Source organism: Quercus lobata, chromosome 10 (genome assembly GCF_001633185.2).
Source record: "Quercus lobata isolate SW786 chromosome 10, ValleyOak3.0 Primary Assembly, whole genome shotgun sequence".
NCBI lineage: Eukaryota > Viridiplantae > Streptophyta > Magnoliopsida > Fagales > Fagaceae > Quercus > Quercus lobata.
Genome location: NC_044913.1, coordinates 56881704 through 56953792, shown reverse-complemented (window position 1 = coordinate 56953792; position 72089 = coordinate 56881704). Strand labels below are relative to the sequence as shown.

At 35.7% G+C, this 72089-nt stretch overlaps 4 protein-coding genes across 13 annotated transcripts in view; all 4 read right to left on the bottom strand.

Annotated features, from left to right (window-relative positions):
* Nucleotides 1–3394, bottom strand: part of LOC115966023 (gametogenetin-like) — a 4185-nt gene extending 791 nt beyond the window's left edge. The window contains exons 1-3 of the mRNA XM_031085354.1: nucleotides 3360–3394; nucleotides 997–1404; nucleotides 498–574 (exon numbers count right to left, since the gene is read on the bottom strand). Coding sequence (XP_030941214.1) covers nucleotides 525–574; nucleotides 997–1375 — 429 coding nt within the window. The 5' untranslated portion in view covers nucleotides 1376–1404; nucleotides 3360–3394 and the 3' untranslated portion in view covers nucleotides 498–524. The remainder of the gene's footprint in view (nucleotides 1–497; nucleotides 575–996; nucleotides 1405–3359) is intronic.
* Nucleotides 3395–8636: 5242 nt separating this feature from the next.
* Nucleotides 8637–9035, bottom strand: LOC115965043 (serine/threonine-protein phosphatase 7 long form homolog). Its single transcript, XM_031084251.1, has one exon. It carries the CDS (start codon nucleotides 9033–9035, stop codon nucleotides 8637–8639), a length of 399 nt encoding a protein of 132 aa, XP_030940111.1.
* Nucleotides 9036–20844: 11809 nt separating this feature from the next.
* Nucleotides 20845–22086, bottom strand: LOC115965041. The gene has a single exon (XM_031084250.1). It carries the CDS (start codon nucleotides 22084–22086, stop codon nucleotides 20845–20847), a length of 1242 nt encoding a protein of 413 aa, XP_030940110.1.
* A 6021-nt stretch (nucleotides 22087–28107) lies between these two features.
* LOC115965287 (putative disease resistance protein RGA3) lies at nucleotides 28108–44903 on the bottom strand. 10 transcript variants are annotated; one of them, XM_031084475.1, is made up of 13 exons: nucleotides 41100–44903; nucleotides 40873–40999; nucleotides 40718–40783; nucleotides 40046–40458; nucleotides 38958–39774; nucleotides 38327–38354; nucleotides 38136–38214; nucleotides 37614–37955; nucleotides 36441–36521; nucleotides 36229–36314; nucleotides 35127–35414; nucleotides 28618–28695; nucleotides 28108–28266 (listed from the first exon to the last, which is right to left on the bottom strand). In XM_031084475.1, the coding sequence occupies exons 1-3, from the start codon at nucleotides 44743–44745 to the stop codon at nucleotides 40765–40767; spliced, it is 3792 nt and encodes a 1263-aa protein (XP_030940335.1). In that variant the 5' UTR covers nucleotides 44746–44903; the 3' UTR covers nucleotides 28108–28266; nucleotides 28618–28695; nucleotides 35127–35414; nucleotides 36229–36314; nucleotides 36441–36521; nucleotides 37614–37955; nucleotides 38136–38214; nucleotides 38327–38354; nucleotides 38958–39774; nucleotides 40046–40458; nucleotides 40718–40764. The 10 variants fall into 10 exon arrangements, with proteins under 10 accessions (XP_030940335.1, XP_030940336.1, XP_030940334.1 ...); XM_031084476.1 differs by having other exon boundaries at nucleotides 37614–37715; nucleotides 37793–37955; nucleotides 38136–38378; nucleotides 39687–39774; XM_031084474.1 differs by having other exon boundaries at nucleotides 37614–37715; nucleotides 37798–37955; nucleotides 38136–38378; nucleotides 39687–39774.
* Nucleotides 44904–72089: the final 27186 nt, after the last annotated feature.

Sequence of the window (72089 nt, the reverse complement as noted above, 5' to 3'; positions counted from 1 at the left end):
CCAAGCTGAAACAAGACAGTTGTGTTGTGTTTGTGTCCAAATATCATAGGTCTAATTTGATGTGCAGGGCAGATTTTAATAATAATAATGTGATGCGCAAGACACCTTTTTTCCATCACTTTCTTGCAAATCAAAGAAAGCTTAAAGCAAGGAAGGAAATTTATAAACAGAAACATAACTAACCAAATTCTATACGTCATAAACATGCTGGACTTATGTATATCTAGACAGAGGAGAAGCATAAACATAACTAAGCAAATTCAATTTCCAAGCCATGCTGGACTTATGTATATCTAGACAGAGGAGAAGCATAATTTAGTTGCTTAAAAGTAACATCTTCCTTTTATAGCCAAGATAAATCCCAACTGTCTAATAATGAGGACATTTATTTTATCTTTTTCTTTTTGTAACTGTTTTTGTTCTGAATTGTAATTATCGAAATTGAACCTCAAAAACTAAAATAGATTAAAAAGTCCAGATATTGGGCAAGGTTTTACCCCCATAAGCTCCACATCATCAACGGCTCAACGATCTTTTCGTTTCCTCACAACTGCCTTCGCCGGTCTCGTCTTACCTGAAATTCAAAGGGATCACACATTACTTGAATGCACACATTCCCTATGCTTAATTTAATTATCAGAAAATGTTTGATCTGAGTATGATCATCACTTAAAGCACACAACATCATATGCAAGTCCTGTGACATTCTATTAAGGTAAATGATAAACAGTTTACATAGCATGGAGATGCACTGCCTAAATAATAAAATATAATGCAAACTGAGCACAAGATTGTTAATCTGAACAATCTGATGAACATGTAGCAGTTAAGAAAGATGCCTTCATAGCTATGCAAATAATTACTTTATCATTATGAAAATAGAAGACTAGGACATATAATGACATAGTAATAATTCCTTTATGAGTTTTATATGTCTTTTATAATTATGCACAGTCTATGGATAGCTTCCATGTTTCCATAAATCATGTTATTTACCGTCACCGGTCCCACAACCAGGGGGATGTATGTCAGTGCGGAGTGATCTTCGCAACCCATGTACCGGCACTATATTCTCACCCTGTATCTGTTCGATCTGTGCAGCCGGTTCTTCAGGGTTAGGAAGTGAAGGGTCCTGGGTGGGCTCAGCTTGAACTATAGGTGGTGTCGGTCGGCCAGGGGTGGGTACAAATATACAGCCACCGTCATGGGCAGAGTCGGCAAACAATGGGGGAGACAGCCGAGTGGGTGGTGGGGACCGAGGGCCAGCTTGGGCACAGGATGTGTGTTCTGCACTATTCTCATGGCCAGGGGGGTGGGATGGCTGGGCAGCAGCGTCAGACGTGCATCGCGATGACCCGACACCATCCATGTACATGCCCCAGTCGCCCTCCAACGCCTCATCATCTGCAGAAAAACAGTTGCATTTATTAAGATAACCACAAGGGATTGAGTCATAAAATGTCTTACTATTTGCAGCGTAGATATGATTAAATGGCATTTGACCCTTTAAACTCGCTTAATTTGGGTGCATGAGACCTCTCATATACACACTCACATGCACACAAATGCAAATACAAAATGAAGCCTCATGGTTGCTTTCTTTTCCGGTCCAGTGTTCTTACTCTGTATTCTGATTAAACCCGTGCCATTTGCAATGGCAGTATCATATTTTGCCCCAAGCTAGAGAAAATGGGCAAATGCCCATTCCAAAAAAACAATCTAGCATTTTGCCGTCTTTCCCAAATTAATTAGGGAAATACCCCTCTTTTTAGACTCGATTTTCTGTAAAAAAAAATGAATTAAGCCCTATAGTGACATTTTTAAGGATCCTATAGTGACGTTTTAAGGAACTATAGTGGCATTTTATAATCCAATCTCCATGAAGTCAAGTTACATGCAATTTTTTTCTCTTTTTGTTACCTATAACTCGACTTCATGGAAATCGGATTACAAAACGCCACTATAGGTCCTTAAAACGTCACTATAGAATCCTAAAAAACGTCACTATAGAGCTTAACTTGATTTTCAGAAAATTGAGTTTAAACAGAGGGGCATTTCCTAATTAATTTGGAAAATACGGTAAAATGCTAGATTGTTTTTTTGAAAGGGGCAAAAGCCAATTTTTTCATACAATAATTATGTCAACTTTAACAATAATATTTAAGAAATGAAGTTGCCGTTTTAGGATGAAAAAATTTTTCTGACTGAGACTGGAGAAATATTACTTCCACTATCAATTATTACAAAATGTTCATAAAAATTCTCTCTCAATGTTTTTGTGTTTTTGTTAACTCGATTATTTCAACACTCTGTATTCATTCAACTGAGAATGGAAGACAACAAAGTCCAAAAACAAAGGTAGAGCAGACCTGAAAACACATAGCAGTTACAAAGCTGATACAATAACAATAAAACATTGTTTCTAACAAAAGATTCAAAATGTGAAGTGTAACCAAGGGCCAAGTGAATACGGTGTAAACCCTATTGTAAAGTGTAAACCCTACAAGACAAGGGCCAAATGCGTAAGCAATCGCTTGACCCGCACCTAGTGCATGTCGTTCATAGAATCCAATAACTATTGTCTAGTGTAAACCCTTCCCAATAAAACTAATACTTACGCCACCTAGACGAGTTACATATAAACCTTGTTTTGTTGGTAAAATCTAATAAAACTTTGTTTTTAATTCATTATTGGCATATTAAATTAAGTATAATAAAAAAATTTATAAAACAAAACCTTTGAATTACAAAGTCCAGCTTTGTTTACTTGTTTATACTCTATTATTGTTATTATTACTATTTTTTAAACTCTAATTTTATGAACCTCATAGTGTGATCACAACTTTGAATTTCCTCATATAATGCTAATTTTATGTTCATGGTTGCGTAGCAATATTTTTAAAAGGAATTACATTGGCATCCATAGTGGTCTGTGCTTTATATGATGAAAAAATGATTTTGCTGGACTTTTGTTTTCATACATACGCATAATATATTAGCATTGATGTGTATATGTTAAAAGTGGATAATAGTATTGTGATTGTAGTTGATAAGGAATGAATGAAACAAGTTTGCATGTCTTAAACGTCAATACATATATATATCGCTTGGAAGAAAAAAGTGCTTATTCCCATTGGTTAATATTTAAAGTGCTTAGTCTTAATATTTAAAGTTTGGCAGAACATTGTAACGCTACTAATTATACCATAATTATGAGAAGGAAGTGAAAATTAACACTAAAAACTAGTTACCAAACAATATATACTTTGCTACTATCATATGTCCTCTAAATAAATTACAACTGAAAGTAGTAGAAGTTAAATTCAGTAAGAATTGAAGGTATTAGAGTTGGAAGTTACCCAAGACATCGTCATCCTCGTGACCACCTCCACGACCTCCACTGTATGCATGACCTCCACTGCGTCCACGCCCTCTAGACCCACGACCTCCCCCACCACGGCCTGTAGCCTGTGTGCTCGCCTCAGTCACCGTGGCACGCGCATTCTCCAATGCCGCTCGGCTCATCTCTCCGACAAGGTCCAGCGTCCTCTTCAGGTGATTGTACACTGCGGAGTTTGGTTCGCATTGCAATAGTAATTCCACAGTGGACTCAACCTGCGAAATAAATGAGTACTAATTTAAAATGCAACTTTGATTCACTGTTATTTGACCAAATTTTTCGTTTAAATTAACATGACCAAGTAACTTACCACTAACACACTCTTTATGATGGTCACTCCATAAATTTACTACACTTAAATTAGGTTCATGTAGAATTTTTATCTCAAAAGAAGGGGGAAAAAGATTAGGTTACTTTCTTCCTCTTCTCTCTCTCAAGAACTTTTTTAGGAAGCCCATTATGATAAAAAAATCCTACAATTCTGTGTAATTCAATAAACTTTTGCAAGATATGGACTGGGTTTTCCGAGGAAAACACCAAGCTAGCTAGGGATGGTACTTTAAAGTATCCGTAACTAATTGGTACTCATTACCGCATGTTCAAAAACAATTTGTCAAACCTAAAAATAAATAAATATACCCTAATGAATATGAAAATGTTCTCTAAAATGAAATGTTCTCTAAAATAAATATCAAAATATTGATCCAATGACTCCATGAATCAATAAATTCTCATAATGCATGCAGCAAAACACATATATTGTCAATCCATAAAAGAAGCATCGGATTGTTGCCTTACCATGATTTCCCAATACGCCGAGTCGCATGTAATGTACCGTCTCGTCGTCTTTCGGTACGACTCCATGTAAGCAGCAAGATATGTCGTGTCCCCATCCAATGCCGGTGCATCAGCAATATGTTCCTCTCTATGGGCCCATCGGTCAATGTAGACAGCATGCTCTTGCACCCAATCCTTATCTAGTTTACCTTGGAGGGAGATTTTGTGGAGATGAACGGATGTATCTACAATATCCGGTGGCACTTGCTTCATCCCGAACTGACGAAAGACACGTTCGGGATGATGATCCTCTACTATCCAAAAATAGATCAATGGCACATCGGCCCTCCATATTTGTCGGCCAGCAGTGCAATATGGGGGCAACAACTCTAGGACATCGCTGTAGGGCTCCCAGACAACCTGCAGAAATGGTCAACAATAAGATGCCTGCCAACAATAAGAGAAGCTCAGAGTGCTACCAGTGTGGCAGCCACATAATAAAAAGCTATGATGCTTGAATCAAAAAATATGATCAAGGAGAGAATTACTTATTAATTATGGCTGTCACCTTATACCTATGTATGATTTGAGTTCTTTCTTAGATAGAGTTGTTATTTCATGTCATCGAAAACATTTTCTTATCTGTATACGTATTCCTTTATTGGCTCGAGCTATAACTTGCCATCAGTAATCTGTCTACAATTATAGCATGCATGCTTACTTTTTATGTATCATTGAATTTCCAATAATTTTATATTTATAGTCATGAATCATGATATGCATGAATGTGGTTCCCCACTAATTATCTCTAAGTTTGGCAAAGATTTGTTTATCGGATAAAGTGAAGGTGACTTGAGAAAATCCTGATATATAATTTAGACTCTCAGACATTGATTCACAATCAAGATTAAATGTAATTCTTCTCCAAGAATTTCTTATAGTGCTGGATTTATGAGTTAACATATTATTCTTTGCACTTCAATTAGAACAAACAGTATCACTCGACGATCATATGTGGACAACGTGAAGCACGATAGAACAAACAGTATCACTTGAGAAATTTCATTAATAGAATACCTGGTGTGCCCGTATACTCGACAGTGACGCACGATACGCAACTAGCACATGTGTCGCATGCTCTGTCGTGCTCTTCGGCCCCTTCCATCTAGTAAACATATAATTTCAAACAATGCTCATTAGTTATCATGCAAATAATAGATTCCAAATAATTATCATGCAAATATTCATGCCACTGTAGTACATTTTCAGTGTACTTGGTTGCCTATTCTTTAATAAAAAGTTCTAACGTTATATATCAAAAAAATAAAAAATAAAAAATATCAAGCTAAATTTGGAACTTTTCTTCTCTAGAATGAAAGACAGAAAAAGAGTGGCTCCTTTATTACTACAAGCATTCTTAATATCTTTTTTTTTTTTTCAATCTTGGATTCCCATTGGGTGCACCTATAACTTACCATTTTAAAAAAATAAAAATAAAAACAAGTCAAAATCAATGAGGGACTTATTGTTTTGTAAGAAAGACTTATTGAAAGTCCCAGATTGAAATGAAAGGGGATACCATACTTCCTCCTCAATAAATACCTCTCCATCAAGAATTTCAAACATGAATACATTGTTTAGTTTTTGCAAGGGCCTGACATTCTTTAGTTTTTAATGTTGGGCTAGCTTATGTGTAAACCTAACATATAACGGTTATATATATATATTTATATATATATTAGATTGTTACTTATCAAAAAAATAATATACAAGGTTTTCTTTTGTAAGAGAATAAAAAAATGTAGTAATTAAAAAAGGGGCCAAAACTAATCAAACTGCTCAAAACCAGGAAGCGGTTTGACTGGTTTTGAGCCCTTCCAATTTTTTCCTGGTTTTTTAATGTGGACCATACCAGTCTAGGTCCCAGTTCACTGTTCAACTCGTCACACTGGCCGCTCTGGTCTGCTTTAAAAATTTAAGCTCCTTCAACTTTGCATTGTTGGATAAGTGAATATGGTGCTTTACTCAGGGAAATGACCAATTGTGGAGATGCCTTCTGAGAATTAAATATGAGCAAGATTCCCAGTGGACTACAGACGAAGTAGAATTTCCACACGGAGTGGGACCGTGGAAAGGAATAAGAGCAGGTTTTGGGAGTCCTATAAATTTATTAGATTTAAAATTGGGGATGGCATGATGGTGAGGGTATATGGCTTGATGCATGGTGTGGGAACAAGAAGTGGTAATTGGTTAGTTTACGTTAGTTTATGATCCTTTCCAAATTGCAGCTAACAAACATGCTAGGGTTACGTTCTATTTGGATGTTAGGGGTAAAGTAGTGCATTAGTACCCTATCTATGTTAGGCAATTGCAAGATTGGGAATTATTGTCTCCCTGCCCTGTTTGATTTACTGTATTCTTAATGGGTTCAGCTTTGGACAGAAGACAGCATATTGGAAACTAGATAGAAATGGTGACTAACTCCATGTGAATGTATCTTCAATTTCTTGAATTTTCTTTACCCTTTTCGTTTGTAACATTTTGATTCGACAATGGAACCCCACAATCACAAAACCAACTTGTGATTAGGGAATATGGGTCGTTCACGGTGGTGGATAAAGTTGGGATTTGGATAATTTGGTTGGGGTTGGTCTGGTATTTGTCCTTCACCGGGTAGTAGAGCAATTATAGAAATTGTGGATCATTATAGACAAATTGGAGAAATTGTCACATTGAATACTATTTTATATTATTTATTGACAAAATATAAATTCTCCAATGACATAACCGTACATAATTTCATTTAGTATAATTACTTTCTAGTAAGAGTTTTAGCATGATACCAAAATTTATTTCTCAAAAGAATGTAGTCAAAAAAATTTATTTGGACTGAATTCATTCTACCAAAGTTTAAAATCTATTTGCAGTTGTCTCCTCAAATGCTGCATTAGAAGCTACAAAAGGCAGATTGAACCTATGGCATTAGTAAGCATCTCATGACCATGGACCCTTTTAGGACAAGAGGCCAGTCCCTAAGCTAATAGAGGCAATTTTGATTTGAAACAGGCCTATAGCTTCATTAACATATCAAAGTTACCATCAACCCAAAAAAAAAAAAAATTCAAAGTTACCAGAACTTCCATTACCTTCATAACCATTTACTTGGCAATGTATGCAACTACCAATCCACATAAAATGTTTATGCTACACATCAAAAGTGATACCAAATAATTCATGAGGTCTTTAACCTTTAGACTAAACAACAATGACATACGGCAGAAAAATATTCTACCACCCAATCTAGAGACTGAGATAAAGGAATTCCAAGAATAACAATCATCGATGGAAAAGCTAAGAGGATTTAAATTAATTTCTAAGCTCTTACTAACCCACCGTGATGCATATTGGTTAGCCAAGTCCTACAATTAGTGCCAAGGAGCTCTTGACTCATGTACATCTCATATATCAATTTATGTATATTCTATGATGAATGATTTTTGAAAACCAAAAAACCAATACTTCATTTCTAAACACAATTATCAAAAATACATTAGATTGAAATTTGAAGGAGGAATATTAAACCCAAACCATCTGAGAAGTGAAACCCAAGGTCATCTATGATATCCAACCATCATTATGGGTTTCCACCACTTATTTTACTAAAAATTAGAAAGATCTAGACATAGAGAGATTCTTGACTTAGGGATTTGTTGAAAGTATATGATTTAATCTCTTTTATCTTCTTCTGTATTAGAGGTGTGATATACATGTAATATATACTTATTTGTCTTACCATATAAAAATAGTTAAGCATAGGGTAAAGTTAAGTTATGGCCCTAATTCTATTTTTTATTTGTTGATAATTTCATAGTTGGAGTGGGGGATTTGAACCCTGGATGTCTACGTCGGAAACACTAGGAGGTGCCAATTAAACTACAAGGCTCTTGGCTAGGTTATGGCCCTAATTATCTTGCAAATTCAGAACTACTACCAGGCAGAAAAGGACATTGGCCAAAACAGCTATGCTTTAGCATTGCCAATACATTTTAGCATTTCTAATATTAACTAAATGCAGTAAGATATTGGAATTTAAATTGGAATCAGACTAACCAAAATAATAATAATGCAAATATAATGATTGACATAAGGTGAAGAAATTTTTCTTTCGCAAAATAGCATGCTTTAATCATAGAAGCAACACAGTCTTACAAATATACGTAGGCACCACAAATCATACCAAACATTTATTGAAAAAAAATAATAGTACTTGACAATTGTATCAAACTACTCAAATAACATACCGATTGGCAAGGGGACCTGCCTCCACTGGCGGTAGTGGCAACCTCATAACAGGGCATATCAGTGGGAACCTCGAATACGCCCACAGCTGCACCAACATCACTGCTCCTCCAATCTGCTTCGCCTTCGACTCCGATGCCTTGCATAAGTGCCTGTACAACTAGGCTAATGCCCCACTACCCCAACTGTACCTCTTCGCGTTGCTGATAGGGTTTAGGAACTGTAGAGGCAGCACCGACACCCGGTCTGCCGACTTATCCATAAACAAAATCGTCCCCAACCGATCGAGTATGCGATAGCGCGCATGTTGCTGCACTACCTTATCAGTAGCATCCACAGCTAGGGACCCACTAAATAGTGCATCCAGCCACGTGAATCTGAGCCTCGCCCCAGCAAGGATAGAGGTGTTCTCATGGGGATGCGGTATCGGGTCTGGTGGACGATGACCCAATAACTCAAGACACAACGTAGGCCAATCCATCTTCACAGCCCCAGTAATTGGCAACCCATCAACAGGAACCCCTAGCATCACCTCAATATCTTGTAAGGTGATGCTCATCTCTCCATGTGGTAGGTGGAATGTGTGCGTCTCCGGACGCCAACGCTCAACTAGTGCTGTGATCAATGCATGATCCACTTCCAAGTTTGGGACCTTGAATAACCCTTCAAAACCCGCCTCAGTTATGTACCTAGCAATCCGTGGGTCAAGCCCATGCTCGGGTAACTTGCAACTTCGGCGTCTGCAGTTTAGCACGCCTGGCACTACCTGCACACGAAAGAGCATTGTCTTAGGATAGTGCACACGAAATAACTATAACAATGCTACATAATAATAATATGCAAGAAACAGTAGGCTAACTAGTTAGTCCCGAACATTTTGCAAAACGTTAGTTACAATGTTAATTGCTTATTCGCTCTACCTCAATAGCAGATAGGATCAAATTCAACATCAATGACATTGTTTAAAATCAGCACTAAGGTGATGGGCATCATGTTTTGAAATGAATGAACAAAGTGCGTCACTATGTCAAATGGAGTAGGGAATTAGGAATCAAGGTCGTTAGTTGTCTTATGTGTAGCCACGCGTAATTGTGTGCGCATGTTTGGCAAAAAGAATAGTAGCGGATTCAATTTTTTATTGATTACTATAGCTTCTAAATGACATGTACTGACTTTGAACATTTCTGCTCCATACAATGTTCTTGATTATTTATGCTTCATGCCATTTTCTCTTTGGATTAAATACAATTCTGCGTAAACCAAAACATTCTACCATGTCCAACGTCTATTTGCTAAGAATCAAAAAACCCTACAGAAATAAAATTAAATGGTTTCGACATGTCCAAAGTTCAGTACAACTACACACCTGACCGGCTGGCGTCTCCCAAAGCAGCGTGGATCGATGAACCGACTGCCGCGTCAACTGTGTACCAGCCGTCGGTCCAGGATCCACATTTCCCACTTGCTGCATATCTGACACGCATGCAATCATGTTAGACACGTAAACACAGGCAAGTAAACACAGGCAAGTAATAGTGAAGAATAGCTTGGCTTTTGCAAGTAAACACAGGCAAGTAATTGAATGTTCTACAACAAACTCACAGAAACAAATACAGAGAGACAGAGTGAAAGAGAGATTTCACAGAAAATTGAAAACATATAATTGCTAAACTGAATTATACATCATGCATCTATATACACTGATTTTCAATCGATTTAATCATATCAAGGAAGAGTTAAAGTAAAACATTAAAATATAAACAACCTAACGTTCATGGCTGCAAGGCATAAACATAAAAGACACATAGTTGCAAATTGTATAAGCAACCTAACCAACCAACCAAGGTGAGATTCAATGTCTAAATCAAACAAAGTAAACCAACAAATGAACAAAGCATAATGCAAACCAAACAATCAATTAAGCACCACAAAAAACACCATTCTAGAACACTAAAACATAGCTCTAAAATTAAAAGGTACCCAATTACCAATTACCCCTAAACAAGCCCTGCCACCCATCAGTACTAGAATTTCCCTTCTTTAATCGAAGTGTAAAGTTCTTTCCTTTTGCTTTTGCTTGTTCCCGTACTTGACATCACACTCTAAAAGAAATTTTATTTAATAAAGCAAGAACTGAAAAGGGTTCATTGTAACTTAGTGGCTACTGAGGTGTGTTTTCAACAAAAAAAAGGGGGAGAGAAACATGGAAATAGGTAAAGGTTCCATTAGAGACTCTACTGCAATGGACATCTCACTCACAAGCACAGCTTTGGAGGCAACTAATAATAGTCAAATTAATATTGAGCTTTATTAAATGGATTAAACAACTGTGAGACCTATACCATCAAATGATGGTGTGTGCATAGTTATGTGTCAAATGAACACTGAATTGGTGACCATAATAGTCCAAGACCTTTGCTTTCTTCTCTTTTGGGTTTTTTTCCTTCATTCGTTTTTATGAAGTCGATTATTTTTTCTCTTAGAAGTCAATTATATTTTTATTGGTCAAGTCTTGGTCGTAAATTAGGTTATTAGTAATTCATTTCTTTTCTTCAAATCAAGCAGATTTTTTAAAATCAATAGTTGGCTTTCCTAAGTCAACTAGAAATAGGGTCAAGGTAGTTAAAGGTGAAAGGCAACCTTAAGGTGCCAAGGCCTTATATGGCCCGACGCCCTAAGGTGTGAGGCGACAAGGCCTTTGGTGCAGCCAAGGCCAGCCCATTCCAGAAGACCTAGAATTTACCAAATTGTCTTCATTCTGGGAGAACTTAATTAAAAGCAATCCAACAGTGAAAAACAAAAACAAACAATCAAATAAGTGTCAAGTCAATTCAACTTTAGATCGACCAACGAAGGTCCCAAGATAACTCTTCATCATCTAAAATTCCCAAATTAAAAGGTTTTTAAAGAAAACTGCAATCAAATAACAGTACATTCAAGTTTAGACTAAGGAAGGTCCCGATAGAACTCTTCATCATCTGAAACATCCCAATAGACTAAGCCAATTACATTCCCATCACTGACTCGTACGTTTTTAATTTTTTATCATTTTTCATCTTTGACTATTCTCATCTGATTCACCCATGGTAATGCCTTCTAATTGTTTAATCAATAGCCTCACTAAGTGGTTAAAAAAGAGCTCTCAATCTTGTGCTGTTACAAAAGACTTAACAACTAACTAGTTAAAAAAAAGGAAATTCAGCAACCTGTTACAAAAACTACAAAGCAGCATTTCACATTTACAAGCTTAGATGCTCCTGCATCAAAAACTGCTATCGATTTTATTGCAAAATGTCTACAGTTTACAAACAGACATGGAAATTTGTGACTCAGCTGGTTAAGTGGGGTCACATGTCAAGTGTGATGCACATGTGCCACTTTTTTGTTAATATAACACCAACACAGACAGCAGGACATTGTAGCAAGGTTATAAAATTTGTGATATCAAAGTGGATGCTTTTGTTATGATTGATACTTGGTTGAGATTGTTGAGCACCTAGTATGGATGTTTTTTAGTGGTAGGCAGATTTTAGATTTAGTACTCATTGCTAATGAGTGCCTAGATGGAAAATTGAAGAGTTGTATCCCGGATGTGGCCTACAAGCTGGACATAGAAAGAGCATAATGTGAATTGGGATTCTCTGTTTAATCTTTTGAGCATAATGGGTTCGGGGGATAGATGGTGGAGGTGGATTAGGCCTTGTGTCACCACTGTTCATTTCTCAACATAGGTTAATGGCTCCACCCTGTTGGGTTTAAGCACACAGGGTTTGAAACAAGGAGATCTTTTGTCACCTCTTTTGTTTCATGTAATCATGGAGGTTTCACCCAAGATATTGAAGAAAATTGAGGAGAGTGGTTTAATACATAAATTTCATGTGAGGCTTTATCATTTTTCATCTTTGTTTCTTTATTGCAATTTTCCATCTGCATCAAAAGCCTAGTGGCAATTCATATTCCATTCTTTTCCATTAATTAAATTACATATCAAACCCCATTCAAAAGCCTACACTTTATAGACTCAAAAATTAATTCCGACACACAGAAATCAATACCCTAGGGAAATAAGTATAGTAGGCCAAACCACCAAAAAAATAAATAAATAAACAAAGCCCTAGGTCCATCAGAAGCACCCTAGAGGATGTACTATTTCCATTCCCAAAAGCCACCATAAATCTCAATGCTCCCTAACCTAACCCAACCTATTATGAAAGGATTGGGTGACCCTAAAAGGCCACTAAGGCCACTAACTTCCCTTTTCAACCCCAAATGTAATAGATGATAATAATAATAATTCGATGTACTTAGTCAACAAACATAACCCACAGAAGCTGCTAATCTGACACAAGACAGGAGCTTGAACGGGCTTTAATACCAAATTTGATGTAGCCTTTTTAGGAATTTTAACACTAAACTAGATTCTTCATAACATATTGATTGTGTTGATGGCTGTTTGGTATTTAAACAATAAAAAGAACATCAAATAAACAAAGATAAAACATTGGGCAATCACACCTAGGCTTTCCTAAGCACTCACATTTAGGTACGAGATAGCAATTGCAATTGAAAAAAGTTGGAATGTTCATTATATAGGCTACTTCTAAATCCTTTCTTACAAAGGCTAGGAATACTAATAACCAAAAAAAAAAAAAAGTACTTTAAGAACTTCTAAGACAATTCTAGTCTCTTAAGACAATCAATTATGCATCTGTACACAAAATGTAAGTGACTTTCAATTGATGTGGTAAGTAAGTTTATATGTTCCCATATGATATTACAAGGATAATGACATGAAAAAAAAAAAATTACAAACCAAAACTTAGATGTTGAATAAAAACAATATGGCACAGTTACAGCCCTAAGCAGAGTAAATGGCAGCAAAGGTTTTAGGATGTCCATGGTCTGTGTGTAGATATATGCGTGCATATCCATTATACACACATTATATCTATTATAATAATAACTAAACAGAGTGGAAGCTTGTAAAAGCCAGTAACTTTGAAGCTTGTAAAACCAATAGCTTCTCAATTCAACATCATTCAGCATTGAATTAAAAAGAAATTTTCCCTAATTCAAAATCATGACATAACTTGTGACATAATTTCTGGAAAAAATAGAGATTGATTTGATACACTTTCAAACTATATGAATTACAAACCAATTTCCCCTAACAATGAACACCGTTGTCATGCTAACTGTATTTTACATGAATTTTTTCCCTAGATGTGCGTCATAAAACACTTCAAAACCAAACCCACTTCAAAACCAAACCCAACAAAGCTAAAATAGCAACAATAATTATGAATACAGATAGACAACAATCTAACAGCGAAAAACTTAGGAAGCCACACTCAAATCAGATTACATGCAAAGGGAAAAAATTAAAATTTGAACTCAGCATTTACAAATTACCTTAATACATTTGTAATCCTTTAACTCCGAAGACAGATTGGGTTGAGCTTCGGCTGTGGTGAGATTGAATAAGTGTGGGTATGGGTATGGGTTTCGATTCAACTTCGGAAAGGGTCTACTGAACGGTTTGGTTTGGGTGCGGGTAGAAATAGGAGAATCTGACGGTGGCTACTGACGGTGGCTACTAAACAGACTGGCGGTGGCTACTGATCGGACTGAGGAAGGGAGAGAGACTGTAGACTGCAGAGGAAGGAAGACAAACAGTTTTAGAGACGTTACATTTAAAAACTAGCTCATATTCCGCATATAACTCGTTTTCCCCATTGACGAGTTCCAAACAGTAACGCGGGAATATTTTATTCCCCAAAAGCCAAGCTGGAACACCAGCGTGGCAAGAACCTGGCCACAACTCGGTTTCTTCATAATCGAGTTACTTAAGTAACTCGCCTTTACGGAGACCGAGTTACTTAAGTAACTCGCCTTTACGGAGATCGAGTATCCAAACAGGGGCACGCCCCTATATAGTTTCGAAACAGGGGCATTATGCCAAATATGTTTCCCAGAAAGGGCAAAAGGCCAGAATCCTCCATGTGTATATACATAAGAAGTCCCTTTTTGTTTTCAGCCGTAACATACAAGTAAGCTGTTTCTTGTCTTCTCTACGGCTGTATAGGAGAATCAGGTCAGCTCTCCTCTTTATTTGGGTTCTTTTATTTATGTGATACCTAGCATGTGTCTATCTAGCTTAAGGACTATTGATATATCACACAGCTAGGATGGAGGATTTCTGCGTATATGAGTCTTTGTGCTGCACAGAACATAGGGGTAGGTGTGGACTTGAAATTCAACGTTGTCATCATGTTGATAAATAAAAAAATAAAATAAAATAAAATAAAACCTGATTGTGACTAGAAAATCATCCCACGTTTTCAAGGAGGAATTGTGCATGAAATGGCATTAGTAGCTAATAGGACAAAAGGCATGACTTCATAAAGTCTAACTGTAGTGACCCAAAAAGGGGAGTCTTGCATTCCATGGAATCCCACATCGCCTAGGGAAGCACATGAGAATGTGTTTATAAGGAATGACCTCCCCTTAATGTGTAGAGGCCTTTTCCCCAGCGCAACCTGAGGAAGAACAAAACCATGAGGAGTATGGGCTCCAAAGTGGACAATATCTACACAGTTGGGGCAGGGTCGTTACAGATGGTATCAGAGCCATGCCCTAGCTGGAAGTGTGGGCCCCACACGCGAGGACGCGTGTGCCCGTAAGGGGGGTGGATTGTAGTGACCCAAAAAGGGGAGTCTTGCATTCCATGGAATCCCACATCGCCTAGGGAAGCACATGAGAATGTGTTTATAAGGAATGACCTCCCCTTAATGTGTAGAGGCCTTTTCCCTAGCGCAACCTGAGGAAGAACAAAACCATGAGGAGTATGGGCTCCAAAGTGGACAATATCTACACAATTGGGGCGGGGTCGTTACAGAACAAATGTAACGCCCCAAAATCATAGGCAATAAAAATCTATTTAATCTGAATAATCCATAAAAATATTAAATAAAAGAAACTAGCAACCTTGAAACTGATTACAAAAGTCAGAGCTCTAATTCACCAAATACAAAACATCCTCAAAATAATTCTCCAATACAAAGTTTAATGCCATAAAATAATAATAAAATCCTCAATTCCACAAAAATAGTTTGTAACATCTGTCTCCCAAGAATTTCTACTCCAGTAATCCACCTAATGTATCTGTAATGGGAAATACAGGGTGGTGAGATAACTCAATAAGTGGAATTCACTAATATTGGGGTGTGGGAACAAACCTTTCAAATAAATAATTCTTTCAACAGATTCACAACTTATAATTCACCAATATTTTGTCATCAACTATTTCATGTAAAAGAAAATAATATCTTTATATTGTGAGCCATCATAATATATATATTGATACCATCACATAAACAATTCCCTAGGCTTTTCTCGTGGTCAACGTTTACGCCCCGTTGACAGGGTTGTGCTGTCCCCTTTTTGGGACTGGAACCTCCTTTCATCCCATTTCTCAAGGATGGCTCCTTAGGAACCTAAAGGTATACTCCCTTGCTAAGGAGCTTCCTTTTGGATCCTCAATAGTATGCTCCCTTGCTAAGGAGCTATCAAATGTGCACTGTCCCCTTTTGGGACCGTCCCTTGCTAAGGACTAGCTGCAGCATGATTGTCCCTTGCTAAGGACTAAATATCATACTGAGCTTCTAATCACGACTTGCCATAGGTTTTCAAAACATATTCAATATGCTCACAAAATAATCCATTCATACTTCTCAAAATATAAAGACATATTCACACATACAAGTTTAAATAAAATTAGGTTGTCCCACCAGTTTTTCATAAAATGAATAGCCAATATGCACATCAAACATTTGTAAAATATTCATTTATATATAGAATATCAACGTATTCTTTCATATAAAATAGTTTAATAATTAACACTGTTTTGGGAAAACCCCCAAAATTAGTAAACACCACTTACCTCTTAGTTGCAAAAATAAAGGAAATCAACCTCCCTTGAATCACAACAATTCTGTAGAATTAGAACCTAGCAATACCAAAAATAGGTTCATCAATACACAAATTCCCACTTAAAATCTATTTTCACACTTAAAATGGTTTTATCCTAGACAACATTGATTTATCCAAAATCCTCTATTTATTCACCTAACTATCCAATTTACTTTCAGCTTTGATCAGATTTTTGGACCTATAAATATTGCTGCCTTATTAGAATATTCATGAAACTTCAATCAATCTCAGAGCCAATAGAGGTATGACTATACATACTATTCATACATAATCAAATTTCAAAGCCTAGACCATACGGCTATATCAACAATTCTTATTATACTATTATAATCATCACTCCAAAGACCCAAAATCTATTACACGGTTGAACTAGTGTGAAAGCAAAATAACCAGTCAACAATTTTGGCTTAGTGTGAATGCAAAATAACCGGTCAATGGCTTAGTGTGAATGCTTAGTGTGAATGCAATAACAACCGGTCAACAATGGTGGCTTAGTGTGAATGCAATAACTTAAGCATTCTTTTCACTTTAACATGGTGACCAAGTCCAACATATTACTCTATTTGGCTCAATCTCACGTCTGTGTTCCTTCCTGACATATTGGCCAAATCTTTATCTAATATAATACAATTATAGGAACCCCTTTTCTATTAGAATAATGATAGTTTAGGTTCATATCAATTGCAAGCTATATGACTATTCAAACTTCCTAAATCTTGAGCATGAGAAACATCGTACCTGAAGACTCCAACTTAACGCCACAGTGGAGAAAGGCAGAATTCAATTGTCGGCTGAAGCAAAAAGAAATCCCATCAGAAAAACACGTGTGACCTAAGAGGAAAAAGGCTAGGGTTTTCAAGGCCCATATGTGTACTTATGTCACCTTACTTGGGCTTCATATTCCATAGAATTTATCTTCTTTTTAATACCTTAGGCCCAAATTTATTTAATCCATTTTAATTATAGGCCTCCATTAAAAATTTACGTATAATAATTTAATTGGTATCAAATTATGGGGTGTTACATCCTTCCCCCCTTAAAATAATTTCGTCCTCGAAATCGTACATACCTTCATTAATGAACAACTCTGGATACTTTGATTTCATCTCATCTTCTCGCTCCCAAGATGCCTCCTCCACTGTGTGATTCTTCCAAAGAACCTTAACCAATGTTATGGTCTTGGTGCGTAGCACATGGTCCTTGCGGTCAAGAATTTGGATTGGAACTTCCTCATAAGTCAAGTTGTCTTTGATCTTGAGTGGCTCATAGTTCAAGACATGTGAAGGATCCGGGATGTACTTTCTCAACATGGAAACATGAAACACATTATGCACTCCTACAAGTGTAGGCGGTAAGGCCAACTCATAGGCAACTTTACCAATACGTTTCAGGATCTCAAATGGACCAACAAATCTGGGACTCAACTTCCCCTTCTTCCCAAATCTCATCACACCCTTCATTGGGGAGACTTTCAAAAATACCATATCTCCAACTTCAAATTCTACTTTCTTTCTTGAGTGGTCATAATAACTCTTTTGTCGACTTTGTGCTGTTTGCAATCTTTTACGAATCAAATCAATCTTCTTAGATGTCATCTGAATGGTTTCTGGTCCTAACAATTTCCTCTCACCAACCTCTTCCCAACACAATGGGGACCTGCATTTTCTACCATACAAAGCCTCATAGGGAGCCATCTCAATACTAGAGTGGTAGCTATTATTATAGGAAAATTCCACTAAAGACAAGTATTTTTCCCAATTCCCTTTGAAATCCAATACACAAGCCCTTAACATATCCTCCAGAGTACGAATAGTCCTTTCTGATAATCCATCAGTTTGTGGGTGGAAGGCAGTACTAAAGCTAAGATTAGTACCCAAAGCTTTATGTAGACTTTCCCAAAACCTTGAGGTGAATCTTGGGTCTCGATCGGACACAATTGATGCTGGAACTCCGTGAAGACTCACAATCTCATCAATATAAATCTGTGCTAGCTGATCAAGTGAGTAAGTCATCTTAACAGGAATAAAGTGCGCTGTCTTTGTCATTCTATCCACAATTACCCAAATGGCCTCATGTCCCTTAGGAGATCTTGGCAAACCAGTCACAAAATCCATACATATACACTCCCACTTCCACTCAGGAATTGGAAGTGGTTGTAGCAATCCTGAAGGTTTCTGGTGTATTGCCTTAATTTGTTGACAAGTCAAGCATTGCTCCACAAACTGAGCTATCTCCCTCTTCATGTTATTCCACCAATAAGTTTCTCGAATGTCACGATACATTTTAGTGCTACCAGGATGCACTGAGTATGGGGTACGATGGGCTTCTTCCATAATCTCTTTCTTTAATGCAAAATCATTTGGCACACAAAGTCTTTTTCCAAACCTCAAGACACCATCATTAGACACATTAAATTCTGGTCTCTTCCCTTCTTGTACTTCTTCTATGATCTTTACAATTTGTGCATCGTCAACCTGTGAACTCTTAATCTTCTCAATTAAAGTGGGTTGTATTGTCAAACTAGCCATAAAGACTTGGGAATCACCCATGACAATTTCAATTCCCATCCTCTCCAAGTCCGTAATAATCTCCTTTTGAGTAGTTAACAAGGCCGTTGAGAAACCAGAAGACTTCCGACTAAGCGCATCAGCTACCACATTAGCCTTGCCTGGATGGTAATTGATTGAGCAATCATAATCTTTAATCAACTCAAGCCACCTTCGTTGCCTCATATTCAATTCTTTCTGAGTAAAGAAGTACTTCAAGCTCTTATGATCAGTATAAATCTCACACTTTTCACCATACAAATAATGTCTCCAAATCTTCAATGCAAATACCACTGCAGCCAACTCCAAATCATGAGTGGGATAATTTTGTTCATAACTTTTTAATTGGCGGGATGCATAAGCTATGACTTTACCATGCTGCATCAACACACAACCAAGCCCTTTTCTTGAGGCATCACTATAAATAACAAAGCCCCCCATGTTGCTAGGAATGGTTAGTACTGGTGCAGTGACCAACCTTTGCTTAAGTTCTTGAAAACTCTTCTCACATTCTTCTGTCCACACAAACTTGGCATTCTTACGAGTGAGGTGAGTCAAAGGGGCTGCAATACGGGAAAATCCCTCCACAAACCTCCTATAATAGCCAGCAAGGCCCAAAAAGCTTCTAATCTCACTCACATTCGTCGGTCTTGCCCAATCAACCACAGCTTCAACTTTACTAGGGTCTACAGAAATCCCTGCCTTAGATATCACATGCCCTAAGAACACCACTTGGTCAAGCCAAAATTCACACTTCTTAAACTTGGCATATAGCTTCTTCTCCCTCAAAATTTGAAAAACAATTCTCAAGTGCTCTTCATGTTCTTCCATGCTCTTGGAGAAGATTAGAATGTCATCAATAAAGACAATAACAAAGCGGTCTAAGTATTCATGAAACACCCTATTCATCAAGTCCATAAACGCAGCAGGAGCATTGGTCAATCCAAAAGGCATTACCAAGAATTCATAGTGCCCATACCTAGTCCTGAAAGCTGTCTTGGGTATGTCTTCACCCTTGATTTTCAACTGGTGATACCCAGAACGAAGGTCAATCTTAGAGAAGACTTGTGCCCCTTGCAATTGATCAAACAGGTCATCAATACGAGGGAGAGGGTATTTGTTTCTCACAGTAACCCGGTTCAACTCACGGTAGTCAATACACAACCTCATAGTCCCATCCTTCTTCTTCACAAATAAAACTGGTGCACCCCATGGAGATGCACTTGGTCTGATGAACCCCTTATCAAGAAGTTCTTGTAACTGTTCCTTGAGCTCCTTAAGTTCAGTTGGTGCCATCCGATATGGTGCTTTCGAAATAGGAGAAGTTCCAGGGAGCAAATCAATAGAGAATTCAATGTCCCTATCTATAGGTATCCCTGGTAGGTCTTCAGGAAAGACATCAGGAAACTCCCTTACAACAGGGATATCATCCAACTTCAATACATCTTTCCTAGTGTCCACCACATTAGCTAGGTACCCTTGGCATCCTTTCCGTAAAAGACGTTTAGCTCGAAGGGCTGATATCACCCTAGGCAAAGCATGCAACCTAGAGCCCTTAAACCGAAATTCAGGTTCTCCTAGAGGCTGAAACACCACTTCTTTTCTAAAACAATCTACACTAGCATGATAAGCTGCCAGCCAGTCCATTCCCAAAATTACATCATAGTCATACATGTCCATCAAAATCAAATCTGCTAACATTTCCCTATCCTCAATTTGGATGACACAAGACTTAAGCATAAAATTACACACCAAAGAATCACCCATAGGTGTGGCCACAGACAAGTCATAATCCATAAGTTCAGGTTTCTTATCACATAACATAGCATATCAAGAGGAGATGAAAGAGTGTGTAGATCCGGAATCAAATAGAGTTTTAGCAAAGTTTGAGAATAAAGGGAGGATACCTGTAACCACAGTATCCGAAGCTTGAACATCTTGTGGTGTGAGTGCAAACACTCTCCCTTGTGCTTTCCTCCTCTGATCATTCTTTCCAGGTTGTGCCATTGAGTTTTGTGGAGGAGAAGTACAGCTTCTAGCTAAGTGTCCTGTCTTCCCACAGTTATAACAAGCCTTTCCTTCAAAGAAACACGGCTTATCTCCATGAAACCTTCCACAAGTAGAACAAGCATTCAAACTTCTACCTTGAGTATTCTGGGGTGGATTCTTATTTTCTGGCTTATTTGATGATGAATTACTCCCAGACCTCCCAAAAAATCCTTTCTTGTTCCAATGACCTTGAGCATTGCCTTGGCGAAAGCCTGTCTGTCCAGTGTTTCTAGGTGGGTTCTCCTTCCTAACATTGTTCTTGAAATCTTCCTCCAGTCTCATAGCTCTCTTAACTGACTCTGCATAGTTATCAACCCCTGCTGCAATCAAATGGTGTCGAAGTCTCTCATTCAACCCCTTTTGAAACCTGCTTGCTTTCTTTGCCTCAGTAAGGATTAAGTGGGGTCCAAAGCGAGATAACTCGATGAATTTAGCAGCATACTGCTCAACAGTCATACTTCCTTGCACCAAATCAGCAAATTCCCTCTCTTTTCGTTCTCGAACCACCTCAGGGAAGTAGTTATCATAGAAAACCCCTTTAAATTTCTCCCAAGTGATGGGATTCCTCTCAGTGTCCATTCCCTCCAAAATGGCTTTAGTAGATCTCCACCAACGCTCAGCTTCTCCAATCAACTTGAAAGTTGCAAACGGCACCTTCTGAGAGTCAGTGCAATCTAAAGCTTCTAACAATTTCTCCATTTGCAAGAACCAATTCTCAGCTTCATTAGGATCTAGCTTCCCATCAAAGGAAGGGGGATTCTGCTTCATAAAAGTCTCAAAAGAGCAACCAGCCCTTACCTCTACTCTACCTACACCTCTACTAGCAACATGGGCCAACCTGTCCAACAGTCGAGCAGCAGCTTCATCCAAAGGATCAGTGCGTGTCACCCTAGGACGTTCATTATTTCTCATGTCTTGAGTGACTTCAGCCTCAGTATCAACCCTTGCTTTGGTTGGCCTTCGCAAATTAACAATAGGTTCCTCGCTATTGGAATTAGCTACTCTCTTCTTTTTGGGTGGCATGATACCTAGTTAACAAGGAAATCAAGAAATATAGACAGTGCAAGAATTATTATTACTACACATAAGAAGTAACATTGCGAAAATTATTTAAAATATCTCATCAAACATAACCTAAATTCCAAATGCTCTGACCAAAAATCAAGATCATAACCTAGTTTCAAGTGTCTATAAAATCATAACCTAGTTTCAAGTGTCTACAGAATCATATCCTAAGCTCTGATACCATCTGTAACGACCCCGCCCCAACTGTGTAGATATTGTCCGCTTTGAGGCCCATACCCCTCACGGTTTTATTTTTCCCCAGGTTGCGCTGAGGAAAAGGCCTCTACACATTGAAGGGAGGTCATTCCTTATAAACACATTCCCATGTGCTTCCCTAGGCAATGTGGGATTCCATGGAATGCAAGACCCCCCTTTTTAGGTCACTACAATGATGTAACACCCCATAATTTGATACCAATTAAATTATTATACGTAAATTTTTAATGGAGGCCTATAATTAAAATGGATTAAATAAATTTGGGCCTAAGGTATTAAAAAGAAGATAAATTCTATGGAATATGAAGCCCAAGTAAGGTGACATAAGTACACATATGGGCCTTGAAAACCCTAGCATTTTTCCTCTTAGGTCACACGTGTTTTTCTGATGGGATTTCTTTTTGCTTCAGCCGACAATTGAATTCTGCCTTTCTCCACTGTGGCGTTGAGTTGGAGTCTTCAGGTACGATGTTTCTCATGCTCAAGATTTAGGAAGTTTGAATAGTCATATAGCTTGCAATTGATATGAACCTAAACTATCATTATTCTAATAGAAAAAGGGTTCCTATAATTGTATTATATTAGATAAAGATTTGGCCAATATGCCAGGAAGGAACACAGACGTGAGATTGAGCCAAATAGAGTAATATGTTGGACTTGGTCACCATGTTAAAGTGAAAAGAATGCTTAAGTTATTGCATTCACACTAAGCCACCATTGTTGACCGGTTGTTATTGCATTCACACTAAGCATTCACACTAAGCCATTGGCCGGTTATTATGCATTCACACTAAGCCAAAATTGTTGACTGGTTATTTTGCTTTCACACTAGTTCAACCGTGTAATAGATTTTGGGTCTTTGGAGTGATGATTATAATAGTATAATAAGAATTGTTGATATAGCCGTATGGTCTAGGCTTTGAAATTTGATTATGTATGAATAGTATGTATAGTCATACCTCTATTGGCTCTGAGATTGATTGAAGTTTCATGAATATTCTAATAAGGCAGCAATATTTATAAGTCCAAAAATCTGATCAAAGCTGAAAGTAAATTGGATAGTTAGGTGAATAAATAGAGGATTTTGGATAAATCAATGTTGTCTAGGATAAAACCATTTTAAGTGTGAAAATAGATTTTAAGTGGGAATTTGTGTATTGATGAACCTATTTTTGGTATTGCTAGGTTCTAATTCTACAGAATTGTTGTGATTCAAGGGAGGTTGATTTCCTTTATTTTTGCAACTAAGAGGTAAGTGGTGTTTACTAATTTTGGGGGTTTTCCCAAAACAGTGTTAATTATTAAACTATTTTATATGAAAGAATACGTTGATATTCTATATATAAATGAATATTTTACAAATGTTTGATGTGCATATTGGCTATTCATTTTATGAAAAACTGGTGGGACAACCTAATTTTATTTAAACTTGTATGTGTGAATATGTCTTTATATTTTGAGAAGTATGAATTGATTATTTTGTGAGCATATTGAATATGTTTTGAAAACCTATGGCAAGTCGTGATTAGAAGCTCAGTATGATATTTAGTCCTTAGCAAGGGACAATCATGCTGCAGCTAGTCCTTAGCAAGGGACGGTCCCAAAAGGGGACAGTGCACATTTGATAGCTCCTTAGCAAGGGAGCATACTATTGAGGATCCAAAAGGAAGCTCCTTAGCAAGGGAGTATACCTTTAGGTTCCTAAGGAGCCATCCTTGAGAAATGGGATGAAAGGAGGTTCCAGTCCCAAAAAGGGGACAGCACAACCCTGTCAACGGGGCGTAAACGTTGACCACGAGAAAAGCCTAGGGAATTGTTTATGTGATGGTATCAATATATATATTATGATGGCTCACAATATAAAGATATTATTTTCTTTTACATGAAATAGTTGATGACAAAATATTGGTGAATTATAAGTTGTGAATCTGTTGAAAGAATTATTTATTTGAAAGGTTTGTTCCCACACCCCAATGTTAGTGAATTCCACTTATTGAGTTATCACACCCCCCTTTATTTCCCATTACAGATACATTAGGTGGATTACTGGAGTAGAGATTCTTGGGAGACAGATGTTACAAACTATTTTTGTGGAATTGAGGATTTTATTATTATTTTATGGCATTAAACTTTGTATTGGAGAATTATTTTGAGGATGTTTTGTATTTGGTGAATTAGAGCTCTGACTTTTGTAATCAGTTTCAAGGTTGCTAGTTTCTTTTATTTAATATTTTTATGGATTATTCAGATTAAATAGATTTTTATTGCCTATGATTTTGGGGCCTTACATTTGTGGTATCAGAGCCATGCTCTAGCCGGAAGTGTGGGCCCACACGCGAGGACGCGTGTGCCCGTAAGGGGGGTGGATTGTAGTGACCCAAAAAGGGGGGTCTTGCATTCCATGGAATCCCACATTGCCTAGGGAAGCACATGGGAATGTGTTTATAAGGAATGACCTCCCTTCAATGTGTAGAGGCCTTTTCCTCAGCGCAACCTAGGGAAAAACAAAACCGTGAGGGGTTGGGCTCAAAGCGGACAATATCTACACAGTTGGGGCGGGGTCGTTACACTAACCTTTCAATATATTAAAGAAAAAGGAAAGTCTAAGCATAGGTTCTGATCTCAACACCCCCCCACTTATCCGTATTTTATGGGAAAGGATATCCTATGGTTATTATTATATTTAGGGTGATGGATATAGCTACATGACAAGAAAGGATGTGAATTGTAGATTGATGAAATTTCACTTATTCGGTCATTTTGAAGCCTTGAATATCCATGATTATATCAATGGAAAAATCAGAGTAGGCAGCAATATTTTTATGTCCAAAAAAAAAAAAAAAAAAAAAAAATCTGATCAAGCTGAAAGTGTATTGGATAGTTAAGTGACTAAATAGAGGATTTTGGATAAATTAATATTGTTTAGGATGAAACTGTTTAAGTGTGAAAATAGATTTTTAAGGGGGAAATTGTGTATTGATGAACCTATTTTTGGTGTTGCTAGGTTCTAATTCTACTGAATTGTTGTGATTCAAGGGAGGTTGATTTTCTTTATTTTGCAACTAAGAGGTAAGTGGTGTTTACTAATTTTGGGGGTTTTCCCAAACATTGTTGGTTATTAAACTATTATATATATATAAGAGATATATTGTTATTCTATACATATAAATGGATATTTAATAATTTCTTGATGTGCACATTAATTATTCGTTTTATGAAAAACTTGTAGGACAACCTAAGTTTATTTAAATTTTGTATGTGCGATATATCCTTATATTTTTGAGAATTATGATTGGATTATTTTTGTGAGCATCTTGAATGGATTATTTATGTGAGTATCTTATACATGTTTTGAAAACCTATGGCAAGTCGTGATTAGAAGCTCAGTATGGTGTTTAGTCCTTAACAATAGACAATCATGTTGCAGCTAGTCCTTAGCAAGGGACGGTCCCAAAAGGGGACAGTGCATATTTGATAGCTCCTTAGCAAGGGAGCATACTATTGAGGATCCAAAAGGAAGCTCCTTAGCAAGAGAGTGTACATTTAGGTTCCAAAGGAGCCATCCTTAAGAAATGGGATGAAAGAAGGTTCCAGTCCCAAAAAGGGGACAGCACAACCCTGTCAACGGGGCGTAAACGTTGACCACGAGAAAAACCTAGGAAATTGTTTATGTCATGGTATCAATATATATATATTATGATGGCTCACAATATAAAGATATTATTTTCTTTTACATGAAATAGTTGATGACAAAATATTGATGAGTTACAAGTTGTGAATGTGTTGAAAGAATTATTTATTTGAAAGGTTTGTTCCTACACTCCAATGTTAGTGAATTTCACTTATTGAGTTATCTCACCCCCCCCTTTATTTTCCCATCACAGATACATTAGAGGGATTACTGGAGTAGAGATTCTTGGGAGACAGAAGTTATGAACTATTTTTGTAGAACTGAGGATTTTATTATTATTTTATGGCATTAAACATTGTACTGGAGAATTATTTTGAGGATGTTTTGTATTTGGTGAATTAGAGCTCTGACTCTTGTGATGAGATTCAAGGTTGCTAGTTTCTTTTATTTAATATTTTTTATGGATTATTCAGATTAAATAGACTTTTAATGCTTATGATTTTAGGGCGTTACAACTATAACTATGATTGTCTTAAGCTTTTAAATGATTCACTTGAGAACATAAAAGCTTTTTTCTACTAACATATGAAGCTCATTTTGCATCTTGAAGTTAAGCACTAGCAGCTAAGGATTCTTTGAAAATTTATTTTAATACAAAATAAGAAAAAGGAAAGGGAGAGAGTTAAAACCATTGCACTATTCATAAGCTCAAGTGTGCAATCTCAAGTGGAAAATCTGCTACTGATTGTGTGAAAAAAAAAAAAAAAAAAAAAAATCCACAGTACCCTATTGTAGGAATGTGAGAATACCACATGAGAGAACAATTAGTACCTAAATATAAATAATTACTACCAAGAAAATTACTGTGAAACAAATCATATTTTGCTATCATTTCTAGTAAATTTTTTATATAAGTGCAATCAACCTGAATTTATTAACCGAATAGAAAATTAAAAGGGATAAAGGATTCAAAACATTGTTTTTCCAGTACTAATCACACGTAAGTTGTAAGGTTGAATTTATTCAACCATCTAATTGGCTTTATTCCGTACCAAATTTGCTTGTAATTTAGCATTTAGTAACCCTGTATTTAGGTGGGTTTGATGTAAGGGTAGTGAGTGAGATAGAGTGAAGTTTGCTCAAGAGTGTACAAGAAAAACAGAGACTCACGGCTTGGCCTCGCGGGTGACTCGCGGCTGCAAGCCGCCAGACGCAACACACGTGCCAAGCATGCTGGAAGGTGAACAGTCATGCAAGCTGGAGCACTACAGGACAAAACAGGACAACTGGCCATACGGTTATCTCGCGACTGGATCTCGCGACTTAGTCAAGCCGTGAGGTCAAGCCGCGAGCCACCCCTGTTTTGTAAAATCTGACGTTTCACATTCCTCTCCCACTCCAGTATAAATACCCCTTTTACCCATGATTGTAAGAGAGGTTCCAGAGAGAATTTTGAGAGAGAAACCCTAAAGAAAAACAAGATTGATTCACCCACAATCTATACATTAGAGTCTCTTCAAATTCCTCAACTCTCTTCCTCTCCATTGTCAAATCCTTGAGAGGCATTATACCAAACCTGATTCTCACCATTATCATTACTGTGAGAGAGCTGTTTGGATTTCTAGGAAGCAGTTAGGAAGGAACCAATCTTCATTGGTTGATGCTACGGTCTAATAGCGGAATCCGGGAAGCTAGAAAAGAAAAAGGTTCGGCGCAACCTCGTTGGAGCAAGAAGCTTGGAGGGCTTAGGTGCATTGGGTAGATTAGGCTTAGAGGGTCTATTGCTGTCCATGTATCCCAATTGTATTTTCTAGTGGATTGTTTACCGTTTGGAGGGCGGCGGAGAGGTTTTACGCCGAGGGCTTCGATTTCCTCTTCGATAACACATCGCGTGTTGTCTTTGTGTTTGCATCTTCCTTCCTCTCAATCTTTGCCTTTTTATTATCTGCTGTGGATTGTGTTTTATTTCGGCTTAGATAGTTTTTACCAATTCCATATTATAGCTTATGTTAAGTTTCCGCACACTAGTTGTTTGACATATTGCTTGAATTGGTTAAGTTGTATTTTGGGGGTCTAAACGTTCAAAGGTGTTTATACACGTTTTTGAACTTTCATAAGTAGTGATGGTTTATATGGAAATTACAACAAATATTCGGTTACATTGAAGCTCCAACTTCATCTGAATTCACTGCAGCTCCATTAGGGGCATCATCTCCATGAAGCTGAGCAAAAACATCGTCTATGGCTGAATTCAACTGAGCAATCTTCTCCGTTAATATTTTGCGGGTTCTCTGTAGTCATCACACCACCAATGCAATATCAATGCATTGCAAACATTTATAAAAAAAATGATAACTAAAACAATATCAATAATAGTTAAAAGAGGATGAAAATACAAGTTAACACAAACAATTTGTACAGTGTTTCTTTTTCTTATTTTTTTTCTTGAAGCACAATTCATAAAGCTTACTTATACATACAAACCATTATATTTTTCTTGTTTGTCTTATGACAACCAACCATAACTAGGCCTTTATTTGTAACCAAAAAGACTTTACTTTCAAAGCTGAACACATTAACAAACATGCATACACACAAAATGAATAATTTAAAGGATTGCAAATGCAGGAACAACTTCTCACCTCCAAAGCTTTCTCCTCATCATATATAAATTTTGGCAACTTCCTCAGCAGATCTTTTCTGTTAGCTCCAGCAGGTGCCTTGCTTATTTGCAAAAACTAAACTAATCAGTACTTCAGCCTAAAATTTTTTTGAAAAGTAAATAAATAAACAATGCATCTAAGCTGTTAATTGTATGAACAGTATATAAACCACATCAATAGCCCAATACTTACTGATGCATCACATGGCTGTTTAATTAGGCCAAATAATTACATACATTTACATATTTCTTGATACTATGACTTTAAATGCAATATTTTTACTCTATAGGCTCAAAAATGTGACAAAAACACATGTATTACTCCAATTAATTAGAACCTAAGGAGACAGATGCACTACATTCTCATTACAAAGCCACTAACAAAGATACTTGCACAATTTGGTTTTCCATCAAATAAACCAGATTTTAGATCATTAAAGTGTCAAAACGAACACATACACTACTCTACTTAATTGATAACCTAGGGAAACACAGACACCCAAGACCAAATAAGTTGGATTTCAGTAGGTATATTTTCTCAAACATCTTCAATGCATTTCACAACTCAAACCACAGTAGTATCATAGGGAATGAGAAAAAACTGATCCATTGTGACAAACTTCAAACTAAGAAATTATTATCAAGCTAAGAATCATAGTTCTGTTTCAGTGAAAGAAACTAAGGAATAAGAAATGGATACTCTTAGGCAAAGAAATCAGGATCAGAGGAAAAAATCATAGATTTAGTATCAACATTTCCAAAATGCCAAAGCCAATAGATCCATACACACAACAATTACAAGAAAACCCATTTTCATTCAATCACAACAGATTCAGCCATATTGCAAAGCCCCAATTTTCAAACTCAAGCAAAACCATCAAGCTTTACACTCAATAAGAAAACCCATTAATCAAGTTAATAAAAAAAAAATCCAATTTCCATACACATAGCATCACAGTTTTAGCATAAAAATCCAAAAAAAAAAAAAAGGCAGAATACAGAGAGATAAACTAAAACTCTATGAAGCATTTCAACAAACATCTTCAATGCCCACCCAAAAACCAGCTTTAAAAATGCCAATAATAACAGTTATTGCTAATACCAGAAATCCAAACAAGAAAACCCATTCATCAAGCTAATCAAAACTGAAACAAAATGTTATTCATCAAACTAATAAAAAAAAGGAAACAAAATGAGTGTCAAAGGGGTTTCGGTCTTGTCTAAAAGGCCAAAAAAAAAATGAAAAAAAAAAATAAAAGAGAAAGAAAATAAAGAATAAGAGAGCTGGACCCACGGCCACCAGTGGTTATGACGCCGATGAGAGGCACCGCCAATGGCGATAGGTGTGAGTGGAAGCAGAAGCTCGACCACGTTTGGGCTTGAGAGAAGGGGAAAACAGAGAAACCCAGATGAGAGAGAAAGAGAAATAGTGAGACGAGGAGAATGCCATAGCGGCAAGCATCACCAGTGGTGGTGAGGGATTTGGTGGCTGCTAGCTATAGCCATGGAGATTCAGCCATCCGCTGATTTGAGGATGGATTGGAAGAGACGAAATTAGAGAGCGGTGCCGACGAGTTGGATTGGATGAGAAGAAGCGCTGCCGATTTGAGGTTGTGGGTGTGCGACTATCTGGTTCTTGTATGGTCTTAGCTGTGATTTGAGGGTTTTGTTTAGAGAGGCAAACTGAGACAGAGCAAGTAGAGGTAAGAGAGGCAAACGTGAGAGAGAAAAGTTTGATGGATGTTATAATTTTTGGTTTATATATAAAACCTGTTTAGCCGGTAACCAAAACCCATTAAAATTACACCAACAGTCAAGATTAAAACAATACTAAATTAAGGGGTCAGATTTAGGGGGTACCGTACCCCCTCCTTTTTTGGGGGGTACGGTAGAATGACCTATCTAGAATAGCTTGACACCACCGACATGTGCAATCATTAACGTTAATTTAACATATATATATATATATATATATATATATAGTTAGGGCTGAAAGAAAATCCAATTGCATTTCAAATTAGAATTCAATTAAAATCTAATTTTGTATCATGTGCCACATCTAATCTAAGCTTTTAAATTTTTGTGCCAAGTGAGTTAATTCAGTTTAAAAATTGGATTTCAATTAGAGTTTAATTTTGTGCCACATGTCCCATCTAAACTAAAAATTTTAATTTTTGTGCCAAGTGAGTTAATTCAATGTAGAAAACAAGAAGTCAAATCTATATATCTATATATATAATAATAAGCGAAGTTTAGAGAAATTGAAATTAGAATTCCAATTTTACGCCATGTGTCCTAAATTATTTATTCTTAAAGAGTTTTATTTCTTAATTTTAAATCAAATGTGAGACTACATCATAAATATACATCTAAGTGAGTTATTAAATACAAAAACCAAATAGTCTAGAATAAATGAATTGTAAAAAAAAAAAAAAAAAGTGCTTAACAATAATTAAAAAAAAATGGACAATTTACATTTTATACCTAATAATATCCTTACAAAATTTTTTTAAGAGTTAACAAAATATAAAAAAGACTATCAATAGTATTTAAATTATATATATAGTGGAATTATATTATGTATCTTATTGTATATCTTTAAGTGTATCTATGCATATGCATGAAGTTACAAGCTAGTATAAATAAACCATTAAAAAAAAAAAAAACTAATCATATATCTAACTTTATATTTTAAATTAGAGGAAAAGAGAGTTTAAATAATTTTATATTTATGAGTTGTGGGAGGACTTTCGTCTCGGCCCCCAATCAGGTATTGTTCGCTTTGGGATGGGCAAGGATCGACCTACGTCCCACCCGGATGACACTCATCCTTAGGCTAAAGGCTTATAAGGTATAAGTGGGAGGCGTCTCTCCCCGATGTGGGATTGACACAAATTTGTGCGGGTGGGACGTAAGTCGATCCTTACCCATCCCAAAGTGAACAATACCTGATTGGAGGCCGAGACGAGAGTCCTCCCATATGAGCCTTTTTTCATATACTCATATTCAATCAACAAAGTAATATACTAATATATTATACAGAAATATCGCACCATTTGCGTGTGATTTGTGTGCAACAACAGTCATCTTCTTAATTTATATAATTTGTCCAAGGCCCAATGCAAATTAACATATTCTATTTCTATTTTGACAGAACCAATATAGCTGGTGAATGACCAACACTACAATGGACACCGAGTTTTTCACAGAAAAATTCACAAAACTCTAACGGACTCACTTCACTGATACCCGCTACAACACAAACCATCTTAGCAGCTATTTTTCCCCCACTTCTTTTACCCTCTCTCACTAAACAAATTCGTTCATACACTATTTCATGCAATGAACAAAAGCTATGTTCTCTTCAATATTAAATAGATGTGTCTATGGATCCCAAATAGCCCATCTAGGCCCTCCAAGCAATAATTTCTCAACTGATAGGTGCCTCCTCTAAAAAAAATTAAATTAAATTCTAAAATCAAAAAGAAAAAAGAGGAGAGGAAACAACTATTAGTTGAGGACTTAATGTTTTCTTGATTAACTAAACTTCAAAATTATTCACAAGTAGAAGTGGAGCTATTATCAAGGGTAGAATACATTAAACGGTTCGGGGTAATGCCAAGCACATCCATAAAATTTCAGAATTAACCATTATAGCCCCTAAACACAAACAGCATCACAAGCCATTTGTGCACTTTCTTCTCTTTCATTTTCAAGTTTCAACTACCATTCATTCATTCACCCTTCAAAAACCAGCAGGAAGCAGCGGCATATCATGGATAAACACAAAGCAAGTAGCATAAAAACTGAAATTTCCGTTCAAAGCTGAAAAACCCCAAAATTTTGGTTTAGCTGGCAACAACATCGGTAAATTCATAGCCATAGCTCCACAATCTCTCACAATTCAATGCTGAAGCACAAAAAAACGTACTTTTTTTCTCCACAAATTTCGAAACATCAAAAGCCCACATTTACTTTGTAAGCCATTTCTCTCTCATACCTATTTACCACATTCTGTTCTGTTTATTCTAAAATCTCGTTTAATTGTCGAGAATCAAAGAAACCCAATATTTCCAATCTTCATTTCATTTCATTGCTTGGTTTTGACATTTGTCCCCAGAAAAACCAAAATTTTGGGGAAAAAAATAGGAATTATGGATCAAGGGGCACAAATCAACCAAACTGAATATGTATAACTTGTGTAGCTAATTTGATACTAGAAACAATAGAAATCGTGGGGAAAAATATCAAAATTTTGAGCTTTGTTAAAATTTTCAACTATCTTTGCCGTTCTCTATTTTTGTTCTTCCTGGGATAAAGCTAAGAATTGGAAAAACTTGTTGGACACCTCTTTCATGATAAATACAATCCCTAACAAGAGAGGTAGTGTACACCTCTCTTGGGTCTGTCACACGACATGACCTTACTGTTTTCTTTCCTCTTCGGTAGCAGAGATAAGTGTCGATGAAGATCAAAGGGTAAGTGACCGTTTTAAGAAAAACAGAAATTTTGGGTTTTGTGTTTTTCTAAGTTCTGCACTGAAATTTCAGTTTTTATGGTACTGGCTTTGTGCTATCCATGATACGTTGCTGCTTCCTGCTGGTTTGTTAAGGGTTAATGAATGTAGGGTTGTGTTAAAACTAAAGAGAAGAGAGGAGATAAGTGAGTGTACAAACGGTGTGTAATGCCATTTGTGTTTACTGACCCTATACTGGTTAGTTTTAAAATATTATGGATGTGTAAACCTCGAAACCTCAAGGGTGTTTAATGTATTTTACCGTATTATCAATTATGAACATTAGGACTACTTTAAAAGCCATGGGCATACTCTGAAGCATTAATTTAGAGTGTTGGATTTCTTGCAACGTGTTTTACAAATGATGGTCAATATCTAACCTCTGTACATCCTCTAAACATTACAAAAGAAATATACAAAGCCTAACCAGCTCTGTGGCAAGAGGAAAACTGAGAGAAGTTAGTCACCATTACAGCTTATCAAGAACTTCTGCTTTCACAGCAGTTGTGAACAAAATTGGATTGGGTTTATCTGGAGTCTACTTGACAAAGTTTGGCCCTGCTATATCCCCGATTCCACTAAAACCCAGCTTTTTTCGAACAATTCTCTCAAAGATTTGGAACATCAAAGAGTGAACAATATTGTTCAAGATTTGAGAGACAACGTGGCTCGATCCGTTTTTCATCAAAAGATGCCTATACTTTCTGGATTTGGCCAGTTCCAAATTGTTACCAATCTTGCAAGTATAAATTCTTACCTAGCTCAGCAGAGATGGACTCCCCTTGGTAATTAGGTCAAGCCAGAATGGTCTCAGCCAGATGATGATATAATAATATTACCTCTAGTACATATGATTTTATTGAGGGCATAAAAGATGTGCCCCCTTTTGTGATCCTACTTATTTCAAGCCTTGACCAGTTGACAATCCACACATTAATAACTGAATGATAGGATCCAGAAGGTGATTAGGTCGCAATTGATATGCAAAATGCATTCTGCTGAATTGGTTTGCATATAGAAAGAATAAAAATAAAAAGCATCCTCCTTCTAGAGAAATATGGGTCATTGAAGCCAGCCATATCTCCCTTGCTTTGGCCATAGGTGCAAAATATATTTCAATGCCTACATATGGTGGCTTAACGACTACAAAAAAAATGCTGAAGAACTATTGCTCGTAAGGAAGCCCTTGGATATAAAGGGAATGCTGAACAATAACCCACTTTAGACCTTAACAGAAATACTTGATAGTGAGATGGGTGATGATAATTTCTATAAATGTAGCAAATTATTATTATTAGTTTTTTTTGATAAGTGCAAATTATTTCACAAATAACCATATTGGGAAAGGACCTTCCGATAGCACTCTCAAGATTGATTGTAAAAATTATCATGGGTTTTAGAAACATTTCAAAAAAAGGGAGAACGGTGGGGGGAACAAACTGGAGGAAAATAGGTATAATAAACCAAGGATTTCACTAATCAAATATGGAGATTACAAAAGAGGCAATAAAACTCTCTCACAAAACACAGACCCCAAATACACCCTAAAAACCATCTCACAAATACAAAGTTTAGGGCTTGACATATAACGTCTTTCTACTCTCTAATTGCCACGTAGCATTGCAACCCTCTCTTTGGCCGAAGCAGCATATACATAAAAGTTGCATATAGTGACCAACCATATTGACAGCTTGAGAAATGTCAGGCCTATTGCATGCCATTGCATTCATGAGGCTGCCAAACAAATTGGTATTAAAGCTTCTGCTTCACAACAATAACAGCACACCGTTTTTTTTTTCTTTTAAGAAAAAAAAAAAGGCGCAAGGTACCCAAAAACACACAAAAACATTTTTTTTGTATTAAAAAATGTCAATGGTTAAACCAAATGAAAAAGGAGAAGACATTAAATAACACTATTTATTCTTTTGCAAGTAACTATGACAGTGAAGAGACTTTAACAATAACAGGCGTACCTTTAGTATCTAAGTCAGGTCTTAGAGAACGCATTCTATAGCCGCTGCTGATGAGTTCACCTATTTTCCAGATTGGAGTCTTATATACACGCAGCAATGATTTCTCTACTGACCATTACACTTCACATTCAGATGTAATTTCCATTAGCTTCTGATGTTTTCCAAGATGCCAGCCCAATGAATTGAAGAACAGAATGGCACTAAAGTGTATCCAAATCTATCAACTACTCTCATTAGCGAGTGAAGTATATATACTTGAGATTCTAGCAAATCTGTCAACTTCAAGACCTGTATAAACAAATATTCAACATAATTGTAACCATGGGGTTCTGAAAAATCTTTCAACAATATAATTAAATATGTTAGTGGGTGTTTTGGGTTACAAGATAAAGTAATGCAGTTGGTAATAGCAAAGCTTAAAGCTCAACATATTGACTAGGCATGAACTTGTGTAGCCTTAATTAGAAACTATCACTACTTTTTTTTTCTTTTCTTTTTTCGGTAGCCTTCAAATATAGTATATGTAAGAATTTAGGTTTGGCATTCATACTTGTATGTTCTATCTTTTTCCAAGAAAACTGCATACTATATCTTGTTTCAACTTATCAATGACAGTGAGGCTTTTAGTGTAGGAACTACAATTGAAATTGAATAAAAGCACAATAACTTTTTTTAGTCATGGCCGACTTCATTGATAGATGTTTTAAGTCATATATCTGAGTAATACAATTAATTTTCTAAACCAAATGGTACTAATTGAATAATTGCAAATAAAAGCCAGCTTACAGAGACATGTTGATTGCCTTAGCAACTCACTGTAGGCCAAGTTGATTATTTCTATTAACATTTCAGATCCAATATTATTCTGATTAACAAACCAGAAACTTTTGTGGGGATATCAAAAAAAAAAAAAAAACACAGAAGTAGTAAAATGGCTCACCAAAATCCATAACTTGAACTTAGAAAAGAAATGCAATAACTCTATTTTAATTCTATCCAAATTTCAAGTTTCTCTCCTTTCCATTTTATAGTTTATGACATTAATTATTTTTATTTGAGAGTGATTGATTCTACTTTAAGAAGGCTAATCATAGATGTGTACCATTGAAGTTACTGGCTTACTGCTGAAGAGGATTTGAGAAACCATGACAATATGAGATTTGAAAAGCAGAAGAATCATCAGGAATCCTATATATCAGGAAAGAAAAGATTCAACGCTAAATATTTAGAAAGTTTTGTAAAAAAAAAAAAAAAATGCTAACAGATACTAGATAGAAAACTACAGTGTCAGCATTGGAAAAACCTGGGCCATACTTGATGATTGTCTGTAGTGATACCAAGTATAGTATACTCATCAACATTTCTGGATATGTATATCACATGGTTCCAGGTGACCTACAACCAAAAATATTTTCAGGAAGAAATATAAAGAAAACTCAGGACAATAATATTAATGTAGTTGGACAATCAATGCAATTGGGGTACTAAGGATGCAATGACATCAACTAAACAAAAAACTATGTTAGAAAATAAACATGAATTAGATGCAATGAAACCAATGGTATAAAAAAACAGAGGTGAATTGTGACTTTTTCCAAAAAAGAAAAAAAAAAATGTTATCAAAAGACGCAATGAAACCAAGACCTTCAAGCTCACCTTTTAGATTTTGGAAATCATGGAATTGGTTAAAAGGGTAAAGAAAGAAAGAAGAGGTCTATATATATATATATATATATATATATATGGGAAGTAGGGAACCATCCTATTGTTGCTGCTCAGAGAAGGCATAGTTAGAAATATGTTGCAGTTGTTATCCCTGTTTGAATTTGGACATGCAGAGTATTTTCTCACTATTGTTGATATATAAATGTCTATTTTTCAACATGACATATTATTTGCTAGCAAGATCACACATTTTCTTTATATTTCTTTTTCTTTCACAAAATTTTTGCCCACCACTGTTGTTCTTAATCTTGATTTTGAAGATTAGATATTATGTGTTTCATTTGTATAGAATGGAATAGAAACAAAGACAGGGAACAGTTAAAGAGAACCCTTTCATTCTAAATTAACGAATTCAGAATGAATCAAATCTCGCCAAGAAGGATTCAAGCCTAAGACCAGTCAGTTCACAGCTAACTGCTATAACACTTAGCTACAGAGGAACAATGGGAGATTAGAAGCATGATGAAGGGGTTTAGGATGGATAAGGGTACAAAGTAATTCCTATTGGACCTGATAATTTCTTATTACAATGCTAAGATTGAATGTGAACTACACCTCTAAAGCTAGACTACTAAAAAATTGAATGTTGGTTGAAGCTCTTCAACAATAGAATGCGAACATCAATCTTGTGCAAGGAAATTATTACTTTTCTGTGATAAATAAGCATACGTATTTTTATTTAACTATTGACAAAGAATTTCCCTTTCATTCTATTATGTTGTAAAAGAAAAAAGAAACGCCTTGGGAGAGAAATTGAATTACCTGAACTTGTTTACACAATAGTACATTTCAGTTCTTTCATAGCAGGACATGGTTGAATTCGCTATATTTGTTAATGTGCCAAAAACCGAGACTAAGTGGAACCTGTGTAGACAATTTTGGTTTGCATCTTCCACAATCAATGTCAAGGAATCTAACCAACTCATTCACAAGAAACAGACCTTACCAAAATCTTTTAAAGTGGCAAGTTCCTTGTAATTGTAACAAGCCAATTGAAACAAGAATATGCCGTCCTGCCACACTGTTGAAGTATGCCATGCATCTTGCCCTCTTCTAATTGATTATGGAGGTCATCAAAATCTCTCAGCAGAGTGGCCATTCAAACTGTTTTTATATCCATACAACTCATTAGTGACTTAATGTATAAAACTTTCAAATCATATCTTTTTTTTTTGCTGAATACTTTCAAATCATATCTATGGCCAATAAAAGTTATATAAAACTTTCAAATCATACAACTCATAACTGACTTAATGGCCAATAGAAGTTATATATGTCGCCTACCTTATTTGCTTACTATTAAGAACTATTCTCCCAACATGTGCATGCATCCAAACCAATCAGCCTTTTTGCTAAGGTAAAGCTTACAAGAAGAGAAGAATAAAACTGACATTAATTGAAGCTAGAAAGATATGAAGAAGAAATTATTTTGAAAATCAATCAACATGTAAGATGGCTTTTCACCAGATATATACCTTAGAGTGCAGTAAAGTTCAGATGTTGCTGAAACAAAGGGCTATAGGTTAGCTAACCATAACAAGAAAAATGATTCAATAGGTGCATGACTTAATAGAATTTGGTATATTAGAAAAGATCATTGTCAAGTACATCGGAGATGGAATAAACCATGATGTAAAATCTGGAAAACTTAGATGCACCTGATATTTTGTTGGTTGACAAAGGTTGCACTACCACATAGACTAAACTTATGAACATTTGCAGATATAGAGTGCGTTTGGGAAGCGCGTTTTGCGCTTCCCAGACGCACGTTTACGTTTCAGATTTTTTTTTTTTTTTTTTTTTTTTTTTCTCAAAGTAGTAACTTTTTGACTTTTCTTATATAAACAGTGTTTTCAAGCACTGTTCATGGGTCCCATAAAATACACTTTTCAGCAACTTTTTCATTAAAAATGGGTCCCACAATACTATTCACACATTTAAAAATTATTTTGCTACAGTGTTTTTCAGTTTTCAGTTTCAGTTTTCAGTTTTCAGCTGTATCCAAACGGACCCATATAGACGCAATATAATTCCTATTGGTCAGCAACCAGAAATTTCACACAGGTTAAGAAGAAGAAGAAACTCAGAAGAAGTAAAATGGTTTACCCAAAATTGTGTGAACTTGATATCAGACAGAAAATGCAAAGAGGCTCTCTTTGATTTGAATCTAAAGTTGCTCTTCTTTCTTGGGGATATAGACAGGTAATTTACAGACAAGTCAAATGAAAGAATTTCATTGTTTTGCTTAAACCATTTTCAGCTGTTTGAAGGGAACGAGACAGATTGAGAGCCTGTTGATAAATAATTGGCATCCGTAATTTAATGGGGCACTGCACCACATCCAATGCTGGTAGGTATTCCAGCTTCTTACAACTGTTAACAGACAGATGAGGTAGAAATGAAAGGCTCCCCCCCAACTATAGAAGAAATAAAAAGTCCATTAATTCTGTGGTTTTAAATATTATGGTGCTGTGTGTTGAAGCAGATGAGGCAGACTTGAGGTGGTGCATAAAACCCCTAAACATTTAGCCTTGTCCAACAGAAATGAATCTTTAGTCCCAACGTACAAGGCATTATACTACAATAGTGAAGCTTGGGATTCACCGTCTAATGAAATAGACAATAGCAGCACATAAACCAAAGGTCGATATAAAAGATTTGTTACAGTTTAATATCAGTGCCATAAATTTTGGCAGATATCTGTCATTGGGTTCATCTATAGTCTCGAAGCGTGAAAGAGAAAATCTCCAAGGAGCATAATTTTATTCCAATACATAGAAAATGAATAAGAAAAAATCAAAATGAAAAGCATAGAAAAAGATAAATGAATAAAACCTTCAAGAATCCAACATCAATGATAATCATAACATGTGCAGGGTACTCAAGTCCCAAGTGCCATCAATATTTGCCACAAAATTTGAACCTAACAAAGAAAAATGAATTTGAGGAGGAATATTAGAAGATAAAGGAAAGTGCCTGACTTATTAATTCACTTATCTTCATGAACACAGTCATTCCTTTCCATTGCATTATAATGACAGTTTTTGGAATATCAAGAAATTTAGTAAATAGCATATGAAATAGAAAAATCTTTTTTTTTTTAACAAGTATATGAAATAGAGAAATCATGAAAGTTACATTTTGTTAAAAGGGAGACATCAGAAGAGAAGAAAATGAGATTGGAGGAAACTCACAAATTTTAATGAACTTCATCCAGATAAGAATCAAATTAACACCCGGGCATAACAAGATTCTTGGAATGGTATATGTCCATATTTGACCACTCTGTCAGCAAACAGTAGGAAATATTCGGCTTATTTCGTCAAGTGAGCATCAGATGGTAGTAAATTCAAATACTTTATCAAACACCAGAGAGCATCTCTATTGAAATGGATTGCACATCTTCCTGAATTTGCTCCAGAAATTAGCAAAATCTTATATCACAGAATTTTCACTAGCATGATCACCCATCTTCCTGAATTAGCCCATGCTTGTTCTATAGATCTTGATTTTTAAAATTAGATATTATCCGTGTTGTTGGTAAGATATCAAGCGTGATGAAGGGGTTCAAGATGGATCAGGTTACAAAGTGATGCTCCCACTGGACCTGATAATTGCATAATACAATGCTAAGACTGAATGTGAACTACAACTCTGAAAGCTAGACTATTAAAAACTTGAGTGTTGATTGAAGCTCTTTAACAATAGAATGCTACTATCAATCTTGTGCAAACGAATTATTACTTTTTCACGATAAATAAGTATACATAGTTTTATTTAACCATTAAAAAAAGATTTTCTTTTTCATTCTATTATGTTGGAAAAGAAAAAAGAAACGTCTTGGGGAAATAGAGAAATAGAAGTACCTGAAATTTTTTGTACATTAATGCATTTCAGTTCCTTTCCATCTTGCTTAACAGCCACGAAATAACCTACACGCATATAATTTGTTATATGGTTCCTTTAAAAAAAAAAAGTTTATTGTAGAAGAAGAGAGGATATCAAGTTTAGATGGACTTACCGGATAATTTTTTTATATTTGGAATATGGGTCATGTCGGGCCTTTTCTTTTTGAATGGTAAGGTTTTCAATATCTTGTTCAATTAGGTAAGAGAGAGATCCATTATATTTTTCTCGTTCTTCTTCTTCTGAAACAACATAAGGAATAAATGGAAAGAAAAAAAAAAATTAGAAGAATATTGAAATTAGGGGAAACTATGAAATATGAATATGTATTAGAAAACATACCGCGTTCTAAAAAACCATCATCGATCCAAAGACGAGGAATGTGGGAAACCTTCGACCACTCTGCACCGCTCCCCTTTGTACATCTTTCCTCTAATTTAGGGCAATCATTAATCAATAACATGATTATGTTTTGCATTGCTTGCACTGTTGGAAGATGCAACAAGTTTTTGCAACCTTTAATATCCAACCTTCGAAGAGAAGAAAGGTTGCCCAACCACTCAGGCAACGCTTCTATTTCATCAAATTCTCCTATGTACAGATGTTTAAGGGCAGTGAAGTGTTGAATTTCATCCGGGAGAGTGTTGATTTTAGCCCAACCATGTAAGTATAGTCTTTCAAGGGATGAATGCAAGTGTTGGATGGAACTAAGACTGGGGAACACATCCAGCTCCTCACAAAACCCACCGATCGACAAACCCTTCAAACAATCCCTTAATCCCTGGGGTAGACCTGTCAACTTTTGGCATTTGCAAATTGCTAATTTGTTAAGAGAGCGCAATTCTTCTAGATCTGCAATTGATTTCAAATTGGGACATCGCCAAATTTCTAACTGGGTAAGAGACTGTAATTCTCGTAGATTTGGAATTAATATCAGATTAGGACAATCGCTTATCCTCAAATCTTGAAGAGACGTACAGGATTGCAACCCAGTTGGGAGAACTTCATCACCACATGATATTGCCAAGTGTCGAAGAAGGGATGCAACACCTTGTATACTTGGAAAAGACATCAACTTAGGACAACCCTTTACCTCCAACGTCTCGAGGGAAATGAGGGTGTGCAATGCGTCCGGTATATGACTCAGTTCCCCACATTTTTCTATCTTAAGTGAGCGTAGAGAGGCACAGAAAATCTGCATGGGCAGAAAAGCAAGTTCTGACACTGAAGAAACATCGAGGGACGTGAGTTTTGTAAGCTTACTGCTAACATTTTCAAATATGGTGCCGCAAACTCCACGAATCTCTAATTTATTAAGAGATAGAAAATGACGTGGAGCACTCCTCAGTTGAGGACAGTCTTCAATGGTCAACTCCTCAAGGCAAGGAAATACAACACGTGCTGCTGTCACTTCCATAGCATCCTGCCACTCCACTAGGCAGTTCATGTTCTTCAAGTAGAGTTTTCTTAATGCCGGAAACAATTCATTTCTGTGACTGTCATCACTGTACATAGTGTAAAACTTAACTCCTATGCAGGTCACTTTATCCATTCCCTCTATAACAAGAAACTTAAGGCAGGGTAGACATCCGAGGGTGGGAACTTCTTCACATTCTGTGCAACCGCTTAAATTTATCTTAATCAAATTGTCTAAAAGGGACAAGGCATCCTTAGCATCACAACTTCTCAACATCCATGATGGAAATTTCTTTCCTTCAAAGCCTTCAATTTCTAAGGATTTCAAATTTTGATGAGGCTGGAGGCCTTCTAACACGTCTTCATCATTATTGTAATTGACTTCTCTTTTATTTCTACTATAACCCCAGCGAAAACCTAACATGTCTATTTTGGCCTTTTCAGCTAAATTTGCCCTTCTAGCTTCATCTTTATCTCTCACATTCTCCAGATCATTGATGGTTAATACTCCACGAAGTTGATTCAACTGCCCCAATTCTTCGATTTGATGACCTGCATCTTGTTTCACAAAGAATAATGGAAACATTTGTAGACATTTCCACTGCCCTATATCTTTCAGTAAACTCCACATGTCAACATTATAATTGACAACAATAGATCTCAAGTTAACCAAATTTTTTAGATCTTTTGGAAGCTCTCTGAGACCATAGCAATTGTGAACATTCAAGGTTTGCAAATTGTAGAGCTTGGTGATGGACTTTGGTAATACTTTGATGTTAGGACATGAGATGTGGAGAAACCTCAAGTGTATTAATCGACCAATTGATTCTGATAACTCTTTTATGCTAAACCCTGACAATCTTAGAACACGTAAGCATTTAAAATTTGATAATGTGTTGCCAAACACATCAGTATTTGAAACAAGCGTGCGCAATCTCCTAACATGGACTTTTGAAAAAGAAATTCTAGGTACTATTTCTCCTTCAGATTGGATAGATAAACGTCTGACATGACTAATATCAACCTCCAAATCTCCATCCACAATCAAGGTTTCAAATTTTGAAACTAAGAGGGCAAGGTCATGTACCAAATCATGCATCTTACAACTCACAATATTATCATATTCATCTTTTTCTGCATCTTGCAATAAGGAATTTGCTAACAAGATATCAAAATACATAAAACCAATATCCTCCATCACCAAATCACTTCCTTGAGATGGTTGAAGGAACCCTTCAGCCATCCAATGTTGAATTAATTCTTCCTTGTCCATAACATAATCTTTAGGAAAAATTGAACAATATGCAAAACATTGTTTTAAAGATGGTGATGAAAGACAATCAAAGCTTAATTTTAATATTGGTAACATGTCATTACTATCATGTAGGCTACTCCAAACTTCACTATTTTGAATTGTCAACCATTGACTTTTCACCCTTTTTAGTGACATTGTCCCTCCTAAAACTTTTGCTACTAATGGAACCCCTCCACATTTTTTAGCAATATCTCTTCCAATAGCCTCTAAATCTGGAGTTAATGGAACTGCAGATACCCTTTTCTTGATTATGGACCAACATTCATCATCATCTAGTTTTTCTAACTGATGCCGAGAAAATGTTTCCATGATTTCTGCCACCTTGTGACTACGGGTTGTTACAATAACATTGTTTCCAAAATTTGAATTAATTCCCAACAAACAACCCCTTAATGCATCCCATTTCAATAAATCTTCATTCCAAACATCATCAAGAACGAGAAGATATCTTTTTCCTTGCAACTCTTTTTGAAGGTTTTGAAGTATTGCATTCTTACTTTCTAATTGACTTGGGTTACCAGCAAGGGATTCAAGAATCCCTCTTAAAATCCTTTTATCATCAAAATCATCAGAGACACATACCCATATTTTCTTATCAAAATAATTCTTTACTAGCTCATGATTGTACACTAGTTTTGCTAAAGTTGTTTTTCCCAAACCTGCCATTCCTACTATGGGAATGACTGAGAGTTGTTGACCAGTTGTACTAGTCACTAACTTCACTATTTCTGAAACACTATCTTCCCTTCCTACAACTTCTGAAGGGTCAAGAAATGAATCTGTCTCTCGGTTTGGTATAGTCTCAGGATTACCATATACCGATCCTGCTCTAATAAGTCCAAATCCATTTGCTTCATCATTAATCCTTTTTAGCGATTCATGAATAGTCTTAATTTTGTTGGCCATCTTGATACGGAATGCAATGGGGTTTGAAAGTGAAAAGAAGAAGCATACCTTTCTCTTCATTTGGTTTCGGATCTCTACCTTTCGGCGGAGAATCTCATAAGCAAGCTCATCCAGCACATCATCAGCATCATAAGCAACATCTTTGAGCCTCTGCAACCAACGCATCACGAACCGGTCACTCACTTGCTTTCTCTCTGCATCAGCTAACACATCTTGAATCATCTCTACTGACTCACGAAGTTGTGTCAGCTCCTCCTCAAAAACCCAAGCAAGGCCGATTTGCTCAGTAGCAAGTGAAATCAGCTTGCCTAGTATTTCCTCAGCAACAACATTAAGGACAGTCTCAGCCATCTTTGGTTTGGTAAGTCAGATACAAGGTGAAAGAATGTGGAAGCAACAGAATTGTGATGTTAAAGACTAACAGCAACTTACATACATGTGCTTTTTACGTTTATATGGAGCCTAATGGGATGCGAACAGAACCATATTCGTTTTCATTATTTTTTGGTCTAAACTATCTCTGCTTTTAATGGAAGGAAAAGGTGGGCCTCGTATTATTAGAAGAGAACTTTTTTTCTTTCTATTTTCTTACGTGGGGAACATCTTCCATCACACGTCTATCAGGTCCGTCTCTTTTTTATATAAATGGATCCTTATGGGATGGGACATAACCATGTGCTGCAGCTTGTACATCTTCATTAAGATTTGGTTAAATCTTGTGGATTAGATTAAGATCCGTGCAATATTTTGAGTATTGCAACCGATGCAATTTCCCAATTTTCACTCACAATTTTTTTTATTACTTTCATTTTTTTAATAATTGAAATTAAATGTTATTTTTTTTAATTCTCAATATTAGTTATTAAGAACCATGGTATCATGTACTGAATCTCCTCTTTCTATTAAGAGGCTACTATAGCACAATGATATATTCTTTTACAATTACAACTTTGGGAAAATGGTGCTTTTAGTGTTTGTGGAATGTAAAATATCATTTTGGGGCTTTTACAGGCCTCAGTACTAATGTTCGGCATAGAGAAATGCTTTCTGGTTTCTAGTGCTTTATGTTCATATTCACGCAATGAAAAATTTTCAATTTTATTTTTATTTTTTTGGGAGACTGAAAAAAATTTCACCTCCGTTATTACAAAGGTGAAATTTTTCAGGTATTTAATAGTTCACATGCAATTATTTTTCACCCCCATTTTAGGTATTTAATAGTTCACATGCAATTATCTTCCACCAATTTCATTTTTGATGGTACAATGCGCATGCATGCGGTACTTTCTACTCTCTTCTCATCTTCCATGAAATTTCTTGTTTGGCAGGCTCCTCCTGGATGCCATTACTCTGGAGAAATCTAATATTCAAATCCCCTTTCATTATTGTAACAATTAGATTATTAAAATTATCTTCTCATATTTTTATGGTAATTGATTGAATCAATTGATCTAAATAGTTATAAACTGTATTATCTTGTGATATCATATGTTAATTGAGATATGGTTTTGTGCATGGTTCATAGTTTTGTATTGGTGTTCAATGCTTGTGTGTATATAGTACTAGTAGGAATGGTATTGAATTATTGTGTTAAAATGTGTATTGTCTCGTATTTTAGGTTTTATGGTAATTTGCTGAATTAATTGATTAAATAATTTTTAATATTTAGGTTTTTTTTTTTTTTTTTAAGACTCCTATAGGTTCACCCGAACCTACTTTGATTTTTTATAGATCTAAAAAAAACAGTAAATTCTGATACTTTGGATCCGAAACTGATCAGTTTCTCATGTTCACATTCATGCTTCAATAATTTTCTCCTCAATTATTACAAATTCTGATCACTTTTGTCTTTTTAAGTCAATTATTACACATTCTGATCCCTTCCAAACACATGTGCAATTGTCTTCCACCAATTTCAAATTTTCTTTTAATAGTACAAAGTGAATGAGTGACTTTCTGCCTTATCTCTTCACATCTTCCAAGAAAATATAAGTGCTTGTCTGACCGTTCTTGTTATTATTCAATCAACCATTTATACTTTACTTTTTTTTTTTTCTTTTTTTGAATCAACTTTATACTTTACCTTTTTCATTTTTCTTTTTTTAATCAACTTTATACTTTACTTTCTTCTTTTCAGGCACTTCGCATACGATGTACTTGTCTACATCGGTTCTTTCTTTTCTTTTTCTTTTTCAGTTTTTCTTTTTTAATTTTTGGTGTACGAATTGAATTGCCCTTTTTTTTTTTTAGTAATGCTAATTTCTGTAAATAATTTTATAATAAAATAAAATATTATTTTAATCTCTACATTTTAAATTACAGTTAATTTAATATTATATTTTTATAGTAATTAATTTGGTCTTTTTAATTTTCAACTTATAATTAATTACATTTCATTCATTTTCAAGATTATTTACATTCTATTCATTTTCATTTATTTTCATTCATTTATTTTAAAACATCCAATCAAAATTACTTAATTTCATTTCATTTCATTCTTTTTCATTTCTTTCCCTTACTTAAATACATTCAATTCCATTCCATTTATTTTTATTCCTTTATGATCATTACATCTCATTCCATTCCTTTATGAACTCTCAAACAGAACCTTAGGGTACTAGTTAACAATCTAGTTAAATAAAATTTTTATGAAAAAAGAAAAAAAAAATAATTAATGTTTTGACAGCTTTTTTCATTTCTCTTAAAAAAGATGTCAAAACCTTTTTAAAATTGATTCTTAACCAATACCCTAAAAACATTCGTTAGCATTTTCCTATATCTAAAACAAACAGTAAATTCAGATACTTTTGATCCGAAATTGGTCAGTTTCTCATCTTCACCTTCACGCTTGAATAATTTTCACCTCAATTATTACAAATTTTGATCACTTCTGTACACTTTTGGTTATGCACTTCACAATTCACATGCAATTGTCTTCCACCAATTTCAAAGTCTCTTTAGATGGTACAAAGTGCATGAGTCACTTTCTACCTTATCTCTTCACATCTTCTAAGAAATTATGAAAATATATTGTGCTCGTTTGGCAAAACTCCTCTGAGTGCCACTCCTTAGACCTTAGTCAACAATATTTGACCTTTCGACCATTATTATATAATATTAATTAAACGATTAGTAAGGAAAAAAAAAAAAACTAAATTTATAAGTTGACGTTGATTATGGGTGGCAAAATTTGACACGATCTGTAAATCTGATAAGACTAATCTGTTTATAAATTAGTCATGAGTTGATGTTAAATGAGTTCAGATCATATTTGGGTTGATATGACTAACTCGTTTAATAAACAAGTTGTATTTGTATTCAACATGCGAATCCGTCTGACTCATTTGACCCGTATAGCTTATAAAGTTATTAATTATTTTGATATAATTGCTTAATTTATGATTGTTTTTTATATGTTTATTACTATATTTATAGTTATAATTGTATTTTAAGTTTAGATATATGAGAATTGATAAAAATTATATTGGATAGGTATGACCTATTAATCAAATAGATTACTAAATGGGTCATATGTATTGATCACCTTTACATGAATTGTTAATTAAACAAGTTAAACATGTTGGGTTAGGTCGACCTGTTTATTGAATAAGTTGTATTCGGATTGAGGATTCTTAACACGTTTACTAAATAAGTCAAATTCAAATTAATTCATATAATTGAATACTCATAACTTTGACACGATACAAACCCGATCCGCAAACTAGAATTGCCACCCTAAATGTTGATCTTAACTAAACTCCCGTTTTCATTGTCTAAAAGTAGTTTGATTAAGGTAGATTCAATCCAATCTTGACCCTACTCAATTTTGGGTGAAACCCAAACTCAATCACGTAGGGAGGAAAAAAAAATAAAATCTTACATGAGGTCTAAATTTTGGTCCTCTTTTTCGAGAGTTGTGTCAAACCCAAATTCAGTCATGTTAAAAATAATTAAATAAAATCTTACCCCAAGTCAAATTTTAGTAGCTTCTTTTTGTGTAGGGTCTGGTTGTAGTTTTTTTTTCTTGCACTTAGAGAAGTAGCAAACATAACCAAATTGTAAGGTTGAATTTATTCAACCATCTAATTGGCTTTATTCCGTACCAAATTTGCTTGTAATTCAGCATTTAGTAACCATGTATTTAGGTGGGTTTGATGTAAGGGTAATGAGTGAGATAGAGTGAAGATTACTCAAGAGTATGCAAGAAAATAGAGACTCGCAGCTGGGACTCGCGGGTGACTCGCGGCTGCAAGCCGCCAGACGCAGCACACGTGCCAAGCATGCTGGAAGATGAATAGTCATGCAAGCCGGAGCACTACAGGACAAAACAGGACAACTGGCCATACGGTTATCTCGCGACTGGATCTCGTGACTTGGTCAAGCCGCGAGGTCAAGCTGCGAGCCACCCCTGTTTTGTTAAACCTGACGTTTCACATTCCTCTCTCACTCCAGTATAAATACCCCTTTTACCCACGATTGAAAAAGAGCTTCCAGAGAGAATTTTGAGAGAGAAACCCTAAAGAAAAACCAGATTGTTTCACCCACAATCTATACCTTAGAGTCTCTTCAAATTCCTCAACTCTCCTCCTCTCCATTGTCAAATCCTTGAGAGGCATTATACCAAACCTGATTCTCACCATCATCATCACTGTGAGACAGTTGTTTGGATTTCTGGGAAGCAGTTAGGAAGGAACCAATCTTCATTGGTTGATGCTACGGTCTAGTAGCGGAATCCGGGAAGCTAGAAAAGAAAAAGGTTCGGCGCAACCTCGTTGGAGCAAGAAACTTGGAGGGCTTAGGTGCACTGGGTAGATTAGGCTTGGAGGGTCTATTGCTGTCCATGTATCCCAACTGTATTTTCTAGTGGATTGTTTACCGCTTGGAGGGCGGCGGAGAGGTTTTACGCCGAGAGCTTCGGTTTCCTCTTCGATAACACATCGCGTGTTGTCTTTGTGTTTGCATCTTCCTTCCTCTCTATCTTTGCCTTTTTTTTTTATCTGCTGTGGATTAATTTTGTTTTGGCTTAGATAGTTTTTAACCAATTTCATATTATAGCATATGTTAAGTTTCCGTACACTAGTTGTTTGACATATTGCTTGAATTGGTTAAGTTGTATTTTGGGGGTCTAAACGTTCAAAGGTGTTTTTACACGTTTTTGAACTTTCACAAATACCATATTTTGGTAAAATTTGTGTCAAATTAAGACTTTTTTCAAATTTTACACAATCGAATTTTAAATAGTACTCAAGTTCCTAAGTGAGCCGAATGAGTACTTTTAAAGGTACTCGAGCTTACAAAACTCGAATACCTTATTTTTCTTTTTTAAGATATCAAGTATTGTAATTAGCTTCCCCACCCAAACTTATAGTTAATTCAAAAGTATTAACTTCTCTAAAGGCCTATTTGGTACATATGTTTAAATACATATTTTCAGTTTTCAAACAATATTATATGTATTTTTATATATTTTTTCACCTACACGTATTTTAAAAAAAATTAAAAACTGTTATTTAAACACACATACCAAACGGATCTTAAAATCTCAATTTTCCTTTTCTTTTCTTTTTTTGCAGCACAAGGTTTAAGAAAGGTTGTGCGTTTGTTAACTTCACTGACCCACAAGCAGTGTGGGAGTTTTACACTACCACTGACGAGCAGAGTTGGGATCATTTTAATTCACACAAGTAGCGCTAGATAGCCCTAGCTAGAATCTAGGTATAGACCTAATTATTATTTGCGTAAAAACTCAAAACTTTTTTAGTGTACCCTACACTACCGTCATTATCTTATCTTCTCAAAGCATAGTGGGAAAATGTACCGACATGGAGGTGTACTGAGTGGCGCTTGGGACTATCCAAATCTAGCTCTGTTGGATTTGATGGCTCTGATTTGACAAAGTTCTATCTATGCTTGTCATTTCTTATTATGGGTCAGTCAGTCAGCCAATTTTTTACTTTTAAAAGTTGAACTCTTTAGCTTGGTTCATTTTCTTCTATTTCAGTCAAGTCCTGTGACTTTTAGTTAGTATGAAGCTTAGGTATCTGTGCTACTGTGGTGTAAACAAGGAAAGGAGGGGGGGGGGGGGGGGGAACTTGGCACCTAGACCTAAAAGACCATCAAAAGGACAGGTGATGGGATCCACCCTCTCTAGATGGATGGTTGTGATCATTTAGTGAATTGTTTGTATATACTAAGTTTGTTTGAAGACCCTTGAAAGATGCTGTAGTTCATGGATGTTTTGGATAAATTTCCAAGCAAAAGGTATTCGACTTTGCTAAACTCGAGTACCTTAAAATGGTACTTTATTTTTACAATATGGAGTATTATATTGCTTTTTTAATTGATCAAATTCAAGGTGCAAGCATGTTGACGACTCACCTAGAAACTCAAATTCACTAAATTTAAATATTATTTAAAATTCAAGTTTATGAAATTTGAGTACTAAAAAAAAGTATATTTGGCTATTTTTGCCTAGAGTAATTGTTTTCCTTGGCTAAATTTCCTGTAGTTAAGCCTGAGATTTTATACTTTTTTTTTTTCCTTTGTTTTTGCCCTTTCGGCTCGTTTTTAATGAAAGTTTCTAATCAGTTCTCGAAAAAAAAAAAAAAATTGGTCATCTTCGCCAACACTCCATCCACTTGAATAATTTTCACCCACTTAGGTACTACACACTTCACATACAATTGTCTTCCACCGAGTTCAAAATCTATTTTGATGGTAAAAAGTGCATGTGTCCCTGTCTTGGGAGGGGTACTGGCCACTGGACAGAAGCCGGGTCCTTCTGGCTTAACTCTTCACATCTTTTAAGAAATTATTTTGTACTTGTTTGACCAGTCTTGTTATTATTCAATCAATCCAATACTTTACCTTTAGTCTTATTTCTTTTCTCCTTTTTTTGAATCAACTTTATACTTTACCTTATTCTTTGGAGGCACTTCACATATACTTGTCTATATCGGTTCTAGAGACTTGCATCTACAAAAATTCTTATAAGTTTACATCTTTATTTATTTATAAAAATTACACTTTACCGTCTCTATTTATATCTTATAATATATTTTACATCATTAACTATTTAAATGTATGTTTTACACAATAAATTGTTACTTTTATTATATTTTGCACTTTAATGACAAGTAACTTGTCATTAATTTAGATGAAAATCTAAAATTTAAGATGTAAAATATAATTAAGAGTACAATTTAGAATAGTAAATTTCTTTTTTCTTTTTATAAAAAATTGAGGACACAATTGAGTTTTTTGTGTGGTGTAGTTTTTAATTTATTTTTCAAATGTTTTTATAGGAGAGAAAAAAATCTCTGAGATATTCGGAATTGTACCTAATGTGATAAACGTGGTATTGGGTGCAATTGAAAGAAGTTAAAAAATTAAAAAATTAGAATTAAAAAGTAGAAGTAGTAAAAGTCTAGAGGGCAAATTGTGCCGGGTGCAATAAGTTATTGCACAATCCAAAAATCTCACCTTCATTATTACAAATTTTGACCACTGATAGTTTACAGTTTTACGCTCCTTTTTAGGTACTTTATAGTTCACATGCAATTGTATTCCACCGGTTTCAAAGTCTCATTGATATTATATTGTGCATAAGTCACTTTCTGTTTCTCTTCTCATCTTCTAAGAAATTGCTTGTTTGGCGGAGTTTTCCAAATACCACTCGGAACAATAAATTGTATTTAAATGTATGTTTTACATTATAAATTATAATTTTTATTATATTTTGTACTTAATGACAAGTTTGTTATTAATTTAGGTGACAATTCAAAGTTAAGAATATAAAGTATAATTAAGAGTATAATTTAAAGCAGTAAAATATAACTTTTTTTTCCTTTTATAAAAAATTGAGAAGGACACAATTGAGTTTTTAATGTGGTGTAGTTTTTAATTTATTTTTCAACTGTTTTTATAGGAGAGAAAATCTTTGAGATATAGGGAATTGGACCTAATGTAATAAACGTGGCATTGGGTGCAATTAAAAGAAGTTGAAAAAATTCTATAAAAAGTTAAAAAATTAGACTTAAAAAGTAGAAGTAGTAGAAGTCTTGAGGGCAAACTGTGCCGGGTGCAATAACCTAGCAATTGCACTATCCAAAAATCTCACCTTCATTATTACAAATTTTGACCACCGACGGTTTACAGTTTTACACTCCATTTTAGGTACTTTTTTTTTTTTTTTTTTTGCTAAACTCCATTTTAGGTACTTTACAGTTCACAATCTAGTGTATTCCACCAGTTTCACAGTCTCATTGATAGTATATTGTGCATAAGTCACTTTCTGTTTCCCTTCTCATCTTCCAAGAAATTGCTTGTTTGGCGGAGTTCTCTAAATATCACTCGGAACAATATTGATCTTTTAACCATTTTTATATTATATTAATTAAACGATTAATTTATCTTTAATGTTTTACAGAGAAAAAAAAAAAAAAAAAAAAACCTTATGAATTGATGATGATCTAAACTAAACTCCTGTTATATGTATCTAAAAGTAGTGACTCTTTTGATTAAGGTAATTCAATCCAATCTTGACCCTAATCAATTTTAGACAGAAACCCAAATTCAATTGTGTAGGGAGAAAAAAAAAAAAAAAAAAATCAAATCTCGTCTGAGGTCTAAATTTTGTTCCTCTTCTCCATGTCCAACGACTCAAACCAAAACTCAATCATGTAGAAAAACAAAAACAAAACAGAACAATAATACTTTACCTCTATGTCGGTGTTTTTTTTAAGTGTCCGTTTCAAAATCACTTACTTAATTAACTTTATACTTTACATACTTTACGCCTTTACCTCTATGTCAGTGTTTTTTTTTTTCAACTATCCGTTTCAAAATTACTTATTTTCAATAATTTACATAATATAAAAAACTCAAAAGTTAACTTATTTTTGAAATATTACAACTTAAATTATTTGAAATAAAATTTGAGACAAAAGTAGTGTCAGATTTATAAAAAATAAATAATTTAAACAAAAACTAACCTCTAATCGGTAACCATATCTACACAGAGTCTACATGGTTCTCATGCAGCTTTATTAATCATATTTTATCATTAATTACCACCTTTAAGTAAAAGCCAACCAAATAATAGGATGTTGTATATTACACACTCTAATACACAACCGTATATACACCATTTTGCACAAAAATTATGGTTTTTTTAGTTAAAGATAATGACTTCAAGTCATTCAAAAAGTGTATGTGCGTACGGTTGTATGCTAATGTGAGACCATCCTTTAAGTGTATTGATTTGAGGAGTTGTTTCAGTGTATGTTTTTGAGAGTCTGTGAGCATGCGAAAATTATATTATGTACCTGACATATATGCCGGGTCTTTCACACATAGGCGGGCCCCATAGTATGTGGGACCCGCTAGTCTGTGAGTGACCCGTTATATATATATGTCGGGTACACCATATATCTGCTCCTTGGTTGAACTGCACAATTTTCTATTTGGTGTAGCCTAGATTTTATTATTATGCATGTTTGTCACCAAACTTGAAATAAGGAGTTAACTTGTCACGTAAAAAAAAAAAAATAAATAAATAATTGTAACAACCAAAACACATGCTACCAATATCTTTAATCACCAATGTTGGGTCTACAGTTTACGTTGGCAAACTGTGAACAAATTGTTCAAGATTGAAGCAATTTCAAGAATATATCAAGATCAGGGTGTTGAAGTTGCTTTCCAAAAGATTGTAGTGTTACGTACTTAAAAGTTGTGAACAGGAAGTTTGCGTGTATCAGATTCCATAGCTGAAGAGTCTATGGATTAAAAGTTACTTCGAATGGTTTACATATGGGATACAACTTCTAGACACATCTTGTATAAGCTCCTTGGCCACACTGGATCAGTCAATGAGTGTGTTTTTCATCCTAGTGAACCTAATGTTGGATCTTGCAATTAATAATGATAAACATATTTATTTTGAGGATATTTGAGAATCAAATTTGAAGAAATTATTTCTCAAAAAAAAAAAAAAAATTGAAGAAATTATGCCCCATGTCATTTTCCGTTTCTACAGGAATTAAAAATTCGTGGAATCTACAACACGGATTTGGAAAGGATTAGCAGCAATCTTACCGCACTCAAGGCAAGGAAACACCACACGTGCTGATGTCACCTCCAATGCATCCTTCCACTCCACTAGGTTGCTCATATCTCCAATTGTGAGTATTCTTAATGACGGGAACAATACATTACTGCACATGCCGTAAAACTCAACTCCAATACATGTCAGAGGGTGGGAACTTGTTCACATTTGTAGCAATATCTTAAATTTATCTCGATCAAATTGTCAAAAAGCGACATCCATGATGGGAATTTCTTTCCACCAAAGCCATCAATTGTTATGGATTTCAAATTTTGATGAGCATGGAGGCCTTCCAACACTTCTTCCTGATTATCTGATCTATAACTCCAACTCCAGTGAAATTTTAACCGGTTTATTTTCTCCCTAATTGCTAAATTTGCACTTCTAGCTTCTTCTTGATTTCTCACATTCTGTAGATTCCAAATGTCTAATTCTCCACTAAGTTGATTCAAGCACCCCAATTCCTTGATTTGCTCGCCTACATCTTGACCCATCATGAAAAATGATAACGTTCGTAGACAATTCAAATTCCCCATATATTTCGGTGATCACTTGATGTTAAAATTTAAATAATCAAGATCGACATAAATATGCCTCAAATTAACCAAGTCTTTTAGATCTTTTGGAAGCTCTTTGAGATCATTGCAATATTCAAGTCTTAAAGTTTGCAAATTGTAGAGCTTGGTGATGGACTTTGGTAATGCTTCGATTTTAGTCTTTGAGATGTGGAGAAGCCTCAAGTGTACCAAGCAACCAATTGAGTCTGATAACTCTATTATCTGCCTAGATAATTTTAGAACATGCAAGCATTTAAAATCTGATAATATGTTTCTAGACATAGCATTTTTTGAAACAAGTGTGCACATTTCCGAGCATGGTCATTTGAAAGTGCAATTTCTGGTAATCTTTTTCCATCATATTGGATAAATAAATGTCGTACATGATTGATGTCATTCTGTGCATGATTGATATCATCTCGTGAATCCTTCTCCAAAATCAAAGTTTCAAATTCTAAAATTGAGAGGGCAAGATCATGTACCAAATCATGCATCTTACAGCTCTTAACATGACCACAATCATCCATTTCCACATCCTGGAATAAGGAATTTGTTAACAAGATATCAAAATGCTCGTTACCAATATCCTCCATCGCCAAACTACTTCCTTGAGATGGTTGAAGAAACCCTTCGGCCATTCAAAGCTGAATTAATTCTTCCTTTTTAATCTCATAATCTTTAGGAAAAATTGAACAATATGCAAAGCATTGTTGAAGAGATGGTGATGGAAGACGATTGAAGCTCAATTTTAATATTTGTAGCATTTCATTACTACCATCTTCGGAATTCCAAATTTCATTATCTCGAATGGCTAACCATTCACCTTTCTCTTTTTTAAGACACATCATCCCTTCTAGGACTTTTGTAGCTAATGGAACCCCTCCACATTTTTTGGCAATATCCCTTCCAATAGCCTTCAAATCTGGAGTTAGTGGAACTCTTTCATTAGGAGATACTTTTTTCTTGATTATGGACCAACATTCATTGTCTATAATTTTTTCCAACTGTCATTGGGGAAGTGTCCCCATGATATTTGCCACATTTTCTTTACAAGTCGTTACAATAATGTTGTTTCCAATATTTGAAGTAATTCCCAACAAACAACTTATTAAATATCCCATTTAAGTGACTCTTCATTCCATACATCATCAAGGAGTAGAAGATATCTTCCTCCCTCCAACTCTTTTTTAAGTTTTTCAAGTATTGCATTGTTTGTTTCTAATAGACTAGAGTTACCTATTAGTGATTCTAGAATGCCTCTTAAATTTATTTTTTTTTCAACAAAATCATCAGAGACACATACCCATATTTTCCTATTGAAATAACTCTTTACTAGCTCATGATTGTAGACCAGTTTTGCTAAAGTTGTTTTCCCCAAACCTGCCATTCCAAATATGGGAATGACTGAGAGTTTTTCACTAGTTGTATTTGTCACTAACTTCACTATTTCTAAAACACGGTCTTCCCTTCCTACAACTTCTGAATTATCAATAAAGCTATTTGTCTCCCGGTTTGGTATGGTATCAAGATTAGCAATTATTGATTTGGCTCTAAGAAGTCCAAATCCAATTGCTTCATCATTAACCCTTTTTAATGAATCAGCAATAGTCTTAACTTTGTTGGCCATCTTGAAATGGAATGCAATGGGATTTGAAAATGAAAAGAAGAAGCATACCTTTCTCTTCATTTGGTTTCGAATCTCCACCTTTCGCCAAAGAAGCTCGTAAGCAAGCTCATCTAGCACGTCATCATCATCATAAGCAACATCTTCAAGCCTCTGCAGCCAAAGCCTCACACTTTCTTCTCTCACTTGCCTTCTCTCTGCTTTAGCCAACATAGCTTGAATCATCTCTACTGACTCATGAAGCCATGTCAGCTCATCCTTGAAGCCCTAAGCAAGACCAATCTGGTCAGTAACCAGTGTTATCAGATTTCCTAGTATTTCCTTAGCAACTTCAATAACGATAGTCTCAACCATGTTTTCTTGGGTACTCAGGTAAGTCACAAATATGCTGGAAGTATTTGGGAAGTAGAGAAGAATTGTGACGAATATCCAGATGGAGTGTGAGTTTTCTGTGAGAGAGAGGTCTTTAGAGGAGGAAGATGAGCTTCAGCGCAGCACTAAGAAGGTTAAGGAGGCAACCATAAGCTCTGCCTTTGGGACAAACGTCTCTTATAAGGATAAACTCGTAGGGGAGATGCATGGAGCTTTTGCTCAGGCTTTTAACCTCAGCTCTGAGGAGGCTATCTTTGATGAGCCAACGATGGATGTTGAGGGTCTCCACAATGGGTTATTAGCAGTGAAGCTCTCCTTAGAAAGAAGGAAGCAGATTAGGTCAAAGTGAGCTTATGCCCTCATAGTTAAAGTCGTTGGACGCACTGTGGGCTTTCATTTCCTTCGTAATAGAGTTATGAGCCTTTGGAAACCGGCGGGTAGGCTTGATTGTGTAGACTTGGGCAAGGATTACTTCCTCATGAGGTTTGGACTTGTGGAGGATTACAACAATGTTCTAAATGGCAGACCCTGGTTTATCGGGGAACATTTCCTATCTATACGTAGATGGGAACCGAATTTCAAACCAACTAAGGCATCGTGTAGCCTAGTGGTTGTTTGGATCAGACTACCTGAGCTTCCCTTTAAGTATTATGAGCTTGCCGTTCTTAAGGAGATTGGAAATGCCATCAGTCCGGTTTTAAGGATTGACTCAAACACAGTGTCCGAGGCGAGAGGCCGGTACGCTAGAATTTGTGTCCAGATCGACCTATGCAAGCCTTTGATAAACCAAATTCTTTTGGAGGGTTTGGTTCAGGAAATCCAATATGAAGGAGTTCGTTCTCTGTGCTTCTCATGCGAAAGGGTATGACATCGCAAAGGTGTCCCCAGACAATTAAAGCACCGGCAATGGAAGCCCATGGGGAGGTGGAGTCTTTGAATAAGGAAAATTGTAGCACATGTGAAGGTGACCAGGTTTCGTAGGAGGTGGGAAAGGCTGAAGAGGAGGGAAAGAGTGAGTTTGGGCCTTGGATGCTTGTTAGGAAACGCAATTTTAGGCCCAATAGTAAGGGAGGTCGTGTTGGTAACCATGGCCAGGACACTAGCCCAATAGCGAACCATGTTATAACATCAGGGGCCTATGCGCAATCCTCAAAGGCTTCGCCCGATAGGCTTGCGCATGGTGTGGCTCAAGGAGCAGCGGGTAGCTCGAGGAGAAATGGAAAGGACGTTGAAGGTTCTGTGGGCAGTAGGCAGGGAGTTGTCCCATCAACTGGTAGGTCCGTGGGGTCTCCTCAGCTTTCCAACTAGTCAAACTGTGTTGTCAATCAATCTCCTTTGCCTCCCTTTGAGTTTGGTTGTGGAAGCTCTCCCCAAAGAACTAAATCGGATGGGAAAGCGTCTTTAGTGGGGAAAGGTTCTAAGGCTAAAATCAAAAATTCTGATTCGACAGAGGCTAAACTCACTGGCAGTCATCATGGAAGCAGAGCAAAAGTGCCGATGGGGGATTCTTCGACAAGGAAAAGTGTTGGTTTTGTCGTCGAGGATGCTAGCGCAAATAAAAGCCAGTCAAACTATAATATGGGGCTAGTACAGCAAAGGCGAGATGGAGGCTTGGAAGTTCATCTTTCCGGTGACACCAGTAAGCATCCAAGAGGGCACTCTTCCCTCGACAGATCTGGCATGGATGGAGTGGGACCACCCTTGGTGGATATTCCCATTGGACAAACCAACGAAAGTAGAGGCAAGGATTTTTGGGTGGAGAGCTCTATCGCCGCTATCTTTGGAGTGAAGCTTGAACGAATCAAGTCAGGTGGAAGATATCATGGAAAGGAAAATTTAGATTGCAGAGGCAGGGGTAGTGAGGTGTTAGGTAAACGAGATTTCCATGGCAGTGGTCAAGGTCGTTCCTCACTTCTTCAATCTACTGGTCAGCTCTCAGGAGCAACCAATGGGGATTCTGGAGCACATGCTGGCTGTGGTGGAAAGGGTGGAATTGCCTAGGAAACGGTTGAGGGAGATGGGATGGAGGTGTCTGCTCAGGTCAGAGGCCTTGAATCTTCATAAAGCAGAGTCCGCGATACTTTCAAATTTCCTAATGAATATCTTCTTTTGGAATTGTAGGGGAGCTTTGAATCCTCGTTTTCATAATGTTTTGTCAGATTTATTGGATAGGCACTCCCTTGCAATTGTGGTTGTTACAGAGACAAGAGTAGGTGGAGAGAAGGTAAAAGCCATCACGGATAGGCTCCCTTTCGATGGAGCGATCCATGTTGTGGAAGTCAGATGTTGTGGAGATTACGCAGCTTGCTAAGACAGAGCAGGAGATACATGTCACAGTTAAGGTATTTGACTCTAACCTTACTTGGGTTTTATCTTCCATTTATGTAAGTCCTAGATTAGCTGAACGTAAATTGTTGTGGAATAATCTGACCTCCAATGCTAGTATGCACCAACATCCCTGGCTTATGGTGGGGGATTTTAATGAGCTTCTTTCTTGTAATGATAAACAAGGGGAAACCCGCTGAATCCTTGGAGAGTTCAGCTTTTTAAAGATTGCTTAGATGCTTGTGGGATGGTGGATTTGGCTTCCATGGGACTCAATTCACGTGGGTAAATAAAAGAGAGACGGGTCATTACATTCAAGAGAGGCTGGATAGGGCTTTTGCAGACTGTGATTGGAGGAGTTTACACCCTGAAGCCTCAGTTAATCACCTGGCCCGTACCCATTCAAACCATTGCCCTGTATTGCTTAGTTTGGATATCCCCAATGGTACAAGATTAATAAGACCTTTCCACTTTTAGCCCATATGGTTGTCTCATCCGGCCTTTCCTGATTTTGTGTTTGCAACTTAGGTTGAGGATTTGAGCCTTAAACCCAATGTAGAGAAGTTTACTAGGGATGTAACATCCTGGAATAAAGAGGTTTTTGGCAATATCTTTCACAAGAAGAACAGGGTTGTAGCCAGGCTGCGCGGGGTGCAAGCCAGCATTGCAAATAGACCCAGTGAGGCTTTTTTTAGACTTGAGAACCAACTACAAAAAGAGTTTTTGGACATCCTCAAGAAAGAGGAAGAGTTTTGGTCGGTGAAATCCAGGTACAACTGGCTAATCCAAGGTGATAGAAACACTAAGTTCTTTCACATCTCTACTCTGATCAGACGGAAGAGAAATAGAACTTCCTCCCTTCAAGATAACCAAGATAATTGGGTTCGTGATGAACAGGAGGTTGCCGAGCTTGTTAGGTTTGGTTTTGTTGGTCTTTTCTCCTCCGATAGTGTCAATGTTCCTTGGAAGCCTTGGGTTATCCCCCGTTGGTTGAAAGGCCTCACCCAGGAAGATGTAACTGAGCTGGCAGCTGAACCTACGTGTAGAGAAGTTAAGGAAGGGTTATGGAGTTTAAAGCCCCAGGGCCTGACGGATTGCATGCGAGCTTTTTTCAAGCCTATTGGAATGTTGTGGGGGACAGTGTTATTAAGGAAGTTAAAAAATTTTTTGCTACTTCGGTCATGCTGGGTCACCTTAACGAAACCTTGATCTCCTTAATTCCCAAGAGACCTGGGGCGGATTGTTTGGCTGCCTTTAGGCCTATTAGTCTTTGCAACACTATGTATAAAATTGTAACAAAGATCATAGTGAAGAGGATGCGTACCTCGCTGCCTAACCTTATTTCTCCTCTCTAAACGGCCTTTGTGCCTGGTAGACTAGGTTTGGACAACATGATTATTGCCCAAGAAATTATTCACACCATCAGTGGGAAGAGAGGGCAAATGGGTTACATGGCCATCAAAATAGACCTTGAGAAGCTTATGATAAACTAGAGTGGCACTTTGTAAGAGATATGCTTCATTTGTACAAGTTTCCTAAATCCCTCACTAAGTTAATTCTTAGCTGTGTTTCCACCTCTTCCATCTCTGTTTTGCTTAATGGTGGAAAGTTGGAATCCTTTTTGCCTTCTCGGGGTATTCGATAGGGTGACCCTTTGTCCCCGTACTTATTTTATCATTTGCATGGAGATGTTGGGGTTCTTGATTGATTTGAAGTGTGAAGAAAATCTTTGGGATCCTGTCAAAGCATCTAGAAATGGACCGGCCTTCTCCCACCTTTTTTTTTGCTGACGATTTGGTTCTATTTGCTAAGGCGGATATGAAAAAATGTTGTAATGTGAAGGAAACTCTTGACACGTTTTGTGAGCTCTCTGGGCAGAAGGTTAGCTTGGCTAAGTTATTTTTCCCCAAATATTAGGCATGAGGAGTGGGAAGAGATGTGTGAGGTGCTGGGTATGAGATCTACTCCCAATCTTGGTAAATATTTAGGTTTCCCCCTTAAACACCCTGGGTCAACGTCGCATGATTTTGACTTTGTTATGGAGAGAGTCCAAACTAAGCTTCAGGGTTGGAAAGCAAGTCTTCTTTCTATGGCGGGGAGGGTTGTTCTTACTCAATCAGTAACTTCAGCGATCCCTTTGTATTTAATGCAAGACTGTTTTTTGCCTTCAAGAGTTCTAAATGGCCTTGACAAACTTAATCGAAACTTTATCTGGGGATCAACAGAGGAGAAGAAAAAAATGCATATGATTTGCTGGGAGAAAGTTACGAAACCCAAGAATTGAAGGGGATTGGGTGTTCAAAATGCAAAGGGGAGGAACCTCACATTGGCTGTGAAGCTGTGTTGGAGGATGGAGACTTCTGAGAATGCAGGGTGGGCTAAGGTCCTGAAGATGAAGTACAGATTAAGGACTCATAACAGAAAAGGGAATCATTCGTGTGTTTGGTTAGCCATTAAAAAGGGTAAACCTCTCTTTGAAAAGGGATCCAAATGGATTATTGGGAATAACAATATGCTTAGTTTTTGGCACAACAGATGGCTTAATGAAGGGACTATTCGTTCTCTGGTTGAGGGTCCTCTAAATAGAGGGGAAGAAGAGGTTAAAGTTACTGATATGATGCTTAATGGCACCTGGTCTACTGACAACATATCGTTTGTTTTGCCTGATGATGTGCTGAAGGCCATAAAGACCACTCCGATACGAAGAATAGCCAGGAGAGATGACCAACGCTCTTGGGTTTCGAGTGCCAATGGGGAATTTGAAACTAAGAGTGTTTACCTTTTAGCCATCAATGAAGATTTAAGCATTCAGGATTTTAATGGTAAGTGGCTTTGGAAACTTTGTACACTGCCAAAGATTAAATATTTTCTCTGGAAGTGCTATCACCATAGTCTGCCAGTTAATGCAGTTCTTGAACATAGAGGGATTGAAGGCCTAGGGGGTTGTAGTAGCTGCTTGGACCGTAATAAGACCATTGTTCATGTTTTGAGAGACTGTTCTGTGGCCCAAGGCTTTTGGAGACAAGCTAATTGTCCCTTATGGCAGTCTTTTGCAGGTGACTTCCTAGATTGGTTACACATAAACTTAAATAGCACGTTAATGGCCAGTGATAAGGACTACCCGTGGTGTATGTTTTTTCCTTCTGGGCATCTGGCATCTTTGGTTGCAGAGAAATAGGAAGATTTTTGGGTCACATTGCATGAATTCCAATTTTGTGCAGAAGGTGGAGATGCAAACCAGGGAATTCCTTTACTGCATTACTGATCTAAGGAAAAGGAAAACCAAAATCCCAAGGTTGGTTAAGTGGCTGAAACCCCTGATGGCTAGTGGAAGCTTAATGCTGATGGCTCTTTCTTTGGCTCTTCTGGGTTAGTTGGAGGGGGGGGGGGCTTATCCGTGATTCAAGGGGTCAGTGCATTGGTGGTTTTGCTAAAGCCTATGCAGTTACCTCTAGCTTGGTAGCAAAACTATGGGCCTTGAGGGAAGGCTTGTTGCTTTGTCTTGAAATGCAGGACCAAGCCGTGGTTGTTGAGCTTGATGCCATTGCAGTAGTGTCGTTGATTTCAAATAATGCTTGCACTAATGGAGACTTCTCTATTCTTGTGGATGATTGCTGGGACTTGCTGCTATAACTGCCTCAGGTTCAGATCTTGCATTGCTTCAGGGAGGCTAATTGTTGTGCCGATGCCCTTACTCGTATGCGTTCTGCTAGTTGTGATGTGGAGATCTTCTTTGTAACCCCCCCTCCCACACTTTTCTCTCTTTTGGAATCTGATATGTTGGGAACTTATCACCCAAGATTGTGTACAGCCTTGGCTGATCTTTCTTTTTAGTTTAATGTTATTCCAGTTTACCAAAAGAAGAAGAAGAATTGTGACGATAAAGAGTAGCAGTAACTATTTACGGAGTATTTATATTTATCCAAAAAGATAAAAAGCACCTACTATTATTTTTAGTGGACAACTTTTTTCTTTCTTATTTTTTAGTGTGAACATCTCTTTTTTTTTTTTTTTTTTTTTTTTTTTTTTTCTCACATGTCTATTCAGGTCTGTGTCTTTTTTCTAAATGTATCTTTATGGGATGGGACATAACCATGTGCTGGAGCTTGTACATCATCCTTAAAGATTTGGTTAAATCTTGATATACACTCATACATTTTTAAAATTATGTATTAAATTTTCTCAAAAGAAATATATATATATATATATATATATATGTGTGTGTGTGTGTGTGTGTGTGTGTGTGTTGAAAACACAAATTCGGTTTAAAATGTGAAATCAAGAAATTTTAGATAAAATTGTGAAATTATCTGAAATCATATTTTAAGGACACTTTCAAAAAAGTGAGTATACAATGTGTGCAACAGTAAATATGTGATAGTTATTTCCATTAAGATTTGAGATAAATATAGATATTTGATTACATTTATGTAGACTCAAAAATAGTCTCTAAGTTGGTTTTTGATATATATATATATATATATATATAAAAAATTAATTAATGGATGTTCTTAGAGCATTTATTAATGAACTATTTTTTTTTAATCCCAATTTGAGATTTATGTCTTAGTTCATTGAGATTTGTTTGTTTGTTAATCACCAAAATAGCCAAGCATGGGATAAGACATAATTAAAAAAATGAACAACAAAATAGCATTGAAGTTATTAACCAGTGTGTGGGTGTGGGTTTATTTATTTTTTGGGCTAGGTCTCAGTTTGGTTGTTTTTTACCCCTTAAATTCCTTCATTCTCTCTTTCCAATCAAGAACAATTTGCAAAAAAATTTCTGCATTTGAGGCAATATACATTAATTTTGTGAAAATGCTCCAAAACTTTTTTATTATTTTTCTTAATTTATCATCATTTACAACACGAATGTAGAACAAAAATGGATAAACCAGAAGAACAAAGATGCAAATTAACAATAAAAGGATATGTAAGGATAAAAAGGATGATAGCACAAAGTGAACCAATACTGTGTTTGTAGAAAGTGTGATTTTTCTAGATAATGATGATTAAACGTTTTGGATAGTTTTAATTTTTAAGAGTGACAAACTTCTATAGAAGAAAGAGTAATGAAAAAAAAAAATTATACATATTAAAAAATATAATTAAAAACGATTGATGAGGATGATTTGAAGTGGGAATGTTTTGACTGGATGAGTTTTTATTTTAAGAAAATAAGCGGAGTCACACACTTTTTTTTTTTTTTTTTTTTTTCAAGAAACCTTAAAGAAAACTCTAAAAAAATCATCAATCTGGAGAATTTGAAGCGGTAGTATTTGAAAGTGTAGGTGATTATGAAATATGCATCCTTGGTCAAGATGTAGGGATTTGGAGGCTTACAAAAATAATGTTGTGACATTTGCTTTAAACAAAACACCTGCAAAATAATTATCTTTGGCTATTTAATTTCATCTTTGCGAGGAATATAAAATAATAAAATAAAAATAAAATCTCAAAGCTTACTGATAAATTAAGTGAGATTTATAGATATTACGTTGTAAAAAATTTATTAAAAAAATTGATGTTTACCTTGAAATACTACCAGCAACTACTAGTATTAAACATACTATTATTTATCCAAAAAGATAAAAAGCAACAAATATTTTTTCTTTCTTTCTTTTTTTCAATGGGGAACATCTTTTTCACATGTTTATCAGGTACGTGTCTTTAAGATGCGACATTACCATGTGCTGGAGCTGGGATTTTTTTAATTAATCGGTAGATTTTAGTTAAAATTGGGAAAACATACAATTTCACAATTTTAATTGAAATTGTATTTACAATTTTAAAGAATTGTGTATAAAATGTGTACAAGAGTGAATATGAAATAATCATTACTTTTAAGATTTATGATCGCGGGTGGGGTGGGAAGAAATTTCCATCCCTAAGAAAGAGAGAGAGAAAATAACTTTGTTATGACTTATGTTCCTATTAGATAGAACAAAAAGTAACTACATTATATTTTTATTAAAAAAATTTGTATGAAATTATATGAATGAGCAATTCATTATTAAAAAAAAAAAAAAAAAACACTATACTATTATGCATCTTCTTTACGGTTTTAAAATAGTAATTACTTCTTCACTCTTGACCAAAACAGGAATATAACTTACACGTTGAAAGAAACCCACGAAGGGCCAAAATCCAAAAAGTTGAAAGCTAGAAAAATACAGTAGCATTTTAGTCTATATATAAAAGTTAATTGCTCCATTTGCAAAAATTTCAGGACTGACATATTCATAAACTGTACAAGCTGATCTATCCCATGGACTGACATACTATGAACATCAAAACTTTCCAAGAAGCAATTGATGGAGCATTTTAATTTTAATTTATTATTTTAATATTTTAATGAATAATAAGTTGGAAAATTTAGGGGAAAAAAAGAGTTTAAAGTGGAAAATGAGGAGTCAGTCTATTATCATATTTAGAATCCCACGATAGCCTTATTAATTTATAATTGTGGAGATAAAACAAGAGAATTTTTAAAACTATGGAGGTATCAGTATGCTAAAGACTAACATCAATAACTATATAGAAAATGGGAACATCAGAACATCAACTTGTACGTGTCTATTTTACACTAAGGCTGTGTTTGTTTCATGTAAAATATTTTCCAGAAAATACTTATTTTCCAGAAATGCTATTTTCAGGAAAGGAAAATATTTTTAAGTGTTTAGTTGCATTTCAGAAAATGTTTTGAAAAATATTTTCTGGTGTTTGGTTGTGTTCTTGAAAATACCATAGAAAACACATTTTCTACTTGTTGCTCACATTTTCTCACATTTTCTTAGCTGCCAAACAAATATATAATTTCATTTCTCAATCCAGAAACACAAATAAAACCCAAAAAAAAAAAATAATTCATAATCTGGTCAAATTGAGAGAAGAAGGAAGAGAGAGAGGCGATTGGGTTCGACGAGAGGCGAGATTGTGCGGCGGAGGCGAAGGTGAGATCGCGCTGCACGGTGCTGCGATCGCGATCGGCGCGGGGCTGCGACGATCAGACCTGGTTCAAAAGGGAGAGGGAGATTGAGAAAGAGAGAGATCAGCGACGCAAACTCGACGGTGCGATCTTGCCGTTGTGTCTGGGGTTGGGCCGCTCCTCACTCTCCCTACTCTCTCTTCTTTCTCTCTCTCTCTCTGCCATTCCGCTGCGTCTGTGAGTCGTTCTTTCTCTCTCTCTTTCTCCCTTTGCGCGTCTGTGAGCTCCTCTCTTTGCGCGTCTCAGTTCCGGAAGTGATTTGAAGGTAAAATAAAAGCGGAAATGCTTTTCCGGAATTAGAGGGCATATTTTACGGTCAATGGAAATTATTTTCCGTTTGACCCAATTTTCCGGACCAACCAAATAGGCTATTTTACGGAAAAGCATTTTCAGAAGTGATTTTCTCCCAAAACAAACACAGCCTAAATGGTCAATGAAGTAATATATAATACAGAAATAGCTGGCCACCATTTTCATGTGAATTGCGCATCAACATCTCTAACTTCCATATGTAGTTTGTCGAAGGGCAACGGGAATATATGGATTCACATTGTGACAGAATCAATGCTAAATATTCAATCAAGACGGCTGAGATATATCATATAGATTAGCATACCACCGTCTACCTTTGCACTTCTGCGTCAACATCAATGTAACTTTTTTGTTTAATGGCCCATGCACAAATATATATAAACAGATAATATTGCTCTCACAGTCATACACAAACATTATATATATTTAATTTGTTTAATGGCCACCATTATGCAAGTAGCACGAGATGTCAATTTGCACAACTTAATTAAGTTAGTCGGTTTGTCTCTTTTATGTGGATGGATATCCTTTTCGAATATGGGCATTGCAGCAGGAATACGTTTCACATTCAACAATACTTATCTTCTTAATTTATGTGAATTGTGACAATTGTCCAAGGCTGATTCAAATAAACATTCATCAATAGTTGGTGAACAACCAAAACTACGACAGACACCGAGTGTTTTCACACAAATATTCTCAGACTGGCTCACTTCACTGAGACGCAGGGACGGAGGCATATATGGACTTAGGGTGGCAAGCCACCCCCAGTCATTATTATTTAAAAAAAAATATTAGTATATAAATAGGTATTAATTTTAGCAGTTTTGTTCTATAAAAGTATACTTTACTCTCTTTAAAAATATTATTGATTCTTTTAAAAATAATATTATATTTACAAACTTTTCTACAACATTATTACAAATTTTGAAGGTAGTAAATTCTTTTTTGTTCGCATCTGAGCTCATCACTTATATAGCTTTTTTTCTCACCAATAACTACTAATTAGACCCGCAACTTGTAAAAAAAATTTGTAATCCTAACATTTTCCACATTTTAAAGGCCAAAAAAATATATATATAAATCTAAAATCTAAATCAAAATATACAAGTTCAAAAAATTTAGGCCAATAAAAAATTACCCATAGTAAAGTTAAAAAGAATTACACTTAATCAACATATTTTACTCAAACAAACAAACCAGCCCTTTAAAAAATTTTCAGCAAAATAATTTTGTCCTTATCTAGCCATAGATGCATGCAACAAAGACACAAAAAAACCTTTCAAAGGTTAGTAGCAAAGTCGGAGGCCAGAGTCGTTGTAGTTACTAGCAGCAGAATTGCCCCCTAATTCCAACTCCTAGCTCTGTCCCTGTTGAGACTTGCTACGGCGCAAAATTATAGAACGAATATGAAAATTTCAATAACAAAATTAGTGTCTTTAGACTTTTCCTGTGAATGAGTAATGAAAATAAGTCATCCCAACGAGAAATTATATAGTCCTCATGGTGAATCACATCATCTGTCTACCATTCCAATAAAAAACTCTCACCTATTTAAAATTGCTGAGTCAGTATTTAGTTTTTATTTAAAACTCCACAATTTTAAACAAATGAGAGTCTTTTACTGGAATGGTGGACCACATCACTTGTCCACCATGAGGACCTTATAATTTCTCCATCCCAACGTAGTTTTAAAAGCAATCTTGTATATGGTTTCTGTCATTATCACATGATTACTCTCTATGGGTTTATTTGGATAAATTTTTTTTTTAAAACTGCATTTTATAAAAATTACATTTTGAAAACGTGATTTTGAAAGCTACAATTAAACGTTTGGTAATACTTGTAAAAATTGCAGTTTGAAAACTCTAAAATTTTTGAAAGCCACAATTAACTGTATTTTTCTATATTAAAAAAAAAAAGGCCAAACCTTTTTTTTTTTTTTTTTTGAGAAAAAAACACACACACACATACACAAGAGAGAGGCCAAACGGTCCAAACCGATGTTGTTTTGTGTTTTCTTCTGGAAACACATGTTTGCTTTGCACAAACGTTGATCCAAAATGGCTCTATATATGCCAGGATGCAATTAAAATTAATTACAATTTTATATGTGTTTGAGTTTCAAAAGTTTCTTCCTAAATGAAGTATTAATTTTGTTCATTTTTAAAAAACTTTGCTAACTTTTATAAAAAAACCTTAGAAGGGTATATTAGTATGCAAAATATTTATTTGTAATTATTCAAATTTAATCATTTGGTTGTGATTGGTTGAACTACTAATATATTTAATTTCTAACTTTTTTTTTTTTTTTTTATTGCAATACAATGAATTTTGTTAGTGTTTATTTTTCAAATAAGCTAAAAAAAATTATTATAAAAATATACTGAAAATGCATAAGTATAGTAAAATTTTCATTGAAATTTGTATTTGAGTTAACAATGAATTTTAGAAAAAATATTTTAAATTAGTTTGAAAGAGTCGAAGTACTTTTAAATATACTCATGAGTCATGACAATTGAAGAGAAACTCGGTAGAAAATTAGGGTAGAATTGAAGCCTAACTTATGATAATTGACACATACAAAATTAGAATAAATTATACTTTAAATTAGAATAAATTAGGTGAAGTTTCATGGAGTATTAATTATAATTTAAAATTTAAACTAGTCGCATGGAATGCACGAGAATCACCTATAATTGTGCATAAACCCAATTTTATCAAGATTAACCGATCAAAAGCTAAAATAAAATGGACAAGACCCAAGCATCACCTAAAATCTGAAGGCATGGGATGTTGAATCAAGAAAACATTTAAACAAATCAAGAAAAGGCAGAACACTCCTCATTTGTGAATTCTTGCTGTCCTTCACGGAGAGGGCCACCAACACAATTTTGAGAACTTTTTAAGTGTAGCTGGTCATCTGATGGAAGCAAAGTCACTGCCGGGAGTTCAGATTGGATGGTTTACATTTGGGATACAACTTGTTGGATCTTGTAATGGTGATAAACAGATTTATTTGGGGGAGATTTGAGAATTGAAAGAACTTGCACCTTAGTGACTGTTTTTTCAACCAGCAAATGGCTCTTTCTAAGTGTCCTTCAAAGACTTTTAAAAGTTGTATCTCTACTGTAGTTCCCCTAGTTGAATTTTGGTATCTTTTTTGGCAATGTAGAAGATTATTTCCCATTTTGGAGTATTGGTGCTACATGTATTTTGGCATCAGTAAATACATCTAGGGTTCTATCATCACCCCGTCATCCTTTTTTCCAATCAAAACCTGAAATTGAGAGGAATTTTGTAGAAAATCCTTGGTATTTACAAGGGGTTTTGTGTCACTCACTAATTAAATGACAGGATATTAGGATGGCCATGCTTTTGAACTGAATATTGAGGTCTAAGTAACTATAATATCATTTAAAAAATGGGGAAAAATCTTGCATGGTACATAATGTTTTCCACCTGTGTGATCGGTGAAAAGATAAGATCAATATTTGATGGCCTCATTTTATTTATTTTTATTTTTTGTGGTAGTTGATGCCTGATGGCCTCAGTTGGAGGACTGGAAGTACTTCCCTAGGTATGATAACTGCATATGGATTGTATTTGCTTTGATAACTATACTCACTAGCTAGTCACACCAAGGCATATGGATACAATATCGCTACTGCCTTAAATTATTCCTTACATTCAAAAATATATTTAACAAGAAACTTTACCAGTTAAGTAATTAACTGGAACCTACATCAAGTTCTAATTTAGTTGTGCTAGTTACCAAGGATGAAGAATGTGGTCTCAACTTTCATGTTTCAACTTCTACTGCTCTCTCTTTCCCCCTTCTTTTTCCCTCTTACTGAACAAATATAATATCATCAATCTTAAATAGTGATTTCATAAAGTCGATTGATATTTGTGTCCTTCGATTGGATGTAATAAGGCACCGTATAAGATATTAAGATTGCCTAATTAAAAGAAACCTAAAAAAAGCCAAAATTCATATTTGCATTGCCTAGTCTGCTGGAGCATCATTTTCATCTACGAGTTTAAGTTCATCCATCCAGTTGCAAAAATTTCAGGACTAACATATTCATGAACTGTACAAGCCAATCTATCCCCGTGGGCAGACTCTGAAAAATTAAGCTTACCAAGATGCAATTATACAAAATGTTTGATCTTTTGTACACAAAATTTTTCAGGAAGCAACTATACAAACTATACAATCTTAAATAGTGAGAAGAACTAGGGTTTTACAAATGGTGGCCACTATCCAACCTCTGTACATCCTCTAAACTTAAGAAATGAAAGATGCAAAGCCTAAATTAGTTGTTTCGTAAGAGGAGAACTAGGAAAAGTCCAACTCCAGAACTCAATTTTTCTACATAGCTAAGTCACCATTACAGCTCCTCAAGAACTTCTTCCTTTCACAACATTTGTAAACAAAATTGATTGAGTGTACCTAGAGTCCGCTTGACAAAGTTTAGTCCCACTTGACAATGTCATCAAAAAGAAAATAAGACTGTTTCAGATTGGAGAGACAAAGTGGATCAATCCATCTTTAATGAAAAGATGCCAATACATTTCAGATTTGGCCAGTTCCCAAAGGTCAACAACTTTCAAGCATAAATTCTTAACTAGATCAGCTGAGATTGATTCCCACTGGTAATTAGGTCCAGCCAAAACGGACCTGGCCGGATGGTGGTATAATAACACCAACTCCAGCACATGATTTTATCAAGAACATAAGGATGTATCCCTCTATGTGATCCTATGTAGTTTAAAACTTGACCAATTGATGGAGCACATCATCCAGAATTGAATGATGGGATCTAGATGGTTATTAGGTTGTAACTAGAATACAAAATACATTGACTATAGTGACAACAAATTGTCTTCCCTTTTGCAGAATTGGTTTGCAGTTAGAACAAAGCAACCACCTTCAAGGATAACATGGCTCATTGAAGCCTGCCATATCTCCCTTGCTCTGGCTGTAGGTCCAAAATCTACTTCAATGCCTACATATGGTGGCATAAGGATTAAACAAAATATTGAAGAGCTATAAATTATAAGAAAGCTCTTGAATATAAAGTAAGGGAATATTGAACAATAACCCACATTAGACTGTAAGAGATACTCGATTGAGAGAATAGTGTTGGTTGCTGATTAATTATTCTACAGATATAGCAAATTATTTCACAAATAACTGTTGCAGGAAAAGACCTCTAGATAGCACTCCCTCATAGGATTGATTGTGGATACTAGTATGAGTTAAGGTATACCTTTAGTACCTAAGTCATACCTTTAGTATGAGTTAAGGTATACCTTTACAAGTAAAATATGACAATGAAAAAAATGTAACAATGACAGAAGGTATACCTTTAGTATCTATGTCAGGTCTTAGAGAACTCA

What these genes read in the sequence shown, in the direction of transcription:
- LOC115965043 (XM_031084251.1), bottom strand. Translation starts at nt 9,035, where the DNA reads ATGAGCATCACCTTACAAGATATTGAGGTGATGCTAGGGGTTCCTGTT.
- LOC115965041 (XM_031084250.1), bottom strand. Translation starts at nt 22,086, where the DNA reads ATGCCACCCAAAAAGAAGAGAGTAGCTAATTCCAATAGCGAGGAACCT.
- LOC115965287 (XM_031084475.1), bottom strand. Translation starts at nt 44,745, where the DNA reads ATGGCTGAGACTGTCCTTAATGTTGTTGCTGAGGAAATACTAGGCAAG. An exon ending in TGATGGTTTTTTAGAACGCG is followed by an intron (nt 41,000 to 41,099) that starts GTATGTTTTCTA and finishes ATGTTGTTTCAG; the next exon opens with AAGAAGAAGAACGAGAAAAA.